The sequence below is a fragment of the Trichosurus vulpecula genome, chromosome 4 (assembly GCF_011100635.1).
Source record: "Trichosurus vulpecula isolate mTriVul1 chromosome 4, mTriVul1.pri, whole genome shotgun sequence".
NCBI classification, from domain to species: Eukaryota; Metazoa; Chordata; class Mammalia; order Diprotodontia; family Phalangeridae; genus Trichosurus; species Trichosurus vulpecula.
This window is the reverse complement of record NC_050576.1, coordinates 220,579,122-220,636,534: the sequence shown is the minus strand read 5'-3', so window position 1 is coordinate 220,636,534 and position 57,413 is coordinate 220,579,122. Positions and strand designations below refer to the sequence as shown.

The 57,413-nt window shown below is 38.6% G+C and overlaps 1 protein-coding gene across 1 annotated transcript; it reads right to left on the bottom strand.

Moving 5' to 3' along the window:
• Nucleotides 1-8,819: 8,819 nt before the first annotated feature.
• Nucleotides 8,820-56,365, bottom strand: USP36 (ubiquitin specific peptidase 36). Its single transcript, XM_036756370.1, has 20 exons — nt 56,280-56,365; nt 49,213-49,474; nt 48,725-48,946; nt 46,834-46,944; nt 45,826-45,928; nt 41,977-42,044; nt 41,463-41,533; nt 40,067-40,149; nt 36,294-36,405; nt 30,309-30,449; nt 29,585-29,685; nt 28,335-28,476; nt 26,796-27,476; nt 25,793-25,923; nt 23,525-24,151; nt 22,793-23,034; nt 19,649-19,750; nt 15,804-15,919; nt 15,429-15,581; nt 8,820-11,359 (listed from the first exon to the last, which is right to left on the bottom strand). Exons 2-19 carry the CDS (start codon nt 49,463-49,465, stop codon nt 15,450-15,452), a joined length of 3,438 nt encoding a protein of 1,145 aa, XP_036612265.1. The 5' UTR covers nt 49,466-49,474; nt 56,280-56,365; the 3' UTR covers nt 8,820-11,359; nt 15,429-15,449.
• Between the last annotated feature and the right edge of the window lie 1,048 nt (nt 56,366-57,413).

The following is a 57,413-nucleotide window of genomic DNA, read 5'->3' as shown; positions in this document are numbered from 1 at the left end:
ACTGGGTTTCTTAACCATCAGTCTGGTGCTAACTTCAGAATTTTGCTAGAATAGATACATGGGAGCTGGGCACACCTAGAGCTAATATATGCATAAAAAAGAAAAACATGCCATACAAAATAGAGATTCATGCTGTCATATCTGATCATCTCTTCTGTTTTATGCAGATGGAAATATTTATTTGTTCATAATTAAAAAGAAAATTAATTAAAAAACCACAAGGATGTTGTTTATATGAGCCAGATTAGAACTCCAAGTCATCAAAGGCATTTCGGTGCTTTCTTATCTTGAGAATCCAATCCCATATTAGCCATGATAAAAAGCTATTCTCAGGGGTGTGCTGGAGCCAGCTCTGAGAGTCCATAGTTAAACTGATTTATTAGTGATAGTCTAGACTAAAAAAAGCGTTAATGATACGGATTAAATTTAAAAGTGTGTTCATACATTCCCCCTCCCCCACCCCAAGCCTTGTTGTTAAACATTTACCAGCACATTTCGGCATTGCTCTATAAACATGGTGTGCACCCAACATGAGTCTAGTACAAGATTTAAGGAATGAAGTGGAGGCTAGTGAGTATAGGATAACAAAACCACCACCACCTGGTATTTGTATAGTGCTTTAAAGTTTGTGAATCGCTTTACATCCATTATCTCATATGAACCTCATGACACCAGTGATTGTCAGGAGAGAAAACAAGCACAGTAACATGTTATCATTGTCTTGAATGCACTGAGCATGGGTGCTTTCCCTTTGATTCTCCTCTTTCCTCTTCTAGTTTTTTTAAAAGCCTGTTCTCATCCTCTGAGCTTTAGCATTCCTAATACTATTCTTAAAGGGCAGTGACACTTTAATATTCCTCTTTGACTTGCCTTGACTTTTATCTTATATGTCTTTAAAAAAATTCTAAGTTGGATAACAATTAAAATTGAATTTTGTCAAATAACAATGACTAAGCTAAAAAAGAGATGTGAAAAGGCACTTCCCCCGTCTTTGCAGAGATAGGGGATTCTGGGGGTGGAACATTGCATATAAAGTGAAATTTTTTGATACGTTGGTTAGTTTTACTGAACTGTGGCTTTCCCCCTCCCCAACCCTCTTTTATCATTTGCTTTATAGGTTTACTTTCCTCTCTGGGAGATGATATAAATACAAAAGATATTGATGTAGCCCTCCCTGGTCAGGCTTCCAGGAACTAACTGTATCACCCCCTGGGGGGTTGTAGTTTACTACTGTGGGGCATCTAAGGCAGCTAGGTAGCACAATGGATAGAATGTGGCGCCTGGAGTCCGGGAGACTCATCTTCCTGAGTTCAAATCTGGCCTCAGACACTTACTGTGTGACCCCGCACAAGTCACTTAACCCTGTTTGCCTCAGTTCGTCTGTAAAACGGGCTGGAGAAGGAAATGGCAAACCATTCCGATATCTTTGCCAAGAAAAACCCAAATGGGGTCATGAAAAGTTGGGCGTGACTTAAAAATAACTGTAAGGAAAGCTTTTGGAGGAATTTGGGACTGGATGTTAGATCTTGTAGCCTGTGGAGTTTGCTGTATGACCAGGGCCAGGTTGGTTCTGGCCAGAATTGTAAACCACAGCCCAATACAAGAGTAAGCCAAAGAAAGCCGTGCCATTACCTGTCAAATGGGTTGGGGGTAAGAGTCCAAAGAACTGAGAAATGGTTTAGATTGTATCTGTACACTAAAAAGAAAAAAAGAACTGGTACCATAGACTTATTAATAATTTGTTTAGCCAAGAACCCCAACTTCTTGAGAAGAGTTTTAAGATGGAAAGGGAAAAGAATGTCTTCAAGACAACAGGAAGTTAACTGTTCTATTTTGAAAGCAGAAAGAAGGTTACACAAGATAGTGTTTCTACATCCAGTGGATTCTAAAATAAATAAAAACGGCAGCCAGCAGCTCAGCCTGGAAGCAATGCATGCATGGATGGGCTTCCCAAACCTGAAAATATCTTTTTGGCGAATTAAAAAGGGTGCTCATTAATGTCACTGAGTGGAAAGTAAGAACAAGCCTCAGGATCCTGGCAAGTTGCCTATACTGAAATATTTGTGTTAAGGCTTGGGCAACACCTTGCTTTGAAAGTCATCAATTCTCACTTTGTCTAAGGCTTCAATTAAGTGAAGGAGGTTGAACTAGATGATTTCCAAGTTTCCTTTCTAAAATTCTTAACTTTCCTATTTTAGGAACTCACTTATGGTAGTGCACAAGTTACTTGGGACAAGCAATAATTCTGATATAGTTGCATTATGTGATATTAATAGTTGTATGTGCATAAAATACAACTGACACTGACTCAGACCTTGACCAAAGAAAACCAGATTTCTCTACTCTTAGTTTTCTGTCAGTTGGGTGTTAAATTTTGTGACATACTGGTTATGTTTCATTTTTCTCTTTTGTTGTATTTTTAATTCTGTGGTTAAATCTTCTAGAGTTGCAGCTTTTTAGAGAACATACTTCAGTGACTCTTAAGAGATACTGCAATAGGTGTTATATATTCAGGTATGAGAAGATCTCAAGTGCAAAGGAAAGTTCAGTTTAAAATGAAAAACTAAAACTATTGCTGCAAAACAGCCTAAATAATCTTCAGAAAACATGAAAAATCCTTCAGAAAGACCTGGCACCTGGAGAAACTGTTACTGATTTCTCCATAGTGGAGTGTCAATTTTCTTGAAGTTGGAAGACCAGCAAGATGACTGAGAAAAAAAATAAAACAGCAGCTGTTGATATGAAGGAAAAAAAAAGGTTTGTCATGGGCAAAACAATACAAAAACATTGAAAAAAGGTAATGTTTACTGATGAAACTCATTCTTTTATTGAATGCTATGCCAAAACTGTCAGACATTGTCCAGGTAAACCTGTAAGACCTGGGCATCTTCATCAAACTATAAAATAGCCATTCTCCCTCCCTTACCCCGTCAAAAAAAATCCACATTGGGGATTTTTCTTTGCAGTGGGCCTGTAAGTCTTGTTCCTTAGTGAGAATTATGAGCCTTGATAAATGTATCAGTATTTTGAGATGCAGAATTCTTATATTAGAAATTCTTAAATGGAAATGGAATATTGAACATGCTCTTCACCATGCCACACATAATTAAGAAATTTATCCAAGAGATGGAGATAAACATGTTTTAGTTGTCTGGGAACTTACTTGATTTAAACCCCTTTGAAAAATCTATAGGCTCTTCTCAAGACTAACCATGTCAAAGGTGGACTTAATGTCCAGTGTGATAAAAGTGATAAAAGTTTCACAATGAAGAATTAAAGAATGGGTCAAGATCTTGTGGATTCAAAACAAAATTGTGTAAAACAAGTGATTATAGCAAAAGGGCATATTGGATATTAACAGTTTGTTAAATGACAAAGTTTTAAGGTTTATTATATAAATCAATAAATTATTTTACTTTGTTTCATTTAAATTTGAAGATCACTGTAAGACTGGAATGGAGCCTGATTATATCCAGCTGTCACAAACTGTTCCCTTGTCATCCAGCTGGTCTCTTGCCAAGGTTCAAGTTCTTATTTCAAATAGGGTAGTTATTGTATTAGCCTATGCTCTAATTCACCTAAATAGCTGCATATGGTGGAAAAAAAAAACATTCTGGCTTAGAGAAGGCAGCAAGGAGACCAACTGGTATATACAATGAAGGTCATCACATTTTTAAGGAATGCTGGTCTCTTTGAGACAACAGTAAGATACACTAAGTTGGTTAAAAATCAGAAACTTCTTAAATGAAGACTTTCAAGGTTCAACTACTTTACTGTAAGTGCTATCTTAATGGAAGTGTCAAGCCACAGCCATATGCCAGAGGAACACAATGTAATAGAAAATGAAAAGGGCAACTTTGTACACTACCAATTTCTAAAAATTTCAGTCTTGAAAAAGTTACAAGATTAATTTTATGATTCTCAGCATTTAGGATGGGGAAACCAAAGCTGGAATGCTAAACAGAGCTAGTCAATTAAATGTATTAGCATAAGTATAGTAAGACTTTGGACTTACTCTCCTGGCCCATATATATTATAGATGTGGATGCCTCTAAATAAAACAGCTGCCTGAGAGTGTGGCATGAATAGATATCTGATCTTGACTTGTCCCACTCTTTCTCTAAGAGAGATTGTGATTTCTGCCTTTGTGGACTATCCCCCAAAAGGACATTATATCTACTATACTTTGAATACTGGTAATCTAGGAATATGATACTTTCGGGAATCGAGATAAACGTCTCTATCACTCTCAGAGAGAGAATAATAGTCAGCTTATGCTCACCAGCTTGGCTGGTCCCAACAAACACTTGGTAGACAAAAGATTATCATAAATGGTTATCACAGTAAGCAATAAATGGAAACCCAGGAAAGTTATACAGATTAGAGTTGGTGAGAGGGTATTTGAGTAGACAAGCTCTTCACTAGTAGATAAAAATGTTGGCTCAATTAGGGATAGAATGATCTCACCAGGGAAGTATGTCCTTGGCAGTCTCTAGGGTATCAGGCACCTGGGAATCCAGGGACATGTTGGGGGATAGCTTCTCTATATGTTTGTGGCTCCAGAGAGATCTTTTGTTCACCATTCCAAAGGTACTCAGCATTGTAGGCCCACCAGTCTTTCTTATCTCCTTCCCTACCCCCTCACTACAAGTATGCAGCACCACACATTGTGGTCCCTCAGGAAACTGCTCCAGGCTTTGGTGGAAGTGGAGTTACATCAGTATACTGAAAAAAAAAAAAAATGACATCTCTGCAAGAATTTGCTATGAACTGAGATCTATCCTTTAGAACCAGATCTAAGTTTACAAATGCATTCTCCTACTTGCCAAGATCATCTCAAAGAGAATGTAACACTATGACAATGTATAACAGTAACAAGTAACAATGTAACACATACAATGCACACTGGGTACAGCTCTCATTTGCTCTCTCTCTCAGAAGCCATGAAAATTGAGATGGCAAAAACCACAGAATCATAGAATGATAGGGAAAGAAACCTTAGAAATTATCTAGTACCTGGTCCAATTTCATCCTCCTTTTTATGGATGTGATAAGTCTTATGTGACTCAGGGTCATATGGCAGAGCTGAAATTAGAACACAGGTATCCTGATTTCTGGTCTAATGCTTTTTCTAATCTGAGTCATGATGAAAAAAACACCACTACCTTTTAAATAAAACATCATGCAAGAGTCTATCTTCAGGCCAACAATGTGTAATAGCATGCTGGATTCGGAATCAAAGGACCGGATTTGTATCCCAGAGTTTTCTCACCTGTAGAACAAAGGGGATTGGACTAGGTGAGGTCCATTTCAGCTCTGCATTTATGCTAACAACTCAATGGATAGATAGTTCAGTACTAGTATAGTTATGGAGAAGAACCTGAAAACTCGAGGACTTCATAGTATCCCATTTCCCAACCTGATAAAGAGAAATCAGATAAGGCAGAACAGAGTAAAATCACAACTTTGAAAGCTGGAAGAAAATTTGCAAGTTGTTCATAATCCAATTTCATATACAGTAAAAAAAAAAAATCTCTCCTTCAAGTACTCCTGAAAACGGCCATCTATCCTTTTCATCTCACATTACCACTTGTCATTCGTTTTTGTTGTCTGTTAAAGTTGCTTTGCTATTTAGTTCTCCACATAGTTGCGCTATCTCCCCAATAAAATTTTAAGTTCCTTGAAGAAATATCCTATACTTCTTTGTATCTACCACAGGGCCTGGGGTCCATGGTAGTGCTCAAAAAGGAATTATATGTTGATCTTGACTGACAGTTAATCAACATTCCTTCCAAGCTATGACACAAAGGAAATGTCATAGGACTAGAGGAGGAAAAGCCAGATCAAGTTTAGGCTATATGCTTATAAAGCAGGATAGTAAATTTAAACCTTGTTAATACAACTTTAAACCTTGGTTAATAAAACTATCATGATAGAGAGAGAGGAGAAAAAGGTTAAGACTGTAGCTGTTAGTACCATTTACCAACAGTCCTCTGATCTCTCCCTGGCTACAGTGAATGCCTATGGGCTCCGAGCCACCCATGGTAACAAAGTAGTGCTATTCCTTTCACTGACTTGGATTCTGTACCCTGTCCTTGACTCACTGACTTCCTTGGACTAGACTTCTTGCCTGGGGTAGGAAATATCTAGATTAGATTTGGAGAGTCTCACAATAGATTCCCCCCCCCCCCACCCCGCTCCCCCCCACCCCAATCGTGACTCTCCTAGATAACTAGATTCCCTAGTAACCTAAATTTCATGGAGATATCACCAATTCCTTCACGCGGGCCAGAAGTAACTTCAACAAATGTTTAGGACAGAATTTTTTTTTTACAACTTTCTACCTTCCAAAATGTTCGTGAGTGTAACATGATACATACTGTTAATGTAGCTTGTAGGAAAAATACTGTTTATGCAACATGGCCTGAGTAGTCTTCAAAGAGGAGAATGTAACCTGATTTTTGTGACTGACTCTCCTCACAACAGTCAAACATTTTCAACACCACCAGTACCTACCCTTCTCTCCAAACATTATTCCCCCCATTTTGCCCCCCGCCCCTTTCCACAGTGCAAGCTTCCAATCACGCCCTCTGAGACCAACCTCCCAGAAGCAGCTTTCCAAATACTATTGGGAAAATCTTCCTCCCCCCTTTCGTCTAGCATAACCAAATGCCTTCCTCCAAAATCATCCCATGGTCATAGCAGGCACTCCTCAGGGAGAGCTCTGGACTCCTGAGCAGTGACCAGAAAGAGCCCCACCTCTTCCTGTTCATATTTGAGTGGTACAAAGTCAATCCAACAAGATGAATAGGCAAGGATGGTTGTGAGAGCTTGTTTACCTCCTCTTTCCTGGAAAAAGCATCGCTTTTCTAACTTTCCTGTTACTGCTGAGGGCACCATCCTTCTCCCAGTCCCTCAGGTTAACAACCTTGACTCCTCACTCTCATACCCATTCATTCACCAAATCTTGTTTCTGCTTAAACATCTCTCATATCTATCCCATTGTTTTTTCTACACTCACAAAGCTACTCCTCTACTTCAGAAATTCATTACCTCCCCTCGACTTCTGAGTAGTCTAACTGGTCTCTCTGCTTCAGTCTCACCTATTCAATACCTCCAACAAAGGTGACAAAGCATAGGTCTTACCATGTCACTCTCCTACTCAATAAATTCCAGGGCTCCCTATTAACTCTAGAATCAAGTATTTTTAATCTTTATCTCATCTAAACATTTCTATTTTTATGTGTTTTATAATGTATTTATTAGTATAGAAGCACATACATATTTTATAAATAAGTATAAACATAATGGGCTCAAAAATTTTTTGCTGATTGGAGTGTGTGGTCAAGAATGTTTGGAAACCAATAGCTTAGTGGACAGAGAGGAAACCTCAAGTCAAAAAGATCTAAGTTGAAGTCTGGCCTCTAAAACAAACCGGTAGTATAACCTAGGATAAGTAGTTAAAATCTGATTGCCTCAGGTGGCTCCAATCTGCATTGGTAGAGGGAGTTTCAATAAAACCACAGATCTGCTAAATAGGTAACCAAGACTTTTTTCTCTTTGGTGAATTCATTTACTCTGGTAGCTTCAATCACCAACTTTATGTGGATGACTGCCAAATCTTTAATTGCCAGCCCTGATTCCTTTGGGAACTCTGTATGTCTGACTACTTGCCGATGTCAACCTGCAAGTCCCACTACATCTCAAAATCATTAAGTCTAAAATTGAATAATCCCCAAATTATGCTTCCCCCAACTTCTCTATTTCTGTCCATAGCACCGCCATCCTCTCAAACATTCAGATGTGAAATTTCAGGCCACTATGACTTTTTCCTCTCCACATCTGATCAGTTATCTCTGAAATTAGCTATGTGATCTGTCCTGCCTCAAATTTCTAGGACTTTGCTTAGATCTTCTCTTTATACTAGTTTACAAGTTATTGAATTTTAGTTATTTGTGTATCTGTCTTGCCTCACTGAATTACTCCTCTTGTACTTGATCTTAGAATGGAGGTGACCCTATGCCAACACAGTTTAGGCTCTGATAGGTACTACACCAAGCTGGAAAAGCTTTGATTATATAACCAAGAACAGACCTAAGGATTTTCCTAGCTGAATTTGGAAATCCTCATAATCAGGTTGAACACTTAACAATAATAATTGCTATTATCATCAATATTGCCACAACACACTATAGCATGGAGGGATTCCAACCTGCTTTGGTGGTAGCAGTACCCACAAAGATGAAACCATGTATCTTTATCAATTTTGTATGCCATATCTATTTTTGATTTTTTGGGAGAAGAGATTATGTTTTAATGTCTTATTCTTTCTTTCACTGGCACATTGTAGACTCTTAATGTTTGCTGAATTGAATATTGTTGACCTTTTGAGTACGTGTAGTAGTTTTGAAGTTTAAAAAACTCTTGTTACTAAATTCATTCTGTAGAGAAAATTGATTATTTAGTATAACATACTATTTCTCACTTGCTGTCTCTATACAAATCCTATTCTTCCAATATAAAATTGTAATAACTTTTATTTTAGAATTCTTTAGCATAGTACTCATTTTAAATCTACCATTATATAAAGTTTATCTTCCTTAAACTATCAAAAGTTTCTATTTACCTCTCATTTTTAAAAAGGTATATCACCTTGAGCCCTGTTCTGAATTATTCTAAGCATATGTTTTTGAAATAATCAATTTTCAAGAAAATATTACCATCCCAATGGCCACTGAATGAACTACTACTGGAACTTTTCACCCTAACTGGCAAAAAAAAAAAAAGATTAGTTTTTAAAAAAAAAATTCACCGAGATATTGACAAAACTCACAAAAATTGATTGTTTTATTGCACCATGATCTTGGCAATATCTGAGGCTACTGAGCACCCTTCAGCTGGAGGTGCGAAATATAAGGAGATGACACATCTATCCGCGCCACATACATTAGAGATTATACAACCATTAAACATGAGACTTTAAAAATTGTCCAAATGAAGTCCAGGTTAATAAAACAAGCTGATTGATGGTAATTTGTGAGTGATATTGTATCTTATCACTCAGAGGGGCAGGGTCTTTACAGTACAGACCATAACTCTACCCCAACTCGCCTCCTAAACACAAAGTTAAATAAAATCCACCTTCTAAGTCAACTGAATGACTGCTATTATAAAAGCTATATATATATATATATTATATATGTATGTTTATATGTATAGATATTTATATGTGTGTATATATGTATATATACATATATATACATATACATATATATGCAAATATGTACATGTCACCCTAGAGTTTGTATGAAATTATTTCTGGGCACTATCCATTCCTTCTCCCAATTTGGTTAATCATTTTTTACAAAAGGAAATGGCTAGTCTACATTCGGTCTACATTTGGACAATGATAAGATGCTTTGGAAAGTCATACATATATTTTCAAAGACTATGGGGAAAAGACGTCATAATTGTAGTATGGAAGGAATATTATGAGGGGTTAGGAGTAGGGAATAGGAAATAAGGTGAGTGGGGGAGGGAAAAAAGAATAAAAGGATGTTATGCCAGTAGAAGACTTAAATTTTCTTTTTCAACTATAGGGCATTACAAGGAAATGACTTGGGAGATAATCCGTAGAGGAGTAAATTTCAACATAAGGAAGAAGTGATTACTGAAAAAAAGCAGCTGCTTCTCCTCCATCATGGCAACAGATAATTAAGCCACAGGAACACTAATGACTGCTTCTTCTTTTCATGAGAATAAAGTATAAATTGACATTCAGAAATCTGCACTTTGAGAGGAGAGCAAAAGATCCCCTAATTAGCATTAGCAAACCCTACAATTCTGTTTTCGCAAGACTTGAAGTAACTAATGAGGACAGACCATATGTATTATTATTCTTAAAATAGTGTTCTGCAAATAGTAGCTGCTTAATAAATGATTGTTGAATGAATGAGCCCATTTAAAAATAAAGGTCCACAATGCTGATAACTCCCCCAAAGCAGGTTCTGTCTACACAGTCAACATTAAAACCCCAATTAAGGTGATAGCAGAGTATAAGGCAAAGTTAAATTAAGAAGAAAATGGCACAAACATAAATAACAGGAGGTCCTGTGCAAAACAATCACTTGTTGGAATGAATCTAAGTGACATATAGATTCTCTATTTGATACCAAATGTGAAATTTCTATCACCTTTCTTCTTCCTACCTATAGTGGAAGTTATGTTTTCTTAAAATGCCAAATAAACTGAGTTTTCCATAGTGCTCAAACTGCTAATGTTGAAGGCACAATAAATAATATTGGGTATTGTCTAAACCAAGGACTTATATGAACAGTATCCAAATGGGTGTGCACTACAGAAAAAGGTCAAAGGGAAAATTATGTTACCGCTGGCCTGGTAACAAGTACATTTTCTTATATCAAATATCAAAGTAAAATAGAAGAGTTTCACCCCCAAGACCACCACTTCCATGGGTCATTCCACCTGTAAGGTAAACTACGTCACAGTCACACTGGAGCAAGAAAAATAGCATACTTAGAAGCAAAGGACAGATAATTCCAGCTCATTACAAGTTCAGACTGGAGAAAATCAGCTTTTTACTCTATGAAGATATCAATAGCAGCAATTTTCAAGGAAAAAGAGAAATATTAACCAAAGCCTCCATTCCAAAGGAGAAATGCTACAGTACTCCAGCTTACTACAGCAAGATGGACAGGAGAGGCATAGACAAATCACTCAGGTTCAGAGAAATGCCAGCTCCATACCCAAAAATAAAGACAGTGAGCAGAAGCATATAAAATACCAGCAGCTGTAGAGCAGATGATTTTTCACCACGAAAGTGTAAAATTTCAGGTGTGTCCTCTTTTAAGTTCCTAAGTTTTCTTTAGGATACAATGGAAGGAGGTGCTAGTTTTCATTAAACTACCTAATTTGTCCCTTCATCTTGCATCTTTTATACATACCAGTACCTAGATCTCCTTTGGCTGGATTGTCTTTGCTGTGGAAGAATCTCTATCTTACATTCACTTAATAAACTAGATTCAGTCCACACCCTAAGCCCAATGAACTGCCATCTCTACAGTACTATCAGACTCTGGCTTTTCCTACGATCCATTTTTGAAGTCACCAAGACTCTTAAGCCTTAAAAATCTTTCCTTTTTGTAAAATAATGGTCCATAAGACTCTATTCCAGGATGATCTGTAACAGTAGCAGAGGGAGATGTCTCCTGCCAAGGTAGGTTCACAGTGTAAATACCCTTCGAGTAGCAGGGTTATTTAAGGTCCACAACATCTGTTCTTTAGATCCAACAGATAGGCAGCTACAGCTCACAGAGTGATAACTTTTTTTTCCTGGAAGCTGTGGAAGAAAGAATTAGTTGATAAATTAACAGGTATTTATTAAGCTCCTACTAAAAATGAGGCAGTAAAGAGTTTAAAATCTACTCAGTGGCTACAACATGTTCACAGATAAGTGAATATGTTATCAATACAAGATGTTTACAAAACAAGTACATAGTGATCTGGAAGAAGTGGAAGTGGGGAGAGTAAGGAAAAGCACTGACATCAAAATTAGAAAAGGCTTCTTAAAGGAGTTCCAAAGTAGGAAAGCAGGGTAGCCTGTGAAAAGACATGGAAGTAGGGGAATGCAATGTCACACATAGGGAGTAGCAAGTGGGCCATTTAGGCTGAATGGCTGAGCCCATGAGTGGTGTCCTATCAGCCTGGAAAGAAAATGGAGCTATACTGTGAAAAGCTTTAAAAGCCAAAGAGAGGTAAAACGGACAATTCTGATTACATAAAATTGAAGTTTTTATACCAACAAAACCAATGCTGATACATTTAGGAGAGAAGCAGGTAGATGGGAAAAATCTGTGCAACACATTTCTAAGATAAAGTTTCATTTCTAAGCTACAAAGGGAACTAATTCAAATTTATAAAAGAGCTATTTCCCAATTGATAAATGGTCAAAAGAGATGAAGAGGCAGTTTTCAGAGGAAAAAATCCAAATGCTCTAAATCAGAGTTGTCAAACACATATTCCACTGCCCACAATGTAAATACGTGGTCTTCTAAGTCAATAAGCAGCCTGCAGGGGTTCCTTAAATACCGTTTTTTCCTATCTCTCTTTGAGTATGACACCACAGCTCTAATTCATTAAAAATTGGAAAAATGCAAATTAATACAACTCTAGGGTTTCAATTCATACTCATCAGACTGGTAAAGCTGACAGAAAAGGAAAATGACAAACGCTGGAGGGCCTGTGGGAAAACAGACATATTAATTCATGGTTGATGGAGCTGAGAATTGACCTCGACATTCTGGAAAGCAATTTGGAACTATATTCAAAAAGCTATTAAACTGTGCATAGCCTTTGACCCAGAAGCACCACTATTAGTTCTATACCCAAAAGAGATTAAATAAAAAGGAAAAGGATGCATATGTACAAAACTATTTATAACAGCTTTTTCTTTGAGGTAGCAAAGAATTGGGAACTGATAGGGTGCCCATCAACTCGGGAATGGCTAAACAAGTCATAGTACATATATGTGATAGAATTCTATTGTCCTGTAAGAAATAATGACCAAGATACTTTCAGAGAAACCAGAGAAGACTTTATATGAACTGATGCAGGGTGAAGTAAGTGGAAACAGAAGAACAATTCATACAATAACATCAATGTTGTAAAGACAAAAAACTTTGAAGACTTAGGGACTAATCAGCTTAATGACCAACCACAATTTCAGAAGACCTAAGATGAAACACGCTACCTCCTGATAGAGAGGCAATGGACTCACAGTATAGACTGAGACATAATTGTTGAACACAACCGATGAGAGAATTTGTTTTCCTTCACTCTGTGTGTGAGCATGTGCCCTGCACGTGCACATGCATGTATATACACACACGCATGGATATATAATCACATGAGTATACATACATGTGTATGACACATATACACATATCATATATACATGTATATGTACATGTAATAAGGGTTTTATTTTTCTTGGAGGAGGGGGAAGGTGGGATGGAGAGAATGAGAACTGAAAATAAAGTAAAATTCTACTTTTAAGAAGCCAGAAAAGAGCTTATATATTATCAAGGGGAGTCACTGAAGCTTCTTGAGCAGGGAACACGGTCAGACCTGCACTTTAGGCATACCAGTTTGATAGCTGTTTGGAGAAAGGAGGGATTGGATGATGCAGGGAAACCAATTAGAAGTTTACTCTGAACAGTTCTGGTTTGAGGTGATGAGGGCCTGAATCAAAGTGGCTGTACGTAGATTTAAAGAGAGATGAATGAGAGATGCCGAGGACAAGAAATATGCAAAACTTGACAAGTGACTGGATATTGGAGGGGAGAAGGATAAGTGTTAGTATAGAGTCAAGTATGACTCCCTAGGTGTGACTTAGCCCACTCTTACACCCATCAGATGGACATGGTGACAAAGGCAAGTGTTAAAGGTGCTGAAAGAGAACAGAACATTAATGCCATGTTGTTGTAACTTTAAATTAGTCCAACCATTTTGAAGTGCAATTTGGATCTGTGGCTCCCAAATCATTAAACCATGAATATTTTCAACTCAAAGATATCACTACTAGGCACATACTCCAAAGAGGTCAAAGACAGAGGAAAAGACCCATAAAGTACTAATAAGAGCTAACACTTAGTGCTTTAAAATTATAAAGCGTTTTATGGATATCATCATATGTACAAAAATATTTATGGAAGCATTTTTTTTTTGCTGTAGCAAAAAGGATCCACCATTTTGTGAATTATCAACACAATATCATTGAATCATGAGAAATGAAAAACCTGGTAAAACATGTACAAACTGATACAGAAGGAAATATGGAGAACTAAAAGACCAGTGTGCATGATGGTCACATGAAAGGCTAAGAACTCTGTTAGATGCAGGGATTTCATGATTTCAAAAGACTGACTTCACCTCTAGTTAATAGTGAAGCATTACACCAATCTCTTGGCAGAGAAGTGATAGATGAGAGGCTCAGAATGAGACACACTTTCAGATACAGCCAATATGTTGATTTGTATTGCTTGACCATATTGCCAATTTGTATTGCTTATTTGGAAAAGGACTTCTATGTGGTATGAGGGGTCTGAGTTAGTGAGTAGTGACAGAGGTGCAAAACACAAAGAGAAAAAGTATTAACAAAACATTTAAGAATATGCAGAACAAAAAATTCAGAAAGTGACATAAAACAGGGTAATTCTGCTACTACCATGTTAAACTTAATATACGCTTTAAAAAAAGAACCAAACTATGCCTAACAGAAGTTAACAGTTTCATATAGAAATCTATTTTTCGTTCATTGTATGAACTGAAATGTTAATGTTTATGATTGTAAAGTTCATAATAAGAAAAAAAAATTTTATGGTGATACCCTTGGAAGAAACAGTCAAGTTAGGAGTGGATCTATAGGACACCCAAGTAGAGATGTCCAGCAAGCAGTTAAGGGATATGGGACTGAAATTCAGGAAAGAAATGAAGGCTAGATATGTAAATTTGGGAGATAATTGCATAGAGATAACGGAACCTAGAGGAAATGACAAGTTCACTGAGAAAAGGGTTCAGGACAGAGCCCTGGGGTGGGATACATTTATGTGATGGGATACGAATCACTGCAAAGAAAAGAACCATGACAGAACAATATCATGAAAACCTGGGAAGGAGAAGGTACTCAGAAAACGGGGGGGTGGTCACAATGTCAAATGTTGCAGAGAGGTCAAAAAAGATGAAAATTGATAAAAAGCAAAGAATTTAGCAATACAGGGATCATAAGTGACCTTGTACAGTGCAATTTCAGTCAAGTGATAAAAACGAAAGCTAGATTTCAAGGGGCTGAGTAAATGATGAGTAAGTAGAAGGAAAACTTTACGAGTCTGGCTATGATAGGTGGGAGAGATCAGATTAATAGTTTGAGGGGATGCTTCAGGGAAGGTTTTATAAGGATGGGGAGATCTAGGCATGTTTGAAAGTGGCAGGGAAGGAGCCACTGGATTAGGAAAGGTTAAGAATTAGGGAAAGATAGTAGATCAACCAAGAGACAAGGTGCCAGACACAAGGAGAAAGGAGATGTCTCCCTTGAGACTAGAGGTGGGGAGGGATGCTGCAGAGGTGATCTGAAGTAAGGAACTGGGAAAGAGAAGGAGCTTGAGAAGGATGCCTTCAGTGCTTTCAGTGAAGTATGAGAAGAGGTTCCATAGTCAGTAACAGCACGCAATAAAGCTATTAAATTTCAACAATTCATTTCATCTTTCTGCTACTGCCCCTGCATCACACTCCACCAACAAATGGAACAAATGCACATCTCAAAATGAAGAAACAAGATATGAGCCTTTCTTCAAGTTACTAGCACTAACCATTCAAAACCAAGCTTAGTTTCTAAGATATTTCAAACTTACCTTTCTTAGTAGCAGCAGGGTTCAGCGGCGGTAGCTAAGGCTTGTAACCTTAGCTGGATGGGTCACAGACCAAAAGTTCCGCCTGCTCTGAAGTTTCTGGAAGGCATTGAAGTTTCTCCTCTTCTCTCGCTTCAACTTCTTTGTTTTCTTTTCCTGAAAGAGAAAGACACAGAAGTCAAAATCTCACAAAATATAGCCACCAAATCCCACCATGGCTTTTTCATTAGGCTAATTTCAAGTTCCACCTATCTACCAGGTCTGGACTTAGCTTCATTGTACTCACCAAAAAACATCAAACAATTAAGGTTTTCTATGGCACTTGGAATATATTTTTAAAAATACATAATCAGACCCATATTCCCAGCCATGTCTTACCTTCCCAGAGTCAAATTCTTTGTCCCAGTCATCAATCACTGTCTCATTCTGGGCCAGTCTACTATACTGAATGGCATCCTGACTGATGGCTGACACCTCACCATCCCACGTCAAAACTACAAAATAAAGACACAATTGTCAATACTTAGGTAGGTTTAGCTAACTCAGAAACCTAAGTTTCACCAAGTGGCATAATGCACTCTTCTCATCACTTGCTACTGGTAAAAATGATTTCTTTAGCATTAATTGGTTCACCTGATTCTTTTGGGAAGTCCTTTTAATTAGTAACAGCAATAGACCCTGGCAGAAGAGATAATAGAAGCAGCCAGATTTTGCCTCCACTCTCTTTTCCTGAATACAATCTTCATGACTTTTTTGCTGAAGGGGACAGGGTGGTGATACTCAATGGAGAAGCTTTTTTACAGTTTCCCAAATAAGTTGTCAAACTGGGGAAAGAACTGAATGCTGACTTTAGAATGTTCTTTGAAACAAGTAAGAGTAGCATGAAGTAGAACCAAGAGTTTTAAGGGTATCCAGGGCAGAAGAAATTAGGCTCCTGCAGTTTGGTGAAACAGAAAGATGATGCCTTAGGCCCTCTGGTAGATTGTACATCTGATGCCCCAGCTGGCTAAATTGTCTGAGATAAATAATGCTGCTATGGAAGCCTCTGCTGTATCAAGGTCAAGTAGTTATTACTGTTCCCATTTTGTTTTCCACTCTTTTTCTTGAAGAGCTATTTAAACAGGATGACTCCCTGAGTACTGTTAATTCATACAGCTTTGATCTTGACCTCATATACTGATATGCTAAAACCAAACTGGTATTAAGGATTACTAATATGGAAGTATGTTAATGAATTAGCACCTACCTCCTCCTCAAAAAAAGGAAATTATAAGCAGGCTATTCTAATGAGCATTCATGAATGACAGGCCCATAGTTGAATACTGAACTGGTCCCAGGTAAAATTAACCTCATTTAGCTTGTCGGTGTTCTAGGCAACATTCTAAGATTCTAAGTTACAGAAAAGGTGCTGATCTGAATTGGTAGAGAAACTTTCCTCACCTGGGAGTTCCCTATATGAATAAACTCATAGATCTAGGCAATTCTAAAACTGAAGTTGCAGAGAAGGTTGATCTGAAATGGTGGAGGGAGTCTCCTCATCTGAGAATTCCCTATATCAATGAAATCATAGGTCCAGTCACGATCCTTGTTCATAGGTAAAGTATACTATAGCAGTAGAATTATATAAGCAACTTGATAAAAGGAAGTAAAGGGCCTTTTATAGCCCCATCCACTAGTGTGGATATGCAGGAAAGTGATGGAGAACTAGAAGTGAAAAAGTTACAGAACTGTTAGTCAGCCAACAAGCATTATTAAGCATCTACTATATGTCAAACACTATACTAAGTGCTGGGAATGCAAAGAAAGGCAAAGACAAAAACAAAAAAACCAAAGCAACTAGTCCCTCTTTTTAAGGAGCTCAAAGTCTAATGGGAGAGATAATATGCAAACAACTATACACACATACATATGGGAAAAAAACCCCAACAAGATATATACAGGATAAACTGGAGATAATCAATAGAGGGAAGGCACTAGCATTAAGGTGGACCAGGAAAAGCCTCTTTTAGAAGGAACGACCTAAGTTAGGACTTGAAGAAAGCTAAGGAAGACAGGAGGAAGAAGAGGATGCAGCGCATTCCAAGCATGAGGGATAGTCAGTAAAAAAGGTACAGGAGATGGAGTACTGAATTCAAGGAATAATAAAAAAGTCAATGTCTTTGGATCATAGAGCATTTTGAAGGGAACAACAAGGCTGGAAAAGTAGGAAGACGCCCAGCTTTGAAAAGCTTTTAATTCCAAAGATGACTTTTATCTGATCCTGGAGGTTAACAGGGAGCCACTAGAATTTAAAGGAGATTGACACAGACTTGCATCTTAGTGGAGGAATGAAGAATGGACTGGAGTCAGGCACTGTGCTAATCACTAGGGGATGAAAACAAAAACAAAAAAACCAGTCCCTGCTCTCAAGGAAGTCACAACCTAATAGGGGAGACAACAGGCAAACAAGTATGTATGTATGTATGTATGTATGTATGTATGTATGTACGTATGTATGTATGTCTGTATGTGTGTGTGTATATGTGTATCCATATATGTATGTGTGTGTATACACACACACATACAGACATACATACATATACACACACATTTATATGATACATACAGAATTAGGGGCAGTCACAGATTAAAGGAATTAGCATTAAGGGAACTGGGAAAGGCTTCTTGAAGAAGGGAAGACTTTAGCTGGGACTTGTAAGTCAGGAAAGCCAAGAGATGGAGATGAAGAGGGGGAGAATTCCAGAAATGGAATTCTCTAATTTTTAATTCTACCCCTTCACTGTGCCTTGGGCAACCAATTAAGAGAAACAGGTTATGGTCTTAGTCCCATTATCCCAGAAGCAATGACTGAATGAAAAGAACTTTTTCTGAATATGGGACTTGCTTCTGTATTGTTAACTATGAAGGGTCTGTGTGCCTAGCTTTGTACCTCTCTCTTATCTCTGACCTGTTGGTAAGGAGAGGCTGTATGTCCAGTTGTTCCCAGTTGTATGTGATTCTTCCTAGTCATCTTGGGGCATAGTTAGCCTAGTGAGGGGCTGGGTGGTCAAGGTTTGGGCATAGTTTTAATTTATCTAATAGGCTGTCCATGGCCTAGTCATGATCTCCTCCTGCCCTTTTGCAGAATCTTCCACACATAGAATCTTCCAGGCTAGAAACTGTCAGCTTCCCTTCTGGCTGTGAATTCAGAAGTTACAAACCAATCTGATTCATTGGTGCAGAATTCCATCCTTTTGAGTTGTCCAGGTCCTACATCTGGTCTTATGCGTGGAAGATAGACCCAATAGTCCTTAAAAAAAGCTTGGTGTAAAGATATGGCAAGTTGTGGGAGCAGGTTCTCTCTTTCTCTTGCCATTAGTGGCATAGTAGATAGAATTCTGGGCCTGGAGTCAGGAAGCCCTGAGTTAAAATCCTGCCTTAGACACTTACTATCGGTATAATCCCAGGCAAGTCACTTAACTACTGCCTGCCTGTTTCCTCAACTGTAAAATGGGGATAACAGTACCTACCTCCCGAGGTGGTTGCGAGGATCAAAAGATCTATTTGTAAAGCACTTAACACAGTCTCTGTCACACAGTATGCACTTAATCAACGTCTGTTCCCTCACTTCCCCAAGATTACCTGGCAAAATACTAATTTGTATCTCATCCTTCTACCTTCACCTGACGACCACCACCCCCTCCCTTTATTTCCCCCACTAGTGGTCTCCCTCTTATCCTTTTCTTGTCATCCCCACTTTCCTCCTGGTGTTCTAGATAAGCTCTGCCATTCAAAATAAAAGGCCTATTGCTTAAAAAAAAAAGTGAATCCTCCTCAATAAAGATGGCCATGAAAGGAAAAAAAAAAGGATAAAAGATCATTTGGCTAAGTATCCCATATAGCTAGATTCATATTTTAGTAAAAATCTAACTAGGAGGCATTGTTTGAATATTAAAAAATCAAATCAAATTTTAAACTATCTGTATCATTACACTTATACCTCAAGTTTTTGTTTTCACTGATAAGTAGTACAGGAAATTTGCTGTTGCTAAGGATGAATCAATTTTGTAAATATACTTTCAATTTTTATAACTAAGTTTTCTCTAATCTAATGATTTATAGCCTTTCACAACATTCCAGGACACCCTCACCCCCTCTCGGATCTTCTACATCTCAAGTACTTTTGAGAATTTGGGAAATCCTAGTCAAAGGAAAAAAAATAGGCTTGGTCTCAAAGGCAGTACCTTTTTTCCCATAAGCTTTATCTGATGAATATTGGAGCAATTCCTGGACTATATTAGATTCTTTCTCTTTATTCCAGAGCTGAGGAGAAGCCTGCTTCTTCTCTGCAATTAGAATAAGAATTAATATTTATAGACAACTTCACATTAAACCATTAAGGACATAGTCAATATTATGTTTAGAATATGTCTCATTGACCCTTTTTCCTTTATATCAGTCATTTGTGGAAAAATGTCCCCTCCCCTCACAATGGAACTCTCTCTTATAAAAAACATATTTAAGTGAAAACACCCAATATGATGACACAATCCGACAACGTACACAAAATTCTGTCCTAGCAGTCCCTCCCTCACCCCTCTGCCATGAGGAGTGAGGTATGTCTCATTATCTGTTATCCACGACCACCACTGGCTTTTCAGTTACACAGAGTTTGGTTTCCCTTTAGTGATCTTTTTTCTATATCGCTGTATTAACAGTATATATTCTTCTTTTGGTTCTGCTTCTTTTTCACTCAATCATTTCATAAAAATCTTCCCATATTCCTTCAAATTCTTCATCAGAGAGGCTGGCATCTCAAAATGAATAAAGCACTGGACTTGGAAGTCAGGAAGATCTATGTTCAAATTCCATCTCAGTTACTTACTAGCTATATAACCTTAGGCAAATCACTCAACCTCTCTGAACCTGTTCATCCAAAAAAAATGGGGATAATAGGGTTGTCTAAGATCAAATAAATATGTAATGAACTTTTGAAATATTAAAGTACTATATAAACACGAAACAGCTTCCATTTTTTCTTATTGCACAATTCTATTGAATTACATTCACACAGCAAACCTTTTTCAGCCTCGATTAGTGAGTACTCAGTTTATTTCATCTTTTTACTTATTTTAAACCACAGATGATGCTGTTTTTTCCTGTCACAGACAAAAATAGTGAGGAAAATTAACCTACTTCAAGCAGAATCAGGAGATAACAATTTCATGATGAAATTGTAAATTGTGAAGGAAAACAACAGTAGAAGAACTCAGAATTTTGGTCAATGCAGTGTCCAAGTGTGACCAAGGGTGACTTCAGAGGACAGGAAGTGAAGCACACTTCAAGAAATGCAGAATGAGGAACTGAACTACAGGTATGGACCATGTAATGATCTGTTTTAACTGTACTTATTTGTTTCGAGGGATGGTTCTACTGATGGTGGGATTTGTCAGTGAGAAGTAACAATAATGAAAAAAAGAAGAAGAAACAGCATCAATAAAACAATGTGAGAAGAAAAAAAGATAATATCATTTACAGCTAAGAGAAAAGGCAGTTATTTGAAATTCTTTCTTGGAAAAGACAGAAAGAGAGTCACTAATGTGAACTATATATCTGATGTGAAAAGAAACAGAATAAGCTTCAAATCCTAATATACACCCTCAAAACAGTCAGAATAGAAGAGATATATTCCTCAAAAAGGATATACTTGCAGAATTTTGGGTCAAAGCTTAAAAAACAAACAAACATGTTTTTACAAACTGTTAATAATTATAGGAAAAAAATGAGCCAAATCACTAACACGCAAAATGTAAATCAAAACAACTCTGAGGTTTGCTCTTGCACCTAGCAAGTTGGCAAGGATGGAATAAGTCTAAATTGGTGGAGTTATGGTTGGCAGAGCTCTGAATTGCTCCATCCATTCTGGAAAGTAATATGGAATTACAAAAATTAAGTGTCTAAAATATCCACACCCTTAGACCCAGAGATGGTCTGCCCTATTGCCCAGAAAAGTCATTGACAAAGAAGAAAATCTCCATGTATACCAACATATTTATAAAAGCACTTTTTATGGTAGCAAAGAATTGGAAACAAAGTAGATGCCCACTGACTAGGAAAAAGTTAAATAAATTGTAGTACAAAAATGTAAAGAAATATAACTGTGCTATAGGAAAAACTGAGTATGATGAATACAGAGAAGAATAGAAAGACTTTGATGCAAAGTGAGGTAGGCAGAACCAGGAAAATAACATACACAATGACTGTAACAATGTAAATGAACAAACAACTGTAAAACAATCAAAATGAAATGTGAAATAATGAAAAAAACTTGACTCCACAGAAGAGATATGAGAACCTCCCCCTACTCCTCTGCAGAAGTTCTAATCCAGTGGTGTATATGCTATCAGTTTTTTTTTTAATTGGTTCTCTGGGAGGAGGAAGGAAAGAGGATAAAGAGGAGTAAAATGCAGGTGATGTAAAATCTATTTTTAAAATAAAAAGCATTTTACTAATTGGAGTATGGTATCACCAAATCTCATCAAGGATATTAAAATTTAAGATAAGCTATAAAATTTAGTTAACTGCAACATATTCAAGGTAATGGTATCTTAACATATGGGTGGTAATCCAAGGTATCAAACACATGGCCCACAATACTCTTAAGTGTGGCCTGAACCAGATTAAAATGTGTGTGTGTGTACACAATTTCTTAAGCTAATATGAACCCCACAGAGATCCTTACGTATAGTTTAGTAACCTGTTTCTATTTATGTTTGACACCATTAATCTACATGAAATCTAGACGGAATGTCAGAAAGTTTCCAAAACTTTCAAGGGGAGAGTGTGCCCTGCCCAGCTAACATGAAGATTTCAGTTTGCTTGACAAAGACATCTCAATATAGAGATGAGATCATTAAAATTTGATGACAGTAAACAATAAAAATGTCTAATGCCTTTAGCTGCAACTCTATATTTACCAAGCAAATCTATTATAGTTGCCATCCAACATACTGTATTCAGTAGTAAAGCATGGGTGACAGGTAGTATGTTGGAAATGACAATGAACTAGGAACATGCTGTGTTATTACTAACTACATGTATTATTTTGTACAACTCACTTCTCTCTGAGCCTCAGTTTCCTCTTGAATAAAATAAGGAATTCTCTAAATACTTCATCTCCCCACTTCTTATCTCAAGTGTTACTGGATAAATTATGCTAGAAGGCCACAAATCATTCCAAAACAGGTTTTAGTTTTCAACTAACATCAGAATACCTAAAAACTAGAAATAAAAGGCAAAGCAGAACAAGAAATACTAGCCACAACTCATCTATCATATAAGACGTTATTCTCTCAAACTGCCCACCTCCTAATCACCCCTCATCTCACCCAAAAACAAATATGAAGCAGTATTTCCAGGATGCTGGCCATTCACAGCTTGAGACTGATTGCTGTCCTTGCAAACAGTGTCTTCCTTAGGGATGATCTTGTGGTCATTTTGGCAGTCCTTTCTCTGGTGTTTGTTCTCTTCTACTTCCTGTTCTGAATTTTGCTTTCTTTTCTTTTTTTTCTTTTTCCTTGGGGACTCTGTAATGGACTCTGGCTCATCCTTGTCACATATAGAGTAGCTGCTGTAGAATTATGGGAAGTAGTTAAATTTCTTACTCAAAACAAAGAATGAAAAGTAACTCATATTAAAGAAACCTCATTTCAAATAAAAAGCCAAAATGCACTTTTATTCCATTTACCTATAATTTGGCAAGAGGTAGTCCCCACAAACTATCACCCAAATTCTTGTACTCTAGTAGAGACCTCAAGGAAGGACTAAAAAAAAAAATCAAGTATGGGTCCTAAATATTAGCTCAACTATTTAACACACAAATAAGTAATGAACGTATGGAAGATCAATCATACTATCTTAAAGGCTTCGATCTACCAGACTGAGATACCAGGAGACAACGCACTGTATCCAGTTGACCCAACCACAGCTTGAAGCTATGTCTGGTATGTTCTACTCCTACTTTCCATAAAGATTGTGGTCAAATAGAATCACACCTAGAATGTAAGTTTAAATCTCAAAAAGGTGGATTGATGTCTGATGTCCTTTTTCCCTATCCTCACCTGTCCAAAGATGATTTCTGATAGTTACAATGTTCCTCATTACATTCCTCCATTCTCTTTCGTTTTTTTCCCTTTTTCTTCTTGCTAAGGTAGTGGGCCTCAGTCACGTCTCCTATGTGACTGCCATTCATCTCTTGGTTTTTGCTCTCTTCCTCCAGCCCATCAACAGTCACATCTAATCTGTACTTCCTTTCTAATCCTCTATTCCAGGTAGGTCTCTGTGTTTGTTCCTCCTTTGTAAGAGAGGCAGCAACTTCTGTCCAGGATCGATGTCCTTCTTCTGTACACTTCCTCCTCTTCTTTTTCTTTACATGTGAAAGGTCTGGTGCCTCTCCATTTCCTTGTGAGATTTCTTCTTCTGGACTTCTGTATGGCCTGTCTTCTCCTATATGCTTTTTCCTTCTCTTTTTGGAGAAGCTTTGAGGGGCACTGCTGGCCCCCTGCTGCTGGTGGGAAGGGGACTTGATGTCCCCATTTACCTGAGGCAGGGAATTGGAGGCAAAGGAGCAGCTATGTGGTTCAGTCATCCCTGAAGGCCTGAAGCTAGAAGGGAGTGGTGAAGTTTTGACTGAGTAGGAGTTGAAGGCAGACTTCAAAGGATTTGATGATTTGGGAGGTGAAACAGCCCTAAAAACAGAAGAGTACGCATATGAAAAATTAACTCCAAAAGACCCAAATTGAGTTCATCCTTCCTAAAATTCAATCTCAAACAAATTAGCCATGAATCTTAAATATTGTTTCCCCTTAAGTATCTTAACGCAATTGCTTTGAGATGTAGGAATAAATTTAAGGTAACACGTCAACATAGGAGCTATTATAATATATGAAACAATATATAATAGTAAAACTATTATTTTATTTTACTTATATAGTGTATTGATTGCCTTCAAAAAGTTCAAAGTACTTCTGAAAATTCTGAAATGTTTTTCAATTTAAATGCTATCAGAATTTGAAATGAAAAACCTCCCCCAATCAGAAAAACTTAGAAACAACTGAATGCCTAAAACTATGAACATTGGGCTCCATTTCCCAGCCCCAAAACTATCAGGTTGTACATAAAGGAACTTTATAAAAAAGCCAACCAAAAAGTCCACATATCTCCTATTGTCTTTCTTTACTTAAACTGGGAACCAGTAGGCTAAATAATAGCCTCATGCAGGTTAGGTAGGATTACTAAAAGAAACCAAAATCAAAACAAAACCACGAAAGTTTCTGGTCATATTTCCAAAGAATTTTCTTTTTGTGGAAACAACTGGGAAGAAAAAAGTAGAAAGTAAAGGCCTACTCAAGATTCCAAATCTCCATCCTGAAGCGAAAGGCTTAGTCTCAATATTAGTGTTACACACTTCAAGTACTGGAACTAAGACAGAGATAGAAGAAAAGGAACCAACAATGTTTAACAGAAAAATTGGTTGAATTAGGTATTCTGACCTTATACTTTCTTCCTCTCTAAGTCAAAAAGGTCAAATGTTTTCAGGTCTCTCTCCAGCCTTTAGGGACTTTTCCTTTAATTTTTTAATGGATCTTTTTAATATTACAGTTTCTTTTTTCTTTCCTTAATATATAAATCCTAAGTCCTACACTAAAGAAACAGAAACTACAAAAGGAGTAAAATAATTTCAGAATTCAAAACATCAGATGCCAAAAGACAAATGGAAAAAGCAAACTGCATAGAACTCATACTCCCAGGTGGCTTTCTGGTTTGGGTCTGACATCCTTACATCAACGTACCTTTCCAATTAGTAGTGAGGGGACAGCACCAATTTCAATATTTTTCTTGATATGCTCTGGAACTATATTGTTTGGCTAGGAAGGGTGGAAACAGTTTTTGAAATGAGGCCCTCATTCTTACTGCTATCTTTTGTCTTTACATCACCTTTACTTCAGATCTTCTCTTCCTTTGTCAAGGTATAACAAGATTACTCAGGGAAGTCTTAGTATGTAGTTCATAGAACATATATTTATGTCTACTATCATATATGCATATGGAACACAGTCTCAGAAAAATAAGAACGATGAAAACAAGCTGTGGAAACTCAGCTTTTCTTTTACCAAGGAAGGATCATGTCTCAAATTTCTAATAGGTAAAAAAAAAGAAACAATGAGGAACATGTATTACTGTCACTTTTACCATCCCCTGTTTGGTCATCAATTATTTTCACTTCAATATCTAATAATACAATATGCTTCATAGGGCTAAGCTTCTTTTAGCCCCGGATTAGAATAGAGGGGTATCCCTATGACTAGAGTTCTATGTGTACAACTCACCTGATTTTACTGACAGGCCAAGGAGAGGAGAAGACAGAGTGGATGATTTTCGTGGGGTTGGTGTGGTCAGCAAATGATGAATGGGGAGGTGAATGGAGGTCATTGCCGGTCGCCCTCCGTAGGGTGCTGGCCTGTAGTTATCGACATAAATAAAAACTTGGTGGTCTAAAAAAGGTTTCCGTGAGTGAAGAGGGGGAAAAAAAATAAAAATGAGGGGAAAGAAGAGCCCAGAAAGAGAGAAAGTTGGGATGGGCAGGAAGAGAAAAAAGAAAAAACAACAAACAGAGAAGGTAAGGGGTGGGGAATGATAGAAGAAGAATCACAAGTGTTTTCGGTTAGAAACAAAAAGGAAAAAAAGAAGGAAATTTCAACAGAAATCTCAACACAACAGTCACTATCTTCTTATCACTTCCTCATGCTCCATGAAGGAGATGGCTGCCATTTTCCATGCTGATGGTTCCCTGCCAAACTCCACCACACCCAGTCCTCCTGTGGATTTAGAGGCAAGGAGACCTATCTGAGCAAAAGACCCTAACCCATTTCTGAAGTTCACCCTAAGTTTTAAGAATAAGAAATTGGGGTTTGGCTTATGCATTTATCTATCATTCAATAAGGGGACAATTAGCTAGAGCTAAAAGATAACGCCCTTCCTATCTTCCTAGAATTCCCAAGGTGAATTATACCTCCATTGACAATAAGTATCTATGAGCTAATATAAGAGAGAAGCCCAAAGCTTCCTTAAAACCTCTGATCCTTACCTTTTCCATCCCTTGCTACCATTATCATAACCCAAGAGGTTGCTAAGGAGACCTACAATAAATTTCATTTTTCTGAGTTGAGGCCCAAACCCCTATAGTTTTAGTCATTCTACAATTCTAAGTCATTCCACATTCTAAGTCTACAATTCAGTAGTCATTCTACAATTCTAAGATTGGAAAGCAAATCAAACCTGCCTCTCTAGCCCCATGGATCACATGCAGGGAATGAGACCTCACATACCCACCTTCTTGGAAGAAAGGGCCAGTTTTTTGGCTGGTGGGGGGGACATGATGCTTGTAGGCTCAGTGGCAGTATTGGTCAGGACAGGGGACTTTAACTTCACCATCTTAGAATCCTCTCCACCAGGTGGCTCTTTGGTACGCTCACCAGCAGAATAGTCTGTTTCCTGAGAAGTATAGAAACAGCCAACTCCATTCTTCAGGGTCTCGGGCCCCCTGGCTGTCTCACTACTGGCAGAATACTCAGGGCTGGAACTGATGGAATCCTTCCTCTTGGGATCTGAACACTCACCATTACCCTTTGGCCCGTGGCCATTGACAGTCACTTCAGGCAGGAGCTTAGGTGAGGTAGCTAGCACAGCATTCTTGTTCTCCCATAAGCCTGGCCTACGACTCTCAAGTTTAGTGCTACTTAAGCTGCTGATGCCATTTAAGCCCTGAGATACTCTTAGTGATGGAGAAAGGTGTTGCAGAGAGAGAGGCTTCTTGACTTTTTTCCCCAGTTTATCCAATATGATGGGTCCATGAATGGGCTTGGCAGAAAGTTTTGGGGACAGGGACCCCACGGGCAGCTTTAGTTGAACACTTCCATTCTGTGATTTAGGGCCTACCACAAAGTTATTCCTGGAAATTGGGACACCATTTTCTTCTGCTGTTTGTTTTTTCACTGATACCAAGTCAAGTTTCTAAAGGAAGTCCAAGAGGAAAGCACAGTTTTAGGACTCTGAGGCAAATATAACGACAAACAAGCAAGGCACTATATAAGAAAGGCAAAACTAACTCTCACAACTACAGAAAGAAATTTTACTTATTGTAGAAAAGCCTAAGGAAGAAACATTTCCATACACAGCCAAATATAGTAAAGAAGATTGATTCCATTTCACTTTACTATCTTTGTACCTCCTAAGGAGATGAGCTAATACATTTTTCACATTTATGGACAGTTCTCAAGAGTAGGGTTTCTTAAACTTTTTCACTCAAGACCTCTTTTCAAGTTCTGGCAGCGTTCGCTGGCACTTCGTGAGCATGACAGCATGCACAGTGCAAAGTGAGCATGTTCAGAACCAAGGCTAAAGTTGCTCGATGCAACATTGGCAAGCACTGCCAGAAACAGCTCAGATTCATTACACATTTGATTTTTAATTAACTTTTGGTCATTGTGCGTTCAGAAACTTTTTACTGTTAAGCAAATTTTTCTTGACCCACAGTTTAAGAGGCGCTGTTAGTGAAAGAAACAAAGCCTACTGTGCAGTTTTTAATTAAGTCGACTTACTCAACATTCACCTTTTATGATTCATCCCATTCCCTTCCCTTACTCAGCTAATGTTGCCATCCTATACAAGAATAGAGTAAAATCACACAAAGTGCTTGAAAGTTATTTCACTCTCTGCTAAGCTCCCAAAAGAAATGGCCAGGTCAGAATCACCTGTACTAGACTTCTTTTTCCCAAATGATAATAACTTGACAGTTAACTGCATAAGCACCGATACAGATTACCCTTATTCCCTGCAAGGAAGTGTTTTGATGCCCTACAAATTACTTACCTTTCCAATCAGTGGTGAGGGGACAATACCATTACTAATATTTTTCTTGATGTGTTCAGGAACTATGTTATTTGCTCGACTAGGAAGGGCTGAGGCAGTTTTTACAATGGGGCCCTCAGGACTTTTCTTAGAGCCTGGAATTCTGGGAAGAGAAGGTACTTAGTAATAAAATTGAAAAGACAGCAAATAAAATAGATGACAACTAAGTAAAAGAGCCATGGCAAAAAATAGAGCCACAGCAGAGAGGGCCTTGAGGGTGCTAAACGCCCCATATAGAGAGAAGACTCACTAGATAAATCTTACCTTGTCCTATAAACCAACGTGACTTTCTACAGTCTCAGATGTATGAGTGTAATTGAACACAGAGCATACCAACTGTAAAGACCTTTTTTTCAAGTGATAAAACTTTCTGATTGGATGAGTTTCAAGGCAGTTAATAGAATTCTAAAATGCCTTCTTTTAGCTCAGTAGCAACTGACTGACTGCTGATCCTGTGTTCCAGGGCCATGGTAACAGGGTATGAGGAAGAAAACCTACATGACAGCTACCTCTGTTGCATTCTAAATTTAGATGCTATTTTGTTACTTATATCCTTCTCTGGAAAAGTGCATATAGGCACCAAAAACTTTAAAGACAGGAAGTACAAAGGAAGCTGGATTATTTCAGAATTCAAGGCCTTAAATGTCACAGCAAACGCTCTTACATTCCCTAGGCGATGTTTTGGTTTTAGCTCAGAAATAAGTTAGCTTATTTTTTTTATGTAGTATAACCCCTTTATTTATCAGATTTTTTTTTTATTTATCAGATCAGGAATTAAGCCAAGAGATATTACTAAGGTCATACAGGTATCAAGTCACAGAGGTGGGATTTGAATCCTAGCCCTCTGCCTCCAGAAACAATGAAGTTAGCTTATTTTTGAAAAAGCACATTCTGACATAACCTTACCTTAAATGGATACTCCTAGAATATAGGGAAATTCTAAGGTATATACATTTGGGAATGGCTCTTGAAGTTCTAGGCCAAACTAAAACTAACACCCCACTTAACTGGTACCCAGGACGCTCTACACATCTGGGATCCATGTTAGCACTTCTGAGGTCGATTAGAAATCACATGTTTTTTGGAGATTACAAATGAAATTTTTTGTTAAAACATCTGCCCTCCCCCTGGGGAATTTCCAATTAATTTCCACAGAAAGAACCTAGATAGAGCTAAAGGAAAGCTCTAAAGAGACACATGAAAAGACTTACCTGAGATAGAAGAGAACATAGGCCTGCTGGTTCAGGACCACTTTGATATTACTAGAATGGACCAAAGAATCATTCATCTGGTACCACTGCCCATTGCTAGCCTAAAGTCATGAATAAAAAAAAGGAAAAAGATCACTAAAGGTGTTAGACTCCATTCTCTGTTTTGAGTAATAAATACTACTATCCATAATTTCTAATATAACCCTCTATATAACTAGGTGCTCAGAAAATATTAACAATTTAAACAGGCAGGCCTCAATGGGTGACTCCTAAAAGGTTTAACAATAATTTCTAATTCTTTCACATCTCATCATTCTTCAGGTTCTTTGTTCCAAATAGATATGAAAGACTGATCTCTATGCCTTCTACTACAAGCAAGTACCTTCCCTTAGCTAAGATTCTTCAGAATATTTATCAGGCAAAGCCTTTTATAGCCGAAGCAATTAGAGCAGCTGCTTTCCCAATTCTTTCTCTACATGTCTGATAACAGCTGAAATTCTAATAGATTTTTTTTTTAAAAAAGTTACTCACTTTCTCTATGTTCTAAGTGGGGCTATGTATTTGCTAGAAAGATTTCCTATTTTCCCTAAAACAAGAGCTTTACAGAGGTTAAAGAAGGGCTTACATAACCTCTAAAGACTGGTATCCTTGCACCAGAAGTCAATGCTTATCAAGAATCTACTACCAACTACCCTGGCTGTACCTAAAAAAAAGATGGACTTACCTTCACATAACAGTAATAATGTCCAGCATGGCAGCTATAGCCTGAATGGACAAGTACGGCATATAACCCATACATAACAGGGTCACCATTACTTTGTGACATATACGGGCGTATATTGAGAAATTCTGGATATCCCACATCCTGTTATAAAAGAAACAAGAAATTAGAATTCATGGCAAGATAAAAGGTCACTTTCTCTTTTATCTTTATCATGACAGCTCAATAGTTCAAATCCAATTGGGCATGCAGCAATTTATGGCAGAAGCTTAAAAGAATAAAATAATTCTTCCTTAGTTTAAGATGTAATTTTGTAGCTAAACCAGATTTCAGTTTTATTCCTGATCCTGATATAAAGCAACCATTCTCACCACCTCTTTTCTGAAAAGTAAAATGGGAATATGCCTGGTTTTTCTCTACTATCCCATAGATATATTATGAAGATGATAATAGCTAACCTGAGCTATTTAAAACAAAATGGACTGGCTACAGATTGCACCAAAGCGGAAGCGGCTGGCCAGGAAACCCACGTGGGAGACAGGCTGGGAGAAAGCTGGGCGAACGAAACCAGCGGAGATCCCCAGGCCTCCCAACACAGGGACGGGAGTCTGTAGAAGCAACAAGAGGCAGCGCAACGCCACCGGCCGTGAAAAAATCAATTCCTGAGGCTTGCAGCCCAAAGGTATGAAATGCAGCTTCTTGAACTTCTGGGAGACATAACGGCCAGGTAAACAGCTCTAATCCCTCCCCTCCACACCCAGAGAATTCCTCAGAAAAAAAAAACGCTGGAATAGAGGAGACAGAAGTGGGGCTTCAGTGGCCGAGCAGTGGGAGTACCTGAGTCCCAGAGGGGCAGAGCCAGCAGGGGTCAACACCAGGAGCCCAGATGTACTCTTGCTCCCCCAGGGGAAGTGCCAGACATCAGCTCAAACAACAGCTGAGACCACTGCTGAAGAGCAACAGTGCTGGAGAGCAACTCCAGGGGAAGAGGAGATTTCGGGCAGCCAGACCCCCTCTCCAACACCTCAGGAAACTGAAGGCTGTAATTCACGAAGCCAACAACTAGACTCACGATCCCCAGAATGAGAAAGCTGGGACAGAGAGCCCTGAGCAGAAATTTATTGTAAAGCCAGAAGAAGGCTAACCAACATGAAGAACACAAAAAAACTGAGGACCGTTGATTCTTTTTATGGAGACAGGCATGATCAAAATACCAATTTGGAAGAGGAAAGCAATGACACTATACCCACATCTGATACCTCAAAAGGTAGTGTGAACTGTTCTCAAGCCCAAAAAGCATTACTGGAAGAGCTAAAGGAGGATTTTAAAAACCAAATTAGGGAGGTAAAAGAAAAAATGGAAAAAAATGGAAAAAAATCCACTGATGAAATCAAGTCCCTAAAGAATAAGATTGGCGAAATGGCTATGGAGATTCAGAATCTAAATACAGAAAATGACACCCTGAGAGGTAAAATCAACCAATTGGAAAAGGAGACTCAAAAGCAAAATGAAGACAACAACTCATTAAAAATTAGAGTTGAGCAAGTGGAAGCTAACGACTCTATGAGGCATCAAGAAGTAGTAAAACAAAATGCAAAGAATGAAAACATAGAAAAAAATGTGAAATATCTGATTGGGAAAACAACTGACCTGGAATACAGATCCAGGAGAGACAATTTAAGAGTTATTGGGCTACCGGAAATCCACGATGAAAAAAAGAGCCTTGACAGTATCTTCGAAGAAATTATCAAAGATAACTGCCCAGAGATCCTAGAACCAGAGGGCAAAACAGTCATTCAAAGAATTGACCGATCACCCCCTGAAAGAGATTCCAAACTGAAAACACTAAGAAATATTATAGCCAAATTTCAGAATTACAAAGTCAAGGAGAAAATACTGCAAGCAGCTAAAAGAAACAATTCAAATATCGTGGAACTACAGTCAGGATCACGTAGGATCTTTCAGCCTCCACATTAAAAGAAAGGAGAAATTGGAATATGATATTCCGAAGGGCAAAGGAGCTAGGACTACAACCAAGGATCAACTACCCAGCAAAATTAAGCATAATGTTTCAGGGAAGGAGATGGACATTTAAACGAAATAAGGGAATTCCAGACCTTCCTAATGAAACAGTCAGAACTCAATGGAAAATTTGATCTCCAAATACAAAACTCAAGAGAAATATAAAAAGGTAAACAGGGGAAAAAACCCCCACAAACCTTATTAATCAATAAGGGCAAATTATTTGCATCTTTATATAGAATTATATCATCTTATGTATGTTTTGTATGTATACATATATGTCAATCTTGAGAATAGTACAGCTATTATGACAATTGAAAGGGATATACATAGACTGTGAATGTCTGTATAAAATAACTGATATAGGGATAAAAAACATAATTAAGAGATGTAAAGGGAGGGCTTTGATAGAAGAGGTAAGGATGTAGTAGAAAAGGGTAAATTACACCAAATGAAAAGGTACAAAAACACATTTTAGTGAAGGGAAAGAAGGGAGGGAGAAGAGCAGTGTTTGAGCTTCACTGTCATCTGATCTGGTTCAAGAAGGGAATAACATACCCTGATAAGTATACAAATCTAACTCGTCCTACAGGAAGTAGGAGGGGAAAGGGGGAAAAAAGGGAGGGGGGGGTGGTCAGAAGAGAGGGGAGAAGTAGCAAGTGGGAAACGGTAAGACAAGAGAGGGGAATAAAGAGGGAGGGTAAACTGAGGAAGGTGGCTGTCAAAAGCAAAACTTTGTTGAGGAGTGGAAGGGGAAAGGGAGAAATAAAAACATAAACATGGGGAAATAGGATGGAGAAAAAGACACAGATAGAAATCATAACTGTGAATGTGAATGGGATGAACTCTCCCATAAAATGGAAGCAGATAGCAGAATGGATTAAAAACCATAATCCTACAATATGCTGTTTACAAGAAACACATGTAAAACAGGGGGATACACACAGGGTAAAGGTAAAAGGCTGGAGTAAGGTATATTGCGCCTCAGCTAAAGTGAAAAAAGCAGGTGTAGCAATCCTAATCTCAGACAAAGCAAAAGTAAAGATAGATTTAATTAAAAGAGATAAGGAAGGTCACTACATCCTGATAAAAGGCACCATAAACAATGAAGCAATATCATTGTCTAACATTTATGCACCAAGTGGTATGGAATGCAAATTCTTAGAGGAGACGTTAAGGGAGTTACAGGAAGAAATAGACAGCAAAACTATAATATTGGGAGGACCTCAACCTTCCCCTTTCTGAACTTGATAAATCTAACCTCAAAATAAATAAGAAAGAAGTTAAGGAAGTGAACAGAATTTTAGAAAAGGCAGATATGATAGACCTCTAGAGAAAACTAAATGGGGATAATAAGGATTATACCTTCTTCTCAGCGGTACATGGCACATACTCAAAAATGTACTAGGACATAAAAACCTCACAATCCAGAGCAGAAAGGAAGAAGTAGTCAAAGCATACTTTTCAGATCATGATGCAATAAAAATTATTTGTAACAAAGAACCATGGAAAAATAAGCTAAAAATTAATTGGAAACTAAATAATCTAATTCTAAAGAATGAGTGGGCCAAAGAACTAATCAGAGAAACAATTAATAACTTCAATTCAAGAGAATGACAATAATGAGACAACATACCAAAACTTATGGGATGCAGCAAAAGCAGTTCTTTGGGGAAGTTTTATATCTCTAAATGCTTACATGAATAAAATAGGGAAAAAGGAGATCAATGATTTGGGCATACAACTCAAAAAGCTAGAAAAAGAACAAATTGAAAATCCCCAATTAAATACCAAATTAGAAATACTGAAAATCAAAGGAGAGATTAATAAAATTGAAAGCAAGAAAATTATTGAATAAATAAAACAAAGAGCTAGTTTTATGAAAAAACCAATAAAATTGATAAACCTTTGGTCAATTTGATTAAAAAATAGAAGAAAATCAAATTACCTGTATCAAAAATGAAAAGGGTGAGTTCACCTCTAATGAAGAGGAAATCAAAATAATAATTAGGAATTATTTTGCCCAATTGTATGCCCATAAATTTGACAACCTTAGAGATATGGATGAATATCTACAAAAACATAAATTGCCCAGGTTAACAGAAAAGGAAATAAAATTTCTAAATAACCCCATCTCAGAAAAAGAAATTGAGCGAGCCATCAATGAACTCCCTAGGAAAAAATCTCCAGGGCCAGATGGTTTTACATGTGAATTCTATCAAACATTTAAAGAACAATTAATTCCTATACTTTGTAGATTATTTGGGAAAACAGGTGAAAGAGTCCTACCAAATTTGTTTTATGACACAAATATGGTACTAATATCCAAACTAGGTAGAGTCAAAACAGAGAAAGAAAATTATAGACCAATTCCCCTAATGAATATTGATGCAAAAATTTTAAGTAAAATTTTAGCAAAAAGATTGCAGCAACTTATCACTAGAATAATACACTATGACCAGGTAGGATTTATTCCAGGAATGCAAGGCTGCTTCAATATTGGGAAAACGATTAGCATAATTGACCATAGCAACAACAAAACTATCAGAAACCATATGATCATCTCAACAGATGCAGAAAAAGCCTCTGACAAAATACAACACCCATTCCTATTAAAAAACACTAGAAAGCATAGGAATAAATGGAGCCTTCCTTAAAATTATAAATAGCATCTACCTAAAACCATCAACAAGCATTATTTGTAATGGGGATAAGCTAGATGTATTCCCAATAAGATCAGGGGTGAAACAAGGATGTCCATTATCACCCCTACTATTCAATTTGGTACTAGGAACATTAGCTGTAGCAATAAGAGAACAAAAAGAAATAGGCAAAGAAGCAGCTAAATTATCACTTTTTGCAGATGATATGATGATTTACTTAGAGAATCCTAGAAAATCAAATAAAAAAACTACTTGAAATAATAAACAACTTTGGCAAAGTTGCAGGATGTAAAATAAACCCACAAAAATCCTCAGTATTCCTATACATTACTAACAAAGCCCAACAGCAAGAGATAGAAAGAGAAATTCCATTCAAAGTTACTGTAGACACTATACAATATTTGGGAGTTTATCTGCCAAGACAAACCCAGGGCCTATATGAACATAACTATGAAACACTTTCCACGCAAATAAAGTCAGATCTAAATAAATGTAAATATCACTTGCTCATGGTTAGGCCGAGCTAATATAATAAGAATGACAATTTTACCTAAATTAATGTATCCATTCAGTGCCATATCAACTGAACTACCAAAAAATTATTTTACAGAGCTGGATAAAATAAAACCAAATGCATTACTATTACTTTCTCCAGTAAATCCTATTTTTATAGAATAGATCAGGACTAAGGTCATTTCACAAAAAATTTATTTCTGCAGAATGAGGTGAAAAATGGAGACTATCCTAGAAATATTATAGGAAAAAATATTCTTTGAATAATGACTGGAAATAAAACGTACCAACATTTTCCCTAAATTTTACTGAATTTCAAAATAAAAAATAATAATATAAAAATCAAATAAAAATTACAAAACTTCAGTCACTTTCATTTTAGAAACCAGGCACTTTATTGTTGTTGTTGTTGTTGTTAAGTCATGGCCAACTCTTCATGACCCCAGGAGCTTTCTTGGCAATGATATTGGAGTAATTTGCCATTTCCTTCTCTAGCTCACTTTACAGATGAAGAACTGAGGCAAACAAGGTTGAGCGACTTGCCTAAGGTTACATGTCTAGTAAGTATGTGAGGCCAGATTTGAACTCAGGAAGATGAGTCTTCCTGACTTGAGGCCTAGCACTCTCTCCACTTTAAGAGTTATGTAAAAGTAATATTACTGCATATTTGTCTAAAATCATATTATCTGTCATTAGTATCTGCTTTTCAAATGGAGAGGCAGATGGCTGGTACCTAGTAGAGCTTCCAAAGCTCTAATGTTTACTGAATAATTCTTGATAGGAAACTCACCTTGGTGATCTTACCCCCACTGAAGTTTGCAAAGCGCTTCAGGGAGAGGGTTAAGACATTGGATGTCCTATGAATTGTGAAGCGCTTACTGGCTGGCACTTTTTTCTTGCATCTATAGGGAAAACAGATTTAAAAACTCTATTAGCTTATACTCTAGAAAACTATTCTCTCATCTATGTTATTTGGGAGTGATGCATAAGTAGAGAGGATATAAAATGTTTCCTCAAAAAAGGGCAAATCACCACAAAGCCATTCCTTGCTTTTGGAACTGGAGGTTATTTATTAAATATAGTGCAAATCATGGAGTTAAAATAAAATCCTTACCCACCACACTGAGAAAGTTTTATTGATGGTGTTTATGTATCACTGTCATTTCCAGATACATAGCTCCTTTTCCCAGCCCCACTTTGTTCTTACTAACAAAGAAAAAGCTAAGCAAAACCAACACCTGACAGCACGTATGCAACATTTTGCATCCACAGTCCCCTACCTTGCTAATAAAGAACTGAAGTGAGTTTGGCAAGAGTATGGGAAGGGAAGTAATATATATAATATGTACCAAGGCAGGAAATATGGGTTGGAGCCAGGTTGAAAAGGGATTTAAAACACAGGGATTTAAAACATTTCTGGCTAGGGGCAACAGGGAGTCATTTAAGTTTGTTGTTGTCCAGTCATTTTCCAGTCATGTCTGACTCTTTGTGACCCCATCTGAGGTTGTCTTGGCAAAGATACTGCAGTGGTTTGCCATTTCCTTAAACCCATTTTAGAGATGAGGAAACCGAGGCAAACAGGAATAAGTGACTTGCCCAGGGTCACACAGCTAGTTAAGTGTCTGAGTCTAGATTTGCTTATTCCATTTAAGTTTACTAAATAAGAAAGTGACAAGATCTGGTGTATGCTTAAGGAAAATCACTTCAGCAGCAGTGCAGAAGACGGATTGAAGTGGAGAAAAAAACCTAAGGCAAGGAAACCAATTAGGATACCACAAGAGATAATGAATGCCTGAATTGAGGTAGTAGCTGTATGACTAGAAAGAGAGAGCTGGATATAAGGTGTGGCAGAAGTAGAAAAAAGTGAGATTTGGTAATTGATGGGGTATAAAGGATGAGTGAGAATGAAAAATAGAGGATAACTCCAAAGTTGTTATTCTGAGAGAATGGAAAAATGATAGAGCAGGGAAGTTTGGAAGAGGTGAATCTGGCTGGATGAGCTTAGTTTTAGACATGTCAAGTTTGAGATGTAAATCCAGTCTGAAATGTCCAGTAAGCCGCTGGTGATGCATTACTGAAGCAAAGAGTAAAGAACGGGGCTCAATATATAAATCTGAGTCATCTGCATAGAGTGATAATTAAACCCATGGAAACTGATGAGGTCATCTAGAACACATCCATAATGGAAAGATGATCAATACCTTCAGATACACAAAAAGATCAAGAAGACAAAGACTAAACCAGCAGAATCTAAAGGGTGTCGGACCACTCCGGCTCTGCCCACACCACCCCCGCCCCGCTTCCTACCCACCTTGGGGGTGATTTGTTTCAAGGCAGGAGGGAAGAAATCAGTGGACAGAGAGAAGTGATGATTGGGGAGGCAATCTGCTGCTGACAGGATGGGATGTAAGCAAGGGCACACGTAGATAGGATGGTCTTGACAAGACGACTAGACAGAAGGAAAGACGGGTGATATCAAAGGAATTGTAGATAAAGAGAAGGAAACAAGAGAGCTTATTCGAGAAGGTGAGGTGGGGATTGAGAGGAACCTGGTTCAGTGAGGGAGGCTTGAGAGGTTTAGAATGGGCATGAGCTAGGGAATCAATTGCATAAGAATATAAAAATTGCCCTGTGGCAGTGAGGCCTCAGCTAATATAAATGAAGTTGGGTAATATAAATGTGTAATATACTTAGTACAGGCATATGACTTCTTCCAGCTTCACAGGGTTGGTGTCTGGCAAGGGGCAAAGTGTGCAAAGGATTTGGTAGAGAATAATCTGGAGTTCAGCTGGTTAACTAGAGAGCAGAGATTGAAAAGGAAAAGCAAAATCATAGTAGGAGTAATGGCCTGAGAAAGTATTAAGGAGTAAAGGGCTCAGAGGGGTCCTGAGTTTAGGAGGGGTAAGGTTTGGAGAAAGATGGAATGACAGATTATGTTCAGATACAGGAGATAGTTCTTAATCAACAAAATTACCTACTAGCAGACTAAGTTATGGAATGAGAAGATTGAGGAATTAGTTCAGGGAGTTTAAGGAAACATCAACATAGATGCTGAAGTCTTTTCATACTAATGCAGGACTTAAAAAGAGGAAAACAAGATAGTGAATCTGATACTGAACTCCTTTAGAAAAGAGGGATAATGACCTGAAGGCTGACATACCATAGCTTCCATGATCTGTATAGGGTTAGTCAGTCAACAAGCATTTATTAAGTACTTACTGTGTATAAAAGCATACCATAGCTTCCATGATCTGTATAGGGTTAGTCAGTCAACAAGCATTTATTAAGCACTTACTAGATACAAAAGGTGCTACGTTAAGCACTGCGGATACAAAGAAGGGAAAAAATACAATCCTTGCTCTCAAGGGATGTATTATCTGATGAGGAAAGCAAAATACATGAACAACTAGGTCCATATAACCTATGTACAGAGCAGATGAAGGTAACCTGAAATGGAAGTCACTCTCTGTTGGGGGGAGACCAGGGCGGGGGGCGTGGAATGGGGGGAGCAGAGGAGGAAGGGTGGCAGTGGGAGGAGACTGGGAGAGGCCTCCTGAAAAAGGTGGGATTTGAGCTGACTTTTGAAAGAAGCCAGGTAAAATAAAAGGCAGAGGTGAGGGGGCACAGTATTCCAGAAACGGGAGATAGAAATGGGAGTGGACTGCTATTTGAGGAACTACAGGCAGGACAGCATAAGTAGGCCATAGAATGTGCAGGGAAGAAAGATATATTTAATAAGACTAGAACGGAGGAAGGGGCCCAGATTATTAACAGCTTTAAATACCAAACAATGGAGTTTATGTTTGATCTTAGAGGTCTTAGGGCACTAAAGGAGTTCCTTGAGAGGGGCTTAGCCTTCCCACTGAGTGTGAGTTCAGTCCAGAGGTCAGGAAGTCAAAAATTAAGCCCAGGGGTCAGGAACCTCTATTAATTGCCTACTTTTTTCCTCTATCTCTCTACCAGACAACATATAACTGTCCCAGTACCCTAAATCAACTGATTCTTCCTCTCCTTCTACCTCCCCCAATAATCCAAAGCTGATGAACTCCCACTCTCATGCTCCCCTTATCCTTTGGATTGAAAGGTAAAATCCTTACCTCCTTCCCTCTACCCCCTCCCTTCCCTGCAGCCTGACATGGAGAAAGAGCAAGTCTCAAAGCCAGCAAGCTCTGAGCAAGTCACTTAACCTCTCAGTCTTCTTGGCAGCTGTCTAAGACTATAAATTGGGGGACTGATCCAAAAGGTATGCAAACTTGGGGAAGATACCAAAGGTATAGAAAAGATATTGGGCCTTTTTGATCCTGAGAAAAGATAACCAAAAAAACACCAATTTCTACTAGTCTATATGATTACTTTCCTATCCATATAAAATTTGTAGAGTAATTATCTACATATTCGACAAGAAGGGAGAAAAGAATAGTAAATATGCTTCACAGGATAATAAGAAAGTGATTTTGGTAAGGAAAGCCATCTTGGCAAGCAGAATTAAAAGACTATTACAGCATCCAGGAGAGATGACAAACTCTAGAAATACCCCAGAGAAAGAATCAAAAGCTGATTTACTTAGCACACATGTAAGCATTCTCTCCACTCAAGACATCTGGTTTTACAAACAGCTCCAGGGCACGCACAATATTTGCAGCTTGCTGTAAAAGACGAGTGCAAGAGAAGAGAGTAGAAGAAAGAGAAGTTTATATATACAAGAAATATCAAAATTAAAACTTTTCAAAGTTCAAGTTAAACATTCACGTTATATTATATGAGAATCTAAGTTTTGAAATTCCAGTCTAACAAGGTCAAATGGCAAGCATGAGGACAGACAGTAGATCTATAATGTTACCTCTTTTGTGAACTGAGGGAATTATGGGAATACAGTGAATCACACTGACTCCATCTTGTGGCTCAATTCTGGATCTAGTTCAGTTCCCTTTCTATTCAATTATGGGTCTAGTCCAATTTCTGTCTTGTGAGAAAACTTTAATTATGAGAATTGTGAGAAAATTTTATTGCATTGTTTGAACCTAGTCCTGCATGGCTGGGAAGCTGGACCACCTCTATCTGTTGCTTAGAGATGATTAAGGACATGCTTAACTAAAGTTATGCTGACCAGAAACCCAGTCAGATTCGAAGATTAATGCGAGGAATTTTCTCACATCTCAAGCAACCCGTATGTCTTATCTGAAAACTGGCTCTGTTATTAGTCAATCACTTGCTGTTTCTATGTTCCTTTGATTGAATACTATCACTTGGGAGGGAGTAGACACCTCCTTTTCTGATTTCAGGGAATTGTACCTGCTTGCTCTCTCCCTCCCAACTTGAAAAGTCCTTAATCTTTCCTCCAATAAGAAATGAGATTACCTAATTTTGCATCCTGGTTCGTATTCCATTGTTTTCTTTTAATTAATTTGTCTTATTTGACTTTTTTAATAAATAAAAAAATCTGTCTCCCCCTGTATTTGGGGTCCAGCGTCAAGTTGAAGACGGCCTAGTCCCAATTTGTTTGCAATTTGCATGCATTACTTAATAAATTTGATACACTCAGATGCTTAAACCTTTGTTTCCTCAGTCATTTCAGATTCCACCTGTCACAGAACTCTTAATGATTTTACACACACACACACACACACTCTCTCTCTCTCATCAGTTAACAGAATCATCAAGAGTACTATCAAGTATTCTTCCTCTTAAAGGTTTCAGGTTTGCTCTAAATTGTAGATCATCCTATTGAAAACTAGATAACAGCTTCCATACTACAACACAAAAGTTGTAATACAGCAAAGAAAGTTCTTCTAAAAAGGAAAACTTACAATATCCCCAAAATTTTTGTGAAAAGCTATCAACAAACCCCCCCACCAAAGCAACAAACATATTTCTCACTTCCCATCTAGCTCTTTTTAAAAAGTTAAAATTCCCACTTTCCCAACCCAGACATGTAAGTGACAGTATTATAATTTTGTACCCTGATCTCCAGTGCAACATCCAAATAGGGGTCATAGGTATCAGAGACGCTCTTACACACCGAACACTTAACTGTAATAAAACAGAGCCCAATTAGTCAAGCAGCAATGCAGCTAATTGTAACCAATGCAGATTTTTTCTCATTTTCCCCAAGGCTTACTATGCTTCAAGCTTTTTTAATCTTTCAAAACTCTATGACAATGTTAGCAAGAGATTATGATAAAACTAGTTTTACAAGTGTCATTATATTTGGCAAGACATCTCATTTGGAACTTATATCATTCAAAGACAAAAAGACAGAGAACCAACCAAAAGCAGCCCAGAGCAACTGAGTGCCTTTTTTCTCCAATAACCAATAGCTTTCTGTACTGTTGATAAACAAGACATCCTGGAGGTCCATTGTCTTCCAGCTAAAGCTTATTTATGCTGTTTTAGGAAATGATAAGAAACAGCAGGGATTTTTTGGATTCCTTTGGTTACTACTTACAACCTTCATCAAAGAAGTCTCTACTCACCACGAGATCTGAGGTAACCTCCAAAAATCTGATGGACCAAAGTAGTCGCCTGTGTCTGGCGATCCAATCTGCAAAACAGACATCAACAGCATATGACATGACCCAAAGATGGGAGACTTCAAGATCAGTGTATAACTGGATAACACCCAACTCCTACAAAACAGCGAGAAGTTGCATTGTGAGTAAATTTTCTTAAGTCCCTTAAAATGTGCTCACAACAAGGGGGAAGAGTATATGACAGACCAGGTTACCTTACTCCACTAAGGCAAAATTTTGTGCAGGAGTGAACAATGTTAATTTGTTTCCACTGACACCAGCATTTTCCCCACACTTAAATGAGTCATTGCTCAGGTTACCTTCATAAATAGCATTTAGATTTTATCGCCACAAATATTTAAGGTACTTAGGGGCTTTTTTTTTTTTTGGTACAGAGAACTCCCAGTGAGGAAAACTCTATCAAGATCGATCAGCAACTACCGTGCAACCTTAAAAACAAGAATTGCCCAGGGCACAGAGAGGTTAAGCGACTTGCCCAGAATCACCAAACTAATACATGTGAAAGGTAGGACTTGACTTCAGGTCTTTCTGACTCAAAGGCCAGCTCTCTATCCACTATGCCATACTTACTCTCTCTTATGTATGAACACAGGAGCTTTCCAGCTTCCTTTTGTTCATTGTCTCCCCATTAGATTGTAATCTCCTTGAGGGCAAACACTGTCTTTCTTTATTCATATTTTCCTACTTATTTACAGATCTTAGGACAGTGCCTGATACGTAACACATGCTTAATAAATATCTATCAGTTGACTAATTGAATACAGGGTAGGACACTCTAAAGTCCTTTTCTTAACTTACCCCCTCTTCTAAACTCACCCTAGAAAAGATGACCATTATAAAAAATAAATAACCCAAGACCGCTTTTAAACAGTATTTTTCCTGCCTTGCACAGATGACCCATATGGCACAAAATTCATTATTATTCATTTTACACTGCCAAATCTAAGAGAATTAAACAAACAGGTAACAAGGTCAAAGAACAAAACCATTTGAATGTCAGACTTAACAATTTTCTGTAGATATGAAGTTGTTTCTCATAAGCCTCTTTCTAGCTTTTTCTCCCCTACAACAAGTCTAGTACGAACTCAGGAGTCTTATTACAAAACAATTAAAAGGGGCTCAAAACAATGAATCACTGGCAAGAGGCAAACAAGGTAGGAAAAATAATTGACAAACAAATCTAGATTTCAAAACAGCATTGTGTGCTCAAGTTTTCTCTCTGAATCAGTCTACAGAGATGAATTTCCTTCACCTTGGAAACTCCATGAGTAACAGCCCTGATTTTTCAGCTCTATAAGATGGGTACTAAACAACTGTTGCCCCAGCAATATAGCCCCTTTGGATTCAGGCTTCAAACAGTCTGAGAAATACAAAATGACTGAAATCTATATAGTAATAAAGGTACTGACTGCAAAAACACCTTTCTAAATACCACAAATTTATGTTCCCTTCAAAGCAATCAATCAACAAGCATCTACTTGCTAAGTACCTACTACTCTGTGCCAGATACTGGCTAGGCTCTGAGTACACGAATACGATAAATGAAATTATCTCTATTCCCAAGGAGCTTACATTCTAATGGGGAAGACAAAGATATATTTGAGTATGTACCGAATAAATATAAAAATAATAAAATACAAATAAACTAAAAAGTAGTTAAATACAAGGTAGTTTCAGACGGAAGGCACCAGCCATTGAGAAGATCAAGAAAGACTTCACATAGGTAGCAGTGCTTAAGCTGCATCTGTAACCAAGGGAAGAGAAGAACACTAAGAGGCAGAAGAGAGGAAGGCATGTACCTTAGGCAAGGGGACAGCTGGTACAAAGGCACAGAGTCAGGAGCTGGAGTGTCATGTGTAAAGAGAAGAGAGAAGGGAAATATGACTGGATCACAGGGTACAAAAGGGGTAGTGAGGTATAATGACCCTGGAAAGACAGGCTGGGGCCAGGTTATTAAGAGCTTTAAAAGCCAAATAGAGGAGCTTATATTTGATTCTGGAGGCAAAATAAAGCCATCAAAGTTTACTAATAGGGAAGTGACATAGTTAGATCTGTAAAGAAAATGACTTTGGCACTTTGGAAGATGAATCAGAGTGCAAGAAGACCAATCAGGAGCCAATTGCAACTATTGCAATAATCCAGGGCTGGTGTGAGTAGAGAAGAAGAGGCTCAATGAGAAATGGTGAAGATATAGAAAATGTCTGGATTTTGCAATTGATATTTGAAGAGAGGAATTTGAGGATAACGACAAAGTTACGAATCTTATTAAAGATGGTGGTGCTTTTGCAGAAAAAGAGAAGTTAGAAAGAAAGATACGTTTAGGGGGAAAAATAATGAGTTTATTTTTGGACATGTCAAATTAAAGATTATCTCCAGGACATCCAGTTTGAAATGTCCAGTAGGCAATTGGTAACGTGGAACTGAAGCTCAGGAGAGAGACTGGAGCAAGATATATAGATCAGAAAGTCATCTGTATAGAGATGATAGTTAAACCTACAGAAGTTGATGATGAAACCAAGAAAACGTACAAAGGAGTAGTGGGCCTAGGACAGAACTTTGAGTGTAGCATAGATAAGGAAGTGTAATATAGATAAGCAAAGGAGACTAACATAGGTAGTTGACACTTAGTAACATCAAAAAACCTAGAGAGAAAAGATTATCCAAGAGAAGAGTGTGGTCAACAGTACTGAATAACAGTACTGAATATTTGAATAAAAGCCATTATGATTAACAGAGCAGTTTCAGTTGAGCATTATGGTTGGTGGCCAGATTGCAAAGAGCTGAGATTGAGAGGAGAGGAAGTGGACACATTTGAGTATAGACAGCTTTTTCTAGGACTTCAGCTAAGAAAGACAGGACAAGGAATGGAGATGGCAGGGTCTGGTAAAAAGTATTTTTAAAGGATAAGGAAGACTTGGGTATATGTGAAGACAATGTAGAAAGAACCAGTAGATGAGGAGAAACTAAGGATTAGAGAGGATGGGATGGCTAAAGTTACAATCTGCCAGTGAAGATGTGAGGGGATGGGATCCAGAGTATACAGAGGGGCTGACCTCAGTAAAAACTGGAGGAAAGATGATAATAGGAAAAGATGATGTCAAGGGGTTTTGAGTTGATGAGAAAGAGAAAAGAAGCTCATGTTGAATGACCTCAATTTTCTCAATAAATTAAGATGCTAGTTCCTCATCTGAGAGAGAATGGGAAGGGGGACAAATGGAAGGCTTGAAAAAAGGTTTAGAAAAGCTTTTGGGGGAAGTAAGATAGAGAATCAATTAAAGAAGAAACACAAACACCTTGCTGTAGTGAGAATCCAGTTGAAATTGAACATGAATTTATAAATACCTCGTCAGCACAACTGTTTAACTTCCTCTAGTTCCATGCAGCAGTATGTGAGTAGGAGCCGTGGTAGACAGTCTAGAGCTAAGGTTTAGCAAGGGATAAGCAGCAACAGGACAAGGGAACAAGGGATGGGAAAGTAGAGAACAGTGTGGAGTTAAATTGGCTAACTACAGGGTTAAGATTAGAGAGAGGGAAGTGGAGTCAAACCAAGGGTAATGGCCTAAGAAAAAACTGTGGAGTAGAGGAAAGCAATAGATGGGGGTGAGGAGGTGGGGGAGAATAACATGTCTAAGAAGAATGAAACACAGGGAGATATGGAATGATAGGAAGTGAAGGTTGGAGAGAGGACCGTCAGAGGAAATAGAAGTGTGTAACCATCTGTGCTTGTGGCTGAGGTAGAGTGAAATCAGCTTCCAAATTCTCAACTAGAAAGTGAAGAAAGCAAGTACATACTTGGTGTAGCCATTTAAGCAGGCCTTTTGCATAGCATCAATAATGTACCGAAGAAATTCATGTGCATCTTCTTGGTTTCCAAAGCGGAAGTGCCGAGCAATTTCTATGGAAGAGAGTAGGAAAGAAAAAAAAATCAGCCAGGTGGGTGAGAGGTTGAAATTTTACCTTTCAAATAATTTCTGTATTCTGTTTTCCTCAACATTACTTAATAACTCAAAGTACAAAGCCTCAATTGGGGGCTAATTCTTAATACTTCAAAGAAAAGCAGAGATATACCATAAAGCTAAACAGGAACTAAGAACATTTAGTCTACTGACTGACTAAATCTTCAGAAGAATCAGTACAAAGTAAAAGAGCAATTTTCCTATGGCATTGCAATTTGTTCTAAAAACCAACCTATCCACTGCTTAGGGCAGAGATACAGGGTAACTCAGTATGTAGCAATGATAAACGGCCATAGCTAATGATTAGAAGTGGGTTTACACCTACAGGCATGCTCTTTGCCTTTTTCATGCTATCATCCCTATTAAAAGGGAAGGCAGCATGGTGTAACAGAAAGAACATTGAACTAGAAAGAAGTCAGGAAATCTAGGTAGCCCTGCTACTTAACTAGCTTTATGACTCTGAGGGAGTAATTTTACCCCTCTAAGTCTCAGTTTCCTCATCTGTAAAATAAAGAAGCTAGACTAGATGATCTCTCAGGAACTTTCTAGTTCAAATATTATATGACTTATTAAGTCTCCCCCAAAGGCTCTAAGTTCTAATAGCCTCTTCCATCTCTGCAACCTTTGCAATTTATTGCTTTTGTCACAAAATTTAGCACTTTATATATGGTTGTACATTGTTTTCTAATTCTTTGATACGAACAAGTCTTGTTTCCTCAGCAAGAACATGAGTTTCCTAAGACAGTTCCTATTCTTACATGTCTTGTACATTCCCCACAGTACCCGGCATGGTTCTAGGCAATCAGATCTAAATAAATACTTGTTCATATTACTCGATTCTTACTTCTCAGGTCTCGGATAAAGGAGACTGGCTTGATAGCATTGCCACTATTGGCGAAGGCCTGGATCAGGTGATTCTGCATCACACACAGCATACAAAAACCTCCTTGGTGACCTGCGGGTATGAAGGAGAAAAAGAGACTGCTGACTAGCGTCCAACAGCATTTACGATGGTCCTATGGTAAATGACAAAAGACTGAGGTGGAGAGCAGCCAGAACCTCAAACACTGAGAACCAAGACAACTGAAAGGTGAGAATCATGATCACTGTGGAAAGAAGTCCATTTTGTGCTAGACAGACATTAGGGCTAATGACAACCTTGATTCTTACACTGTAGCGGCTTTTTTTTAAATTATAATTTTATCGGGTCCTTCTTCTTTTAGATTAATGAGTTTCTGAGGTCATTTTCAAAATTAAGCTTAGAAAAATATTTGTTCTCCGCTGGAAGGGATATGAAAAATAAGGTACACTAATGCATTGTTGCTAGAGTTGTGAACTGGTCCAACCATTGTGGAGAACAACTTGGAACTATGGCCAAAGGACTATAAAACTGTGCATACTCTTTGATCCAGCAATATTACTACTAATTCTGGATCCCAAAGAGAGCAAAGGAAAAGGAAAAAGACCGATATAAATATTTATAGCAGCTCTTTCTGCGGTGGCAAAGAATTGCAAACTGAGGGGATACTCATTAACAGGAGACTGGCTGAAAAAGTTGTGTCATACTATCATGATGGAATACTACTGTTCTATGAGAAATGACTAGGGGGATGATTTCAGAAAAACATGGCAAGACATATATGAACTCACGCAAACAAAGTAAGCAGAACCAAGAAAACACTGTACACAGAACAGCAATAGTGTAAGGTTGATCAACTGTGAAAGCCTTAGCTACTCTGATCAATACAATGATTCAAGACAATTCCAAAAAACTCAAGATGAAAAATGCTGTCTACTTCCAAAGAGTGATCTAATGAACTTGAAATGCAAATTAAAGTGTACTCTTTTTCACCTTATTCATTTTTCTTGCCTTTTTTGGGGCAAAATGGCTAATATAGAAATATGTTTTGCATGACTTGACATGTATAATGGGTACCATATTACTTGCCTTCTTAATGGGTGGGGGAGGGGCTAGAGGGAGAGAATCTGGAACTCTAAATGAAAAAAAAATTGTTAAAAAATAAAGTATTGGCTGATAAAAAATATTTGTTCTCTCTTAATTTCACTTTACTTGCTTGATGGGTTATAATAGATCAGGATATAGTAATTACTATTCACACTGAGAGAACTTCATGGAGTATCTTGCCTGATACTTTCAGTAAACTTATTACTATGAGCAGCTACAGGTATACTGAGATCTTAAAGCTCAAAATGAAACACAGCATTCTATTCATCCTTTCAACTAACTCTGGACATAAGACATAGAACATAAGCTCCACAACAAAGATTTCAAAGTTGGCCCTCAACACTTTTAACCTACTTAGACCAGTTTCTCAAAATCCTATAAACAGAGCACAAACCTAAATTGAAGAGGTCAATTAAAAAAAAAAAAGTACAACTCTTTTTATCAATTACTGAACTCCAGGTAAAAAAAAAGCCCTCGATTTACTGTAAAACATTATATAAGTTAATCCTCTAAGCATCTTCCTAATTTTCAGATGAACAGTCATTCTCATATAGAACAAGTCACAGTTTGTGCAAAGAAAAGTATAAACAAAAAGGTAATGGGATTTAATTTGCTTTACTCAATATTTCCTACATTTCACAAAATAAAAGTACTTATGTTCAAGGACAGATTCTGGTTAATCTAAGATACTGATTCTGAACAGATGGATCAGCACCACATTGCAAAACATCAACACATAAGTCATTTTATGCCACAAAATTATACTCACAGCTCCGAGTGTGTTCCTTAGAGAGCAAGTAGTTGGCTAGAGGTGGTGTGTAGGTCAAACATTGTATGGTGGAGTTCAAGAAGCAGGTGTTGCCTAGGTTATGAAGACCTGCTCCAACTCGGTAAATGCGCTCCCACTTCAAAGATAGCCGATCCATAGGGAAGAGAACTTTCTGTGGAGCTGGGACACCATCACTACAGCTTTCAAACCCATGATCACTGCCTGAAAAAGCAAAGGTAAGAAGAGGAAATGACTGATATACATATACAGAGTCACAAGAAAATCCTCTGAAATGATGCCTCTGAAAAAAGGCAACTGACAAAAACCTACCCACCTACAAGTGTAGGGGTTCTGAGAAATCTAAACTTCTATCTCTTCATTTTCCCCTGTGCAAATACTATATAATTATTTTATTGAACAGGGATAGAGATCTTATTCAAATCCATCATTCTCTGACCTATACTCTTCCTCCCAAACATACTACTTACCCTGTCTCCTGATCTGCACCTCATCACAACTTTTGTGGCGACCGGCACCCTCTGTTTTGGGGTTCAACAGCACGTATTTGCTCTTTAAGGACTCTAACTGGTAAGAGAAGCTCTTGCTTGCAGGCTCAAACTCTATCTTCTGTAGGAGGACCTTTTTGGCAGAAGAAGCCAAAAGCTTCCCCAAATCACCATCATCTGTTGAATCCTTCCGACCAGGTTTCAGAGCTTCCTTTAGCTTATCAACAATAGGCATGGTGCATCACTGAAAGTAAAAGGGTAGACATAGAGTAATAAATAAATAATGCCTGGATAATAAAAAGTCATTTCCCTTAAACTTTGCTCAATAATCATTATGGATCACTAAGGAACTACTTGAATAAGCCACTAAGGATCATCAATTATCATCCTCATAAAGAAATGCAAACCAGAGTAACAAAGTAATTAGAAGGTTCAATAAAGATAGGGAAGAAAAATAATCCAATGAAAACAGATTTCAAAATGAACATTCCACAATCCTGCAATATTTTCAGAAATACACACTAAACTATAGGGAACATAAGAAAATCAATGATCTCTGGACAGAAACTGGTCAGTATGAAACATAAAAGTACAAGTCTGTTCATAAAGTTATTCATCACTACTCCACCAAAAAGAAGAGCAGGAGTAAGGAAGGAAACTCAGTGGAACTGGCAACTAGGGTACAACAACAAAATGGCTACATTTAAACAAATCTATCCCAAAATCTCCTTGTCAAATAGAAGCTTATAAAATAAATTCAGATACCCACGACCAAATAAACTCTAGAGATGTTACATTCATGATACTATTTTTTTCTCCTCTTTCTCTTTTCTTTACTGTGGTCAAGGGAACAACCAAATTTACCAACTACCAATTAACTTTGTCACTTATACTGCACCATACTAGTTGGGATTCAAGAACTCCTTGAATTACATTTAGAAAAACTTAATGAGAAAAGTCTATACTAGGAAATTCCTTTGAACTCAGGAATCTAGCCTGATATTATAAACATCAACTAAACACCTTCCATTTCAATGCCACTTCAAGGTCAAGCTAGAATATAACAATATGGATGATCTATTTTTATATGGATTTCCTTTCCCACACTGTCTTAAACAAATGTGGAGTTTTAGCGGCTTAAAACCACACTCTAACTTTTGGAACTCCCTGTATAAATATGGTATCTGTGTGTCTGCGTATACATATATTTAAAACATTAAGTCTGAGTTCTCTGAATGTGCTAAAAACAAGATACCTTGTTGTAGGGGAAAGTCTTAAAAAGTACTCAACAGTCCAAGTGCACATACAAAAAAGTAGAAGCAATAACCAAATGTGCAGAAACCTTTGCAGGCTCACCTGGGATATAGGGATTTAGACCAGCTGCTGCAGCAGCATCTAATCAGGTTATGGAGGAAGAGGACTATTCCAGCAAGTCAAATGTTGTCCTCTGCCCTTGGATTAGGAAGTTCCTCTTCCTTTTAAGTCAACAAAACTGCCAGGTGAACAGAGCATTATCAACCATCAGAATTCAGAGTATGAAGAACCAAGACACACTCAGAAAATTATTAAATAAACTTCCATCGCCCTTGTTGGCTTCTAGCATTCCATTTTGGACCACAAAAGTACAGATCATTCACTATGTATATAAAAGCTAAAGGGGAATCTAGAGATTAATTGAAGAAGAGCACAATGAGGACTGAATACAAATTCTTGCCACGGTCATCTCAACCTTTGTTCAAGAAGGCTGCCTCAAATGAAAAGATACGAAAAGTAATGGCAAGGTCATCAGCCAGAATCTCTTATCTTCCATCAATCACTTGAAAAGACTAAGAGTTAACAGATACATTAACAAATTTGTTCTTTCAATTAATGAGTACCTGGAAAATACAAAGAATATCAAAGGAAACTGTCTACTACCATTTACTATAGTTGCTTTAAAATCTGTAAAGCATTTTACATTGTTTCATTTGAGCTACACAATTCAGGAAGGTGAGTCAGTTGAGTTCCAGACAAGAATAAGTAAATAAATCCACATAACCCACTACCACGAGGATAAAGAACTAGATTGTTTTCCTTTACAGACATAGGATTTGAGAGCTTTAACTGAGATGATTATCCAAATTCAATATTTATTTCACAAACTCTAGCAGAAGCTTTAGGAACTGAGCAATAAATGACCACCCTCTGAAGACTGCAAAGCCAAAACAAGACTGCTTAAAAAAAACTACACTTTAATTTTACGTATTAAAACTTATGAAAATGTCCCACACATTTAAGAGTTGTTTTAAATAAAGGCATGCTATTATCCTATACTGGATGGCACTTTATCACTAAAGCATAAAATTTCAAAGAGTGATCCTGTGACCAAGTGATTCTGAGTAACCAATGGTAAGCTGCTTCCTTAGTATACTCAAAATATCCACCATTTAAACACACAAACAATTCTCTTTTCAAGACTATATATATTGAGTCAGGTGGGCGGAGCCAAGATGGCGGCTGGAAAGAAGGAACTAGCATGAGCTCCCCTCCGAGTCCCTCCAAAAACCTATAAAAAATGGCTCTGAATCAATTCCATAACTACAGAACCCACAAAATAGCAGAGGGAAACAGGGCTCCAACCCAGGACAGCCTGGATGGTCTCTGGGTGAGGTCTATCCCGCACAGAGCTGGGAGCAGAGCCCAGCGCTGGTGGCGCCGACCAACCAGACCAGGAGCCAGGCAGAGTGTGCCCTAGCGCTCTGAATCAGTAAGCTGCAGCAGTTACCAGACTTCTCAACCCACAAACACCAAAAACAGAGAAGGTTAGTGGGAAAAGCTGCTGGGGACAGAGTAAAAGTTCATGGTTTGGCCACCGCCTGGGGGCAGCAGAGGTGGGGCAGCTACAGAACTACAGCTGCAGTCTCTTCTGGCCCCAGGCCCACCTGGTGGGAGGAATTAAGTGGCAGATCAGAGCAGGAGTGAAGAGCCTGCTGAAGATCTAAGTCCAGTCTGGGTTGGGGGTTCTTGGGGAAGGAGGAGTGCTGGTGTGACAGAGCTGGCGCATCCCCCCAGGCTTGGAACATAGTTCTCCTAACTCTACAAGCAGTCATACCCCGAAGAAAAACTCGTGGGTCAAGTTAGTTGGCTGGGAATATGGCCAGGCAGCGAAAACGCACCCAGATTCAGTCTCAGACTTTGGAAGCTTTCTTTGGTTGACAAAGAAGACCAAAACATACAGACAGAAGAAGTCAACAAAGTCAAAGAGCCTACAACAAAAGCCTCCAAGAAAAACATGAACTGGTCTCAGGCCATGGAAGAGTTCAAAAAGGATTTGGAAAAGCAAGTTAGAAAAGTAGAGGAAAAATTGGGAAGAGAAATGAGAAGGATGCGAGAAAACCATGAAAAACAAGTCAATGACTGGCTAAAGGAGACCCAAAAAAATACTGAAAAATATACTGAAGAAAATAACACCTTAAAAAACAGACTAACTCAAATGGCAAAAGAGCTCCAAAAAGCCAATGAGGAGAAGAATGCCTTGAAAGGCAGAATTAGTCGAATGGAAAAGGAGGTCCAAAAGACCACTGAAGAAAATACTACCTTAAAAATTAGATTGGAACAAGTGGAAGCTAATGACTTTATGAGAAATCAAGATATTATAAAACAGAACCAAAGGAATGAAAAAATGGAAGACAATGTCAAATATCTCATTGGAAAAACCACTGACCTGGAAAACAGATCCAGGAGAGATCATTTAAAAATTATTAGACTACCTGAAAGCCATGATCGAAAAAAGGGCCTAGATATCATCTTTCAAGAAATTATCAAGGAGAACTGCCCTGTTATTCTAGAGCAACAGGGCAAAATAGAAATTGAAAGAATCCATCGATCGCCTCCTCAAATAGATCCCAAAAAGAAATTTCCTAGGAATATTGTCGCCAAATTCCAAGCTCCCAGATCAAGGAGAAAATACTGCAAGCAGCCAGAAAGAAACAATTTGAGTATTGTGGAAACACAATCAGAATAACCCAAGATCTGGCAGCTTCTACATTAAGAGATCGAAGGGCTTGGAATTTGATATTCCAGAGGTCAATGGAGCTAGGATTAAAACCAAGAATCACCTACCCAGCAAAACTGAGTATCATGCTCCAATTCAAAATATGGACTTTCAATAAAATAGAGGACTTTCAAGCTTTCTCAGTGGAAAGACCAGAGCTGAATACAAAATTTGACTTTCAAACACAAGAACCAAGAGAAGCATGAAAAGGTAATCAAGAAAAAGAACAAGAAAAAGAAATTGCAAGAGACTTACTAAAGTTGAACTGTTTTGTTTACATTCCTACATGGAAAGATGTGTTTGATTCATGAGACCTCAGTATTAGGGTAGCTGAAGGGAACATGCATATATGTTTATGTATGTATATGTGAGTGTGTATGTATGTATATGTGTGTGTGTGTATGTATGTGTGTGTGTGTGTGTATATATATATATATATAGAGAGAGAGAGAGAGAGAGAGAGAAAGAGAGGGCACAAGGAGAGTTGAAGACGAAGGGAAGATATCTAAAAGAAATAAAATCAAATTAAGGGATAAGAGAGGAATATATTGAGAGAGGGAGATAGGGAGAGATAGAATGGGGTAAATTATCTCACATAAAAGTGGCAAGAAAAAGCAGTTCTGTAGGAAGAGAAGAGAAGGCAGGTGAGGGGGAATGAGTGAATCTTGCTCTCATCAGATTTGACCTGAGGAGGGAATACCATACATACTCAATTGGGTATCTTACCCCACAGGAAAAAAGGAGGAAGAAGATTAAAAAAGGGGGGGGATGATGGAAGGGAAGGCAGATGGGGGTGGAGGTAATCAAAAACACTTTTGAAAGGGGACAGGGTCAAGGGAGAAAATTCAATAAAGGGGATAGGTTAGGAAGGAGCAAAATATAGTTAGTCTTTCACAACATGAGTATTGTGGAAGGGTTTTACAGAATGATACACATGTGGCCTATGTTGAATTGCTTGACTTCTTAGGGAAGGTGGGTGGGAAGGGAAGAGGGGAGAGAATTTGGAACTCAAAGTTTTAAAAACAGATGTTCAAAAACAAAAACAAAAAGTTTTTGCATGCAACTAGAAAATAAGATACACAGGCAATGGGGCGTAGAAATTTATCTTGCCCTACAAGAAAGGAAGGGAAAAGGGGATGGGAGGGGAGTGGGGTGACAGAAGGGAGGGCTGACTGGGGAACAGGGCAACCAGAATATACACCATCTTGGGAGTGGGGGGGAGGGTAGAAATGGGGAGAAAATTTGTAATTCAAACTCTTGCGAAAATCAATGCTGAAAACTAAAGATGTTAAATAAAAAAAACGTTAATAAAAGACTATACATTACTCTCCAGGGTATACAGAGAGGTACACCATATATACTCAAGGCTGACACCTCTTGGTCCTTCCCAACTGCCATGGGTCAAATACTTCCACCTGCTATGTGGAGGATCAATAGTATGGGAAAAAAACACAAACCCTATCCAGGACTGCTTGAAGAGATTCGAAACTCTGCTCCTTTCCAAGAGAGGGCCAGTCACTGCGTAGAGAGGAGGGCAAATCAAGACTCCCTTTCCTTAAAGACATTCCCATATCCCCAAAAAGCTGCTTGAATCTTAACTTTATATTGGTCTGCTACCTGGCACTACCCTAGGAAGCTACTCTAGCAAGTAGAAGAAACCTACCTCATTCTAAAAATAGCTGAATACTGCCCTTTATATGCAATACGCACTGGGAGAAAGACATCAGAAATAAATGTTTACTACGAGAGAAAGGTTACTTTCCCAGAGAAAATAATTTTCTTAAATCAAATGAGATATCTGTAAAAGCACCCAGCGCAAAGCAGGCACTTAACACTTATTCCCTCCCTTCCTCAAAATACCTCAGTTTTTAACAGTAATGATTTCCTCTCACACATCCGGAGTGCCCCCAAAAGCACATTAAACTGACAACTTTACTCTCTTTAACTGACAGAAGTCACCTCTCAGAAACAAAACAAAATAAACAAACATCACTGCTCCCAGAAATGTTGTTCCTCTAGGCATGGACCTTGCTAAGCACCCACAACGGGCTTTTCCTTTTGCAGTCTCTCTCAGACCCCAGGGAAGGTGAGACCTCTACCACCTCAGCATCCCTAGAATCGATTTGAGCACTTAGTCTTGATTGAAGGGATGGAGGGGATCTGGGCAACGAGAGAAGTTTCAGACCTGGGTCCCTAGAGATCAAGACTGAAAACAAACCTTGCAGCAAAACCCTAAGTTTAGAAAGCAGGCCTGCAGACCGGGAAGGGAGGTGAGCATCAAGAACCCAGGCATCTGACCCGCCAGAAACACGGGCGCTCCAAAAGGTCCCCTTGGTAGACAGCAGGTACACCCCACCAGGGCGTCCAGTGGAGTCTTTCACGTAACCCCAAGTGCGGAACCAACAAGACACTCCCCTCCCCCATCACAGGAGCACGCGGGCCATTTGGCCCAAACTCGCATCCCACCCGCATGCACAGGGCCTGGGGTGTGGGGGGAGGGAGGGGCACGGGGCATAGACCGTCGTCACCGTCCACTGACGCAGCCTCTGCCCGAGACCCGCATGCACCCGGCACACGCCGATTCCCGGAGCCCCCGTGAGTGAGCCTGCGACACATACCCGAGTACGTGCGAGGACGGCCTGTTCTACACCCCTTCCCCAACCCCCGCTCAGCCCCCACCCCCGCTCAGCCCTCACGGGGACAAACTCAGCATCCTCGGCGCCCACCACAGACTCGGCCCCAGCGCCCGATCCCCCGGCCTGGGGAAGAAGCGAGGACCCAGGCCCCGTAGCCGAAGCAACCCTCTCTCTCCCCACCGCTGTCACCCACCCGCAGACCAGGGACCGAGGCTACACCGACCCGACCCCCGGCCCCAACCTCCGGAGGCAAGAGACCGCGACCACGGCCCCACACCACAACAACGACCCCTCCCGCCTCTGCGGACCCCCAACTGTCCTCCGTCGCCGCCTCCAACCGTCAACCTCGTTCTACCCCCAACCCCGCGCCCCCAACCTACCCAGCGGGCTTCAGGGGTAGGCGGTGTGTCAGTCAGGAGCGGTGCGGCGCGTTTCACCAGCTCGTGGGCCCTCACACTCACCATCCGGGGCTCCGGCGGCGCTTCAAACACGTGTCAGCATCGGGCCTTAAAGGCGCCGTGCCCTTCGAGCGCTCCTTGACCAACTTCGAGGGTACGTTTTCCTTTAAGAGGCGGAGCCTTTCACCATCCGGTCGGCAGCTCGAGTCTGCACACGCTTCCGCCCTCCGTGTTTGTCACAGGAGTTCTTCTCCGCCTCCTCCTCCTTCCTCCATTCTCCCCCCGCCCCTTCCTGCTCCTTGCCGCAGAGCACGTGATTTCTACGCCAGTGTCCTCCTAGACTTGTTCCCTTCCTGGAGCTCCCTTTTCAGACTACTTTCGCCCCGCTACCTACCGCATACGCTACAGTATGCAGACACTGGCCTCTTTGCATTTCCTCAACTTCATCCTGGGCATTTGTGGAGAGTTACTTAAAAATAAAAATGATATTTATATAGTATGTTTAAGTACCTTGTAGAATATATACAATGTATATGAGTACCTTAAAGTATTTATCAAATTCAAACCTTACAACAACTCTGGGCATTTTCACTGGCCATCCACCACGCCTAAACTTATTTTCCTTCTTCGTCCTGGCTTCTCTGGCTTCCATCACGTCTTAGCTAAAATCCTACCGTCTACAAGAAGCCTTTCCTAGCCCTGCTTAATGCTAGTGCCACCCCTCTGCTAATTATCTCCGCTATATCCTGTTTTCTATAGTTGTTTCCATCTCGTCTCCTGAATTAGACCGTGAGCTCTTAGAGAGTAGGAACCGTGTTTTGCCTCTCTTTGTATCACCAGCATTTAGTATGGGTTTGGCACATAGTAGATGCATAATATTGACTGATTGACTTTGTGGATCTACATTCAGCCTCCACAATTAGATTATGAACTCTTTGAAAGCAAGGGTCTTATTTTCAAGTTGTTTAGTATTGCTCCTACTGCAGCCAGCCAATATTCCAATCAACCAATCATGACTTAATCATGACAGGCAATCTGCAGTGGGTAGAAGTTATAGAAAGGCAGATTTTAGCTTGATGTCAGGAAAACTTTTGGTTTAATGTCAGCAACTACATG

Bases quoted from the DNA above. Each gene is read 5' to 3' on its own strand.
- USP36 (XM_036756370.1), bottom strand. From the start codon at position 49,465: ATGCCTATTGTTGATAAGCTAAAGGAAGCTCTGAAACCTGGTCGGAAG. The intron at 41,534-41,976 runs GTGAGTAGAGAC...GTTTTATTACAG, and splicing joins AGGTTACCTCAGATCTCGTG to TTAAGTGTTCGGTGTGTAAG. The intron at 15,920-19,648 runs GTACTGCCTTTG...TTTATTTTGTAG, and splicing joins TAAAGCTTATGGGAAAAAAG to TTTTGACGTGGGATGGTGAG.